General features: G+C 46.9%; 2 protein-coding genes across 5 annotated transcripts; one reads left to right on the forward strand and one right to left on the reverse strand.

Moving 5' to 3' along the window:
• Nucleotides 1-325: 325 nt before the first annotated feature.
• On the forward strand, nucleotides 326-32,966 carry LOC146063315 (toll-like receptor 5). Of its 3 annotated transcripts, none has more exons than XM_083175587.1 (2): nucleotides 326-463; nucleotides 30,000-32,966. In XM_083175587.1, exon 2 carries the CDS (start codon nucleotides 30,007-30,009, stop codon nucleotides 32,590-32,592), a length of 2,586 nt encoding a protein of 861 aa, XP_083031713.1. In that variant the 5' UTR covers nucleotides 326-463; nucleotides 30,000-30,006; the 3' UTR covers nucleotides 32,593-32,966. The 3 variants fall into 3 exon arrangements, with proteins under 3 accessions (XP_083031713.1, XP_083031712.1, XP_083031714.1); XM_083175586.1 differs by lacking the exon at nucleotides 326-463 and adding an exon at nucleotides 537-632; XM_083175588.1 differs by lacking the exon at nucleotides 326-463 and adding an exon at nucleotides 606-628.
• Nucleotides 7,323-49,889, reverse strand: LOC146063316 (uncharacterized). Of its 2 annotated transcripts, XR_014471569.1 has the most exons (6): nucleotides 49,828-49,889; nucleotides 40,758-41,100; nucleotides 25,147-25,399; nucleotides 15,681-15,843; nucleotides 12,734-15,168; nucleotides 7,323-8,920 (listed from the first exon to the last, which is right to left on the reverse strand). XR_014471569.1 is itself a non-coding variant. In XM_083175589.1 (2 exons), exons 1-2 carry the CDS (start codon nucleotides 15,217-15,219, stop codon nucleotides 8,501-8,503), a joined length of 681 nt encoding a protein of 226 aa, XP_083031715.1. In that variant the 5' UTR covers nucleotides 15,220-15,321; the 3' UTR covers nucleotides 7,335-8,500. The 2 variants fall into 2 exon arrangements, 1 of the variants encoding a protein (XP_083031715.1); XM_083175589.1 differs by lacking the exons at nucleotides 15,681-15,843; nucleotides 25,147-25,399; nucleotides 40,758-41,100; nucleotides 49,828-49,889 and having other exon boundaries at nucleotides 7,335-8,920; nucleotides 14,959-15,321.
• Nucleotides 49,890-72,089: the final 22,200 nt, after the last annotated feature.

Here is a 72,089-nt window from a genome sequence, read left to right on the forward strand (position 1 = left end):
AAATTGCTAGCAATTTTCAGGGAAAATTGCTGGTCCCTCTGAAAAACTGGAAACTGAGCAATATATTGCTGAGAAATATATTGCGGAGATATATTGATAGTACACTGAGCAATATATTACTCAGCAATATATCTCCCCCGTGTGTACACACCAATAGTAAGAAATTCAGGAAGTAATCTGGAAAAGCCATCTCCTGAACTTATCTTGTTCCTTGTTACTTTGTTGCAGACAGTTTCCTGCAGAAGGGGAATGTGCCTGTGGCAGCTCTCTGTGTAGATGCGGCTAAGCTCCAGTGCTGGAGGTAACCCATCTGCCCCCAGGGTCATGCTGCTGGAGTAAACAGATGCCATGTTACCACTTTCACACCAGAGCTGCTTACCCCAGAATGTGGGCATAAAGGAACCTCCTTCCCCTGTGTCCCAGCTATTTCCTGAGTCTGACACTCCTGAGTAACAGCCTGCAGGTCAGTAATGCTCAGGCTGAGGGGGGTGAGGGGGGCTGGCAGCAGGGGAGGAGCACATACTGTAGCCTGGAAGTCGCCTTACACACACATATTGTGCAAGACATGAGGGAAGTGTGCGACACAGAGCCAGCCTGGACGCAGAGCTCTGCAGCCAAGGTGCCAGCTGTAGGTAGGTACAATGTCTATGTATGTGGTACAGGCAGGAGGTATGTCTGGGTATGGCTGACACCCCCCCCCCCCCCCCTTCACTATATTGCTGCTGTAGGAAGTGTGAGGTTCCTGCTGGGAACACAACACTGGTAGTATCAGTGCAGGCTGATAGTGAGGTGAACGCAGCAATACATCCACAGTGCTACCGTGCCGCAGTGACCAGTCCACTCTCTGTCATTAGAATACAGCTTATAAAGCATTTGCTTTGAGGTCTGTATGAGAGCCGCCATTCCCGTGGTTACCTGTAGTTTTGTAAAGTTTAACAAAAGAGTTGTAGACACCGACTTGGGTCCTTGTTCATTACAATATTGAGAAAAATATTACTAATGTAAAATGCTAAATATTCATGCAAATTTAACAAGAGGCGCTTGTCCCTATAGATTGTAAGCTTGCAGCAGGGCCCTCCTACCTCCAAGTCTGTCTGTTGTTACCCAGTTTGCGCAACGGAATCTGCTGTGCTATATCATAAACTGTAAATAAATAAATTGTGGGGACACGAGTTCCTATAAGGGTCCTTATTTGTGAATCATTAGTCCATGGGCTACCGGGGTCATGGGTCCTGATTCTGGTTCACTCTCTTTAATGAATGAAACCATGTGCACTGCAGGTGGGTCAGATGTAACATGTGCAGAAAGAGGTAGATTTGGGTGGGTTTTTTACTTCAAAATGATATCTATATTGCAGTGTAAAAATAAAACACAGTCAGTATTTTATTTGCACAGAAACAAAATATCTCCCACAAATGTAACTCTCGCTTCACATGTTACATCTGCCCCCCTGCAGTGCAGCATGATTTTGTCCATTAGAGAGAGAATTAACTTTTGCAAGTGAACCAGAATCAGGCTCTTGCTGTGTGTGTTGTCTAATTTACCAAGCTCGGAAATGCAAACTGTCGCAGTAACCATGGAAACCTATGCTTATGGTTATACCGTCCCATTAAATGTATAGGAACGATGTACACCACCTCTGTGTATATTGGTAACTCATGCACTATATATATATGACCAGCGCTGTGCTCTAACACACAAAACTGGCGAAATTGGTGCAGTTATGTAACTAGAGCAGGGTACACACCGGGAGTTTCCCAGCACCGCCGATATTGATAAATATATCGGCGGTGCCGTGGGAGAACCGCACAGCGCAAACACATAGAACGATGTACACCACCTCTGTGTATATTGGGAACTCATGCACTATCTATAAGACCAGCGCTGTGCGCTAACACACAAAACTGGCGGAATAAGTGCAGTTATGTAACTAGAGCAGGGTACACACCGGGCGATTCCCATCACCGGCGATATTGAGAACCGCACAGTGCAAACACATAGAACGATATTGTTAACAATATCGATCAGTGACATCTTCCGCCCCCGCTCCGTACATGCAGTCACTAGCGATACTGTCAGATTGAGCTGCATGTACAGATAACGGGGAGGGTCATTGATGATGTATGGGAGTGCTCATTGCTAACGATATTGTCACGCCTGGGGGTCTGAGACAGACTGAGGAGGATAGGGTTACCACCTCATCCCTTTAATTCTGGACACATATTAATTACACAGGTTCTGTGGCTGGCTAACTTCAAGATTCCATTTCAACTGTTTTTTTTTTAATTAAAGCGAGGGCTGCATAGGCATGAGGGCATATAAAAGCCTGAGAATTTTGTGATTGGTATGAAAAAAGCTATTTGAAGAGTTTCTCTTACCCATAGAATCCAGGGTTGTTAGGTGTAGCCAATCAGGTGTAGAATGGGTGGTAGCTTATGCAGGGGTATTTAGGGGGTAGTCAGGTGATTCCTCTTCCTCTTGAGTCTGGATTCCCACCCTCCCTCCCTTGCTTTCTTCTTCTACCACCTGACCTTTCGGCCTTCACTCAATTTGGCTTCACAAAAATGTTATTATAATTGGCGGGAGGGCGCTCTCGATCAGCGGTCAAGTTTGAAGTACAGGAGGTCACTGTGCGGTATTGCCACCCTCTGCCAGGACAGCTTGTGAGTCCTGCCCCCGAGGGGGGATGCAGGACACTTTTAGAACTGTCCTCACCATGCCCTAGGAGGGGCGGTAAGACCGTCACAGTGCGGGCTGTGCTTTGAATTCAATGGGGGGCGGTTCATCGCCCTGGTTACAAGTTGGGGCGTTGTAGTCGCCGCCATTGTTAACGTTTGTGACTTAGCTGGTCTCCAAGCGCTCTCCAAGCCATCCCTTTTCAATAGGGTCATACCAACAATAAATACTGTTGACCTTTTTAACTTATGCAGTGGTTGTCCGTGTGGTTATTTCAGGTCATGTGTCCGTGTGATTTATTTCTAGGGGTAATCAATGTTTAAGTTATAAGAAAATGTCAATCGCAATAATTCAATAGGTGCCTTATACAGTCATCAAGATTCCATTTCAACTGTTTTTTTTTATTAGCCACAGAACCTGTGTAATTAATATGTGTTCGGAATTAAAGGGTTGAGGTGGTAACCCTAGGAGGACCTCAGGCGTAGGCTCTGACCGATATATAAATCAGGAAGGCTTGAGCAGACCTTGGTACATGCAAAAGCACCGTAGTGCACGGTGCACCCAGAGGCAGGAAACAGGCAGAGGTAACAGTATAACCAGTTTTATTATGGAAGCTGGAAACAGAAGGTTGTACTTGGCAACTGATGAAATGGTAATGCATGCAATGGGTAAATTGGTAACAGTAATAATGGAGGCAAGGGGACAGTTGCAGTGCAGAGGACTGATGAAATCCATATAAGTCTATGAGCCAATAACCTCAGAGAGACAATACATTACATGGAGTTGCAGATTAGAATGCAGAACGATGATGGAACATTGACAGGATTGCAGAACGATGATGGAACATTGACAGGACTGCGGAACGGGAACGATGATGGAACATTGACAGGACTGTGGAACGATGATGGAACATCGACAGGACTGTGGAACGATGATGGAACATCGACAGGACTGTGGAACGATGATGGAACATCGACAGGACTGTGGAACTATGATGGAACATCATCAGGACTGTGATACGATGATGGAACATCGACAGGACTGTGGAACTATGATGGAACATCGTCAGGACTGTGATACGATGATGGAACATCGACAGGACTGTGGAACTATGATGGAACATCGTCAGGACTGTGATACGATGATGGAACATCGAAATGACTGTGAAACGATGATGGAACATCGACAAGACTGTGGAACGATGATGAAACATTGACTGGAATGCGGAACGATGTTGGAGCTAGGCTGGAGACTGCTGAGGTGAGTAGCCTTTGCTGGACTCAGGAACACAGGAGCTGGAATACCTGGAACTTGAACACACACAGCAGCAGCAGCAAGGACACAACTGAATCACAGGAGACAATTAAAGCCCTAGCAATATGTCTTGGATTTCCCAGCATACATACTGTATACCCACTGATAAGCCTGGATTGGCTGGGCAATTATTGTGGGGTACACACCAGGACGATATGGCCTAAAACGAGCCAATTTAGATACAATCTTGACTGATTGTATGTAAATCGGCCGTGTTTTGGGCCATTTCGCTGCCCTTTTGATGCAATCCCGATCCGATGCGCGGCCCCGCGGGTCGTTAGGTCTTTTCTGAGATCCTACCTGCTGCAGGTAGGATCTCAGAAACGACCATTGTAGTGGGTGCGGGGCGCGATCGGATCGCAATCACATCAGGTGCCTTTTCTGTGCGGGTCGGAGGCGGGCGGCGGCTCTGTCAGCTCGTTAGTGAGTCGTACATTCCTGTGATGACCCGCTCACAAGCAGAATCGTCCTGGTGTGTACCCAGCATTAAGGTGCCCATACACTTCCCGATGCGGCAGTGCATTTTGAGCTTAAATAGCATAGCATCGCATTGCATGCGTTGCGATAAAAAGCAAGCACAAAAAGTATGTGCAGCACATTCTTTTTGTACTGTGCGATGAGATGCCGCGGGAGAGCGCATCCCAAAGCACACATCGCACCACCAGAATCTGCACGTGTATGGGCACCTTCAGACAGGGAACCAGACTACACATGATTGGCAGCAGAACATCCCACACAGAGCTAGAACTACCACAGCTGCTAATTACTGGCAAGCACAGTCTCTCTAGGAAGCAAGATTGCAGTCTCATTGCAGCTGGCGGAAATACACAGCAGTGAAAAGCAGAATGACAGGCCAGATGCACAGGATTCAGGCAGGATTGCGACAACTATTGAGCAAAAAACTGACCGATATTTGTGATATATTGTTAATGATATATCATGCAGTGTGTACCCAGCTTTACCAGAAACAACCCAATCCTATAATCTCCCTATATCCCCCCTCCCCCTCCTTCTGTCCCGGGGTGCAATTTTAGCCTGACTATGACATTGACTACTTGCCGGGAACTGAACCCAGTATTCCAAATGTGGTCTCACCAATTCCTTGTAACATACTTGCCGACTTACTGAAGCCCGGAGAGGAGTGAAAGGGGGCGGGTAGAGGCTTCGTTTTGGGGGCGGGGCACGGGTGATGTAATCAAGCCCCGCCCCCATAACGGGCTGAAACCTCAATTTGCGGGTCCGTGGGTGGGGGGAGGGGCTAAATATGATGTGAAATGCCGCGAATTGCGTAATTTAGCCCCGCCCCCTCCCCGTGGACCCGCGAAAGTCATCGTTTTTAGACCGCGGGGAGAGGGGGAGCCGGGGCTGTAGGGAAATGCGGGAGACTTGCCCCCCTTCCCGGGGGACCGGGAGGGGGACCCGATTTGCGGGACCCTCCCGGCCATTCCGGGAGGGTAGGCAAGTATGCCTTGTAAGGAGGCACTATCACATTCCCCTTTTAATGCATGCCAGTCCCATTGGGAGGTGTTCCTTCCCTCTGGGACGCCTCTACCTAGGCTGCAGAGCAGCAGCCCATAAAAGCTGGGCATATGCGCAGTACGATGACAATACTGAGCATGTGCCGGACCCGGGATCCTGAATATGTCTCTGAGGACTGCTGGAAAAGCAGCCCATAGAGGATGGGGGCCTGCTCATGCGCAGTTCTGAAGAAGCTACTGCGCATGCGCCGGCCCCGTGGTGGGGACCTGGATTGCCATCGGCAGGGACTATGAGCACAGTGCCGGCGGCAGCGGAGGGGGCCCCATGACCTGTAATTAGTAAGAAATGTAGGATGTGACAGTAGCTGAGATCCTGCGTACAGAGAGAACACTATCTATCTATCTATCTCATACTTGCCTACCTGACCCTCTCCATGAGGGAAAAAATGCTCTGCTCCTCTCGTCATGTCTCCTTACAATGTATCACATTTGGGAATGTGCAGGGGGACAGGAGAGACTTCATGCTCCCCACTGCCACAGGACACAGCATTGGGCAAAGTCCCCCCCCCCCCCTAGGGAATGGGGTTTCTGTCCCTCCCCCAAAAGGAGAGAGTGGCCCATTAGGGTCTTATCCAAACCCCACCCAAATAAGGGAAGAGTAAAACATAATAATAAAACAGAGTGGAGAAGGCTTGGAGCCATCTACAGGTCTTAGTTCAATTGCTAATTTTTTATTTTTTATCTGGAGCCCGAGTGGTGCTCCAACACCCAGTGCAGTTACCTAAATCGTGCATAGGAGAAAGAGAACGACCTCGTTACTCCTCTGACCACTCTCAGCCAAAAGGCCAAAGAGGGGAATATAGGGATGGGTGGGTCCCCCTCGCCAAAGCTCAGATAGACTCTCTTCTTTGGTACACGGAAGGGTAGGTAGCGCATAAGGGTCATAAACACAGCACAGAAAAACGTGACCAAAATAACAAAAAACTGAAAATGTGAAAAGTGACAAAGTGAGAGGGGAAAACAAATGAATAAGAATAGAGACGAATAGAGGAGGTGTGAAATATTGTCCTACCCCAGCCAAAAGGTCCAGGGTGAGGATGTGAAGCACTAACCTAAAGGGAGAGTGCGCAGTGCAGGTGCCATACTAGTGCATGGTGCCAACATCCACAAGTGCGGGGTTCAGGCACCCCCGAGTTTCCCCAGTGGCACAGTGCAAGCTCGGACTCCAGACAGACAACCAATCTGCGTCCGACCAAGTGTTTCTCTGCTCCACCTAGGGTGTTTTCCAACCCCTGTCATGGGAATGGATAGTCCACTGGGCTTTTCCATTGACTCCCTTGAGGGCCGAAGCCCCCTCAGAATAGCAATCTATTCAGTCCCATTGTTTCTCACATCCCAGGGTTAACGTACTCAGCCAGACCTTTCCCTGCTCCCAGGAATAAGGGGTCCCATACCCTCCACCCATTGGAGCAGTTACTCAGTCCAGCCTTTCTCTAATCTGCCAGGGGTAAATCCACACCCACTGATAAGAACAGACACTACACTTGATCTTAGCCTTAGCCAAGGTGAGAAGCCATTATTTCAATGGCTGTCTTTTTGATTGAAAAAGCAGGTCTTTATTGTACATAAAGAATCCAAAAAACAGATGATAACATTTATAACATATATACCGTGTACCAGCATAGCCAAAACACAACACACATGCATACAGTATAGTACATATTATAAAATACAGCACAAGATAAACTCCCACTGTAGACCAGGGCTGGGCAATTGCGGCCCTCCAGATGTTGAGGAACTACACATCTCAGCATGCCTTGCATCAGTTTCAGCATGGCCACATAGCAAAACTAATGCAAAGCATCCTGGGATATGTAGTTCCTCAACATCTGGAGGGCCGCAATTGCCCAGCCCTGCTGTAGACTATACTATTCACTATGCATTCAAACATTAACATTACACAACAGTATACAAGGCTATGGGTGTGGAGGGTATGGGGGGGTAAGGGAGGGGGAATCACAAGCCTGAAGCTCTATTGATCAGACAGACACATATAAGGGGAGGGCAATAAATAGAAAGACATCAATAAAACATCAGACATGGGTAGGGATGGACATCGGAAGCCAACCATCAAATGATGGCAGTACTTCCACCATTGAAACTTTCGATGCGATGGTAATTGTAAGGATAAATGTGTAGCCCCTCGACCTGGTGGCCCCTTAGGTACCAGTGAGAATGCTTCCTTAAAACTACACACCAAACACACGGTGGCGAGTTAAGAAAACACTCTGGTTTATTAAGAGTTTAACAGTAGGTTAAAAAGACATGATACATGGGTGTATACAAGTGCATATTACATTCTGATTGGTCTGTTAGGTTGCAGGGCAAATTCAACAGGGGGGGGGGCATACAAAATATCATACACAAAGAAAATGAGTAACAAGGGGGGTTTTTGATTATAGAGGAGTTTAGACATGAACACACTGCATAGCAATTCCAAGAGGGGGAGGGTTGGGAGAAACTTAGATAAGACACGCTCAGGCTTACAGTATGGCCTTGTAGCGTAACCATAGTGAGGGCAGTTTTACGTGCAAATTCTCATATGCTACATGGGTTCTAAATTTAACCCTTCAATCCCCTCTTAGAATCATGAATTTAGATGATATGATTCTTCTTACCAAATTCCTTATTTCTGTGCTTAGCGAGATATTGCTTGTAGCCTTCAGGGGAATTTGCGTGTGCAGGGGCAATGGATTCATACATAAGAGTATTCTCAATACCTTTAGTAGCAAGTTTTCTACAACATGGTATAATGCAAAAAACAACAATACAAATAATAGTAAGAATAATCAATATATAGATTGCTAATTGAACAAGGGCCTGTTCTATACCATTTGGGTGACCATTCTTATTACATCCCTATGTCCATCGTTTGGAGACACAGGGGTTAATGGTGCAAAAGTCTATCTGGTAGGCGGCTACCTCGGTGCTGAAAAAATTGTACCAGAAAATGTATACGCCTGCCTTTTCAGTCATGTCAACTTCAGTTTTTGTGCAAAGGTATCTGGCAAACAAGAATCAATAGAATAATATACGTTATCCATTATCGTCCAGAATTCTAGAATGACCTCATCTGCTGGTGAGTCGTCTTCTCCATCATGTAGGAGGTTAGGGCTGTCTGCCCCCATTAGTACCTCGTCCTGTTGGAGGTCAGGGTTGTCTACCCCCGTTAGCACCCCTTTCTTGATCTGTTCTCTATCCGGGACGTTACTCGGGATTCTCTTTACCCTGGATGCGTGTATCCACACTGGACTCTCTTCTGTAAGGACAGCCGTCCTTGTTACCACTACGATCTCTGTTTCTGGACCATAGGTGAAGTCTCCTGGACCTTTATTCCTGGGGAGAACCTTCACAACGACCTTGTCTCCGACCTGGAAAGGATGTGTTGATTCCTGTGGATTAAAAAGATTTTTACAAATAACACTATGTTCAATTTCACTAAGTCTGGTGATGAGGGACCTAACATACTCTTCTCTAATCTGTTCTAGGTCTCCCTCCTGGACTACTAATGGTTTCTTAGCCCAGGGCGTGGGGAAAGGTCTTCCTATTAAAATTTCAAAGGGTGAATAACCCAGAGTCTGTTGGGGGGGTCATTCTAATTTCTGCTAGGACTATGGGGAGGGTTTGTTTCCATTTATTAAATGTTCCTCCTGTTGCTTTCCTAAGTTTGTCCTTTAAAGTCCTATTCCTTTTCTCCACTATCCCTGAACTTTGAGAATGATAAGGAATGTGAAATTTCCAATCTATTTGAAGTGCTTTCACTAAAGCTTGTGTGACTTTTTTGCTGTAAAGGCAGTGCCTTTGTCGCTATCTATTTGGAGCGGGCATCCCCATCTAGGGATGATTTCTTGTGTTAGTATGCGTGCAACTGTTTTTGCATCTGTGATGTAAAAATCTTTGTTTAAAAGCATAGCTGTGGTGATTTTGCTATAATGTCCTACCCCATGGTAGTGAGCAATGAACAATGGGGCGCTTGATTGTGGTATGCATGGTCTCCCCTCTTTGCAGATCAATCCTGTTATAGGATTTTTCTGCAATATTGGAAATAACCAGTCATCCAAGTCTTTTTGTGATACTGAGTTTTGTAGTTCAGTGATCAGGTTTATCTTTCTACATTTGGCAAGCTCTTGTGAGCGCTATGAGTTCTGCAGCTTGTGCTGATTGATATGGAATGGGTCTCGCTTCTAAAATGTCATTTGGGAGGCGTACCACTGCATAGCCTGCCTGATATGTCGAGTCATTGGGTCTATTACAAGAACCATCCACAAATACATGGTCAGAACCTGGTATTGGTACAGGGGAAATGTCAAGTCTAGGGGAGGTTTCTGACTCTATTGATGCAGAACAGTCATGATCGTCAGGAATGTCATCCTGTGGCCCTTTTAGTCCTAAAAGTGCATTTAGAATGGGTGCGGGGCCTGAGGATGCGTTTGCATACTTAATGGTGAGTGAGGGGCTTCCTAGCAACAGGACCTCATCTCCACTAAGACGCTGGGCTGACATGTTGTGTGTGTAGCCCTTTAAGTAATGCTACAACATTATGTGTGGTATGGAGAACAGTGGGTGAGCCTAGGATGAGTGTGGTTGCCATCTCAGCTACCATTGCACAGGCCGCCAGTGCCCAAAGACAGGCAGGTATACCTTGGACCGACACCGGCATCACTTTGGAAAAGAATGCCACGGGGCGCAGCTTACCTCCATATTTTTGTGTCAGCACACCCGCCATGGTTTTACATTTTGTCCCTTGCATACAAATGAAATGGTTGTACATAGTTTGGGAGGGTCAATGCCGGACTTTTCATCAACATACATTTTTAAGGCTTTCATATGCATTTAACATTTCTTGTGACCATTGTATCTGTTTAGGTTTGTCATTGAGTGTGGCTTGTCTCAAAATGTTATCATAGTAGGAACAGTCAGAAATCCACTGTCTGCAATAATAGTGTTTGGGCGGACCAGACCCAGTACAGACTGAATGCGTTGTGGGCTGACTTTCCTTTCCCCTTTTGTCAAGACAAAACCTAAATAATCAACATTCTTTTTGCACCATTGCATTTTTGCTTTTTGACACTTTGTGCCCACATTCACAGAGCCAGTTTAACAGTGATATACCATCCTCTCGGCATGCCTCCTTTGTTGAACTACAGATAAGCAGATCATCTGCATACTGTAGCAGGACTGAACCATAGGGGGGGTGCCAGGGGGTTAATGTGGCTTGGAGCACGATGCTGTACACAACAGGGGAGTCAATATACTCCTGTGGCAGCCTGCATCATGTTAACTGCTGGCCTCAAAAGAAAATGCAAATAACAGTTGTGTCTGGGTGTCCACAGGTATGCTAAAAAATATATTTTTTTCAAATCAGTTACTGAGAAGTAGGCGGCATCTACAGGGATGGCTGAGATGAGTGAGTGTACATCAGGTGCAATGGGAACAATTAATTGGTTTATTGCTCTGAGGTCCTGTTGACCATGTCTGAGGATTTACAGTGTCTAATTCTGTGTTTGGGTCAGAACTGTCGGTCATTAAACAAGTGTGGTGATGAAACATCAATTCCCTTTCCTGCTTCTGATGGACTAATTGTGATTTCTAGCACAGAGAGAAGATCTCTGCCTAGCAAATTCATTAGGCAGTCAAATATTACAGTAAATTCATGTTTTCCTATGTCATGGCCCTTTAAGGTCAGTCCCTGCCAGTCAATCTGAAATCTGGGGTTGTCTCTAGGTCTGGGTTGGCTGGGCTGCATGGGGTTACTGACCTGTCGGGGTTTGTTTGAAGGGAACGGACAGTCTCTAGCCCAATGGCTATCCCTTTCACAGTTATAGCAGCTTGTCTGCCTGTTGGGTGGGGGTCCCGCAGGAGCCCTCTGAGGTAGTCTGTCTCTAGGAGAACGGAATGGTTTATTCTGTCTCCTAGGATTGTTTTGATTTTGGAAGCGTGTGAACGGGGTATGTGATGGTGTGACAGTGTTTCTTTTAACTTCAAAACAACCTGCTGCTTCTTTTTTTTATACAAATGTTTTTTTAAAATCCTTCACTGTATCAGAGGTTCAAGTTGAAACACTCTGCTTCACAGCGAGGATATATATATATATCGGCAGCAGATTATTAATGAAAGTAGAAACAAGTAAATTATCATTATGCAGAAGCGGCAGACCTGCTTCCTCGGTCCAGCACTTCTTGAATCTGTTCCAGAAATTTGTCACTGTTTCTGACACTTTCTGTTTACAACTTACAGCTATGGGGAGAGATGAGCGTGCTTTAAACACTTCATTCATATGTGCAGCAAGTTGATCCCACATAGCATCTATGCCTTCTTGTGTATTAAGTGGGTAACCTACAGTTGTTTGTGTGACTGAGGGTACACTGATAAGTGGAACTTTTTCCCAGTCTCATTTATTGTAATGGTCAATTATATCATTAACAATGAGTCTCATATCTCCTTGGGTAAAGCTGCGTCCTTTGCATGCTTTCTTTAAATATATTATACATCCTATTGGTGTTATTATTGTTTTGGGACAATTTTTAATTATCCTATCTATCCCGCTAAATTGTCTACTCAAGGGTTAATGAAATAGTAACTTGTGGGGGAGACACGGGCAACATATTCTTTACATGTCTCTCCTGGTAAAAGCGGGGAATATTCTGTTTCTTTACTCTAATATAATCCCATAATATAACAGTATGTCAGTCAATATAGTCACAATAATATCTGTCACAAGTCAAGTCGCAATTGTACTTAAAATTACTTTAAACAAAATGACATTCAGTAGCCAAATCACTTTGCAAATCTACTTAGAATCGCTCTACACAACAAATGACACTCAGTGGCCGTACACTCACCACCCGTTCACTGAGTATCCCTAATACAAAAATATGCAGTACAATTGTATATAAGACAGACAGAACACTTCAGCGTACGTGCACTTACCATCCGTCTACTGAGTGTTTAAACAAATACACAGTTTGCAACATTAACAGACAAACATGTACATACATATATTTAGGCGATCAGATCGAGGAGGCTTTCTCTGTGAACCCCTGGTTCAATTGCGGTATCCCGGATACCTGTTTCGTAATCTCAAGTCCCGGACTTGAATTACCTTTATGTGGACCCCAGGTCCTTGTATCCCTGATACATTTTATGACGTCATAAATTTCCTTACATACAATTACGTAATATTAAGTCCCGGACTTAAATATTACCTTGTCACGTGTTCCCGGAACACGGAGTGAGTTCAGATTCTCAAATTCAGCAGGTGGCCGCGATCCCGTGGAGGGGACGACCGGCTGAATCCCAGACGAAGCCCTCAAATTGTAAGGATAAATGTGTAGCCCCTCGACCTGGTGGCCCCTTAGGTACCAGTGAGAATGCTTCCTTAAAACTACACACCAAACACACGGTGGCGAGTTAAGAAAACACTCTGGTTTATTAAGAGTTTAACAGTAGGTTAAAAAGACATGATACATGGGTGTATACAAGTGCATATTACATTCTGATTGGTCTGTTAGGTTGCAGGGCAAATTCAACAGGGGGGGGGGCATACAAAATATCATACACAAAGAAAATGAGTAACAAGGGGGGTTTTTGATTATAGAGGAGTTTAGACATGAACACACTGCATAGCAATTCCAAGAGGGGGAGGGTTGGGAGAAACTTAGATAAGACACGCTCAGGCTTACAGTATGGCCTTGTAGCGTAACCATAGTGAGGGCAGTTTTACGTGCAAATTCTCATATGCTACATGGGTTCTAAATTTAACCCTTCAGTAATTAACCATCGCATCAAAAGTATTCGATGGTGAAAACTAGTTATATGACTAGCGCATGCGCAAAAGCCTGTATTGCCATTTGTAAGGTGGTAATTGGGTTTGGTGACAGGGCCCAGGCTCTGAGCAACATATTACTTTATCACTGGACATTGTGTGTATAATATACATATATAATATTCACACAATGCCCAATGATAAAGTAGTATATTCATTTTGTACACATTATTAACACTTTAACAGCAAGTAATCAAAATGTAATAAAAATAGATAAATTGTAAACTAACTCGCTTTAGGTTTCACTATTTTTCCAGATAGGAAAATGTCTATTTATTAAGGCAAGTGTAACTACACACACACACAAATAAGGGAGATGATGGTACAGTGGTCATCACATCATTAATATGGTGAGATAAATATTGCAAAGAGCAGGGCCAGCTCTACCATTAGGCAGCTGCCTAGGGTGCCAGGATCTGAGGGGGCACCACTAATAATGCTACACACTAGGCGATTCTAGCTTCCATCGTCAGCTATATGGTCGCTCAGTGACCATATTGCCGGTGATACCTAGCGACCTTCGCCATGTGTGCGCTCCCACCGCAGCCCAGCGACGGTCGCAGGAACTTGCTAGAATCGCTGGTCACCAGTAAAATACTGATAACCAGCAATTCAGTCGCTGAGCGACCAGGTCACGTAATATAAAAAAATAGTTCACTATATATAAAAACAGTTAAGGTGCCCCTACACTGAGGTGATTTGGTCCGATTTTGGCCAATTGCGACCAATCGACCCGTTAAATCGGACCAAATCGCCTCTCCCTGACATGCCGTTGGGTCCCGTGCGCATCGGACCCGACCAGGTGGTCGGACCGGCAGGCCGTCCACCCGTTCCTCCTGGCGGTGAGGTGGGCCGGAAGCAGGGACGCATGCAATCCATCACAACGGATCGCATGCGTCCGTGCCTTGCAGGCTGTCGGGTGTCCGTACACTGCTGCGAGGCGTCACAGCAGTGTATGGGCACCTTTAGCTCGGTCCATTCCCCTGGTACCCCAGGACTGTGTATATTGTTCCTCACTATATTCACAGAAACAGACAATCTCTGACCAACACTTCACTGATGATCATATAGTGGTTGCTGCCTGGTAATACTAATGCAGTATATTAATGAGTGTTGTAAGTGACTGACATTCACAGATATCTGTAGCTAGTTATATTGTGTTCCTATTATTATTATTATTATAGCTTGCCTGAGCAGGTATAACATTCAGTGACGTCACGGTCTCCTCCTCTCTGATCCTCCATAGCTCAGTGTGTCTGTGAAATTTGCTGCTGTTTGAGTGACTGGTGAGGTTTGTGCTCTGATCAGGGTGAGGTTTGTGCTCTGATTGGCTCTCTGAGTCAGTGAGAGCCAATCAGAACTAGCAGTGGGCCCTGTTGCCTAGCAGCTACAGCAACCATAGAGAGGGAGAGGGAGGGAAGCAGAGAGAAAGTCAGACAGCCTCCAACGAACCTAGGAAGTTTCCCTGACACAGACACAGCAGCCAGGGGAGGCATATCTTTTGGGAATTACAAAAAATAAGCCACCATCGGTACACCATCGAATGATTAGCATTCGATGGTGACAAACATCGGAAGGTCACCATTAAATGGCAAAAACACTAACATCGAAAGAAAACCATCGATGTTTCCGAAACATCGACCATCGATGTCCATCCCTAGACATGGGCGTGTGGCCAGAGTGGAGTTTCCTGGTCTCATCCAGGTCATCCTTCACATCCCAGTCGCACCGCTGGAGGTCCACCAGGGACTGGAGCTCACGCTGCAGTTTTATGAGGTTCCTTCTATGGTCGCATGCCTGGATATGCCCTGTGACCTGAAAGAAACTGCGGATGTTCGATTTGGCATATTTCCACCAGTCAGCCATAGAGTCAAAATAACATTTGTCAAAGTGGAAGGAAAAAATGAAAGCGAGAAAGGTTGTCAATGATGTGGTGCACCTATTGGGTCTCTTAAAATGTAACCTTTATTGGAATAATTTGAAAAGTTGCGAAATATAAAACACACAAAAAGAAGAATGAGTGAAAAAAGTAGGAATGAAGGGGAAAATTTAATAGTAGGAGAGATTCAGGAAGTGAGAGATTTGGTAAGAAATCTCCATTTTTTTTTTTAAAGCGGCAATCATTTACACTGCAAAACCTGTTTGATTTTGCAGTGTAAATGATTGCCGCTTTAAAAAAAATGGAGATTTCTTACCAAATCTCGCACTTTCTGAATCTCTCACCCTGTTAAATTTCACCCATAGTGTGTTAAAATAAGGTGGCTTGCTTGCACAAAATTGCAAGTGAAAACAAACCATTTAAATACTTTCTGAATAGTTATACTCACAGTTCCGTTGCTCGGGGCTGCTCCATGGTGTCTATCCGCATTCAAGGGGGCTTGACCGGACTTACGCCCAGATACCCTTGTGTGTTGTTTTGTCGCCTAGCAATTGCTTCTTCTCATATCATTTACCGATGGCGCCGGGCCGCTCTGTGCAAGGGGACTGCTTCTGTTGACATTGATGTGAACAAACGTGAAAAACATTCTAAAATGTATATTGTACACAGTGGGGGAAATTTACTCAGATGTGTATTCTACTTCACATGAGATGTTGCTATTGGCAACCAATCAGATCCTGTCTACTATCTTCTAATGTGCTACATAAATAAGAAGTAGATTCTGATTGGTTACCCATAGCAACATCACATGTGAAGTAAAATACACATCTTAGTAAATTTCCCCCATAGTATTTTAAGATGCTGAAACAAGTATACAGCAATATATGACAGAAAAAGTTATAAAAATCTTGCAATCTGGGACCTGGACATCTATTATATTATGTTAATAGGAAATGACAATTAATTAATCAATTAAAGAATCCTCGTTGGGCAGTTTTACTTTGGGACATGCTCTAAGAGGATTCCAGGGAGCATTAACCATACCTAATGACTACATTACATGACTAGATTATTATTATGTATATACCGACCTCCATTTTTGTAAGCTTTGTATATAAAAAAATACACTATTGATGTGAAGACATATTTTTATCTTTGTCCTATATCTGTGTCACGTTGGGGTTAGCCACTAGGATATCCTTTACTAATACACACTCCATATCCCCACTGCACAACAGAGATGCTTGCATCCAATAAAGGGGGCGTGCTCTAAAATAAAGGGGTGTGGCATCCCCAGGGATGCTGGGTTGCCCCCAGAGTCCAGTTGCTTTGGGCTCCTCCTCTGTGATAGGAGCCAAGTGGTGCAGGAGAACGTCTAATGCAGAACCCAGCTCCCAGTCACAGCAGAGGAGCAACACAGAGGTGCGTCCCACAGCTGTAGTGACAACACTGGGAATAACAAACCATCCACTGCCTTATTGCAGCTGACTGGAAGATACTGAAGCACTGTGGTTTGCTGTGAGGCCCCCATTAAAACAAAGGCGGCATCTCGACGCTTCATTTCGAGGAATAAGTGAAAAGAAAAAAGTTTGGTACCGTGTTAGCCAGTTGATAAGAAAAGTTTTATTGTTCCTCAGTGAGAAAAACAAAATAGCAATCTAGCAAATATGATACCTTTTAATGGCTAACAAAAATAAATGTTGTTAAAATGCAAGCTTTCGAGGAATAAGTGCTGACACAACCTCAGTTATGTAACTCTGGCACAAGTCCAATCCAGCACTTCCCTAATGGGCAACCGTTTCACAACCTCAGCGCTGACCTCCCAACATTTCCCTTTCTTGACAGCTTACTCTACTTAGCAGATGTTTCGCAAGAGGCTTCTGCAGCCAATACGCTGTCCAGGGCCTGCATGGGGGGCCGCACTCTGAAGTGGAATATTTATCTTTTTTTATCTTCTATCTATCTATACAAATTTATCACAGGCTCCACTTCTCTATAGGTAACATAAAATGAACACTGATTCGCAAATCTTTTTAGCATTCATTTGTTTTTTCTTGTCTGTCTCCAAATTTACTAGGTGGCCCGTGTGAAAATGTTGCATGTGATTTATTTTATGACAAGGTTGGTGGTTTGGAGTAGGATGAAAGAAGAACCGGTTCATTTGTAGCCATTTTGCGTATCTGAGCAAAACTGATCCGTATCAATGCATCCAGGGAAAAGAACTCCAGGGCGAAATGTAATAGGGTGCGATTTTTGGACATGTTTAAAAATCGCACCAAATCGCATTTGCAAAAATCAAATTTTTTCCCTCGAATTCGCTGCAAAAAAGTGCGATATGGTGCGATTTTTAGACTTAAAAATGTGTGCATTTTCAGTCATGAAAATGTGCGCATTTTAAGACATGTGATTTTGGGGGTTTTCCCGGACCATGATTGGCTGGTGGGCGGGCCTAAGTCCCGGTCGGGGGGCCCAGATGTAAACAGAAGACCGGAGCTTGGTTAGAGTGCTGCAGAGCTACCGGAGAAGCACTGAAGATGGCTGGTGAGTATGTTTTCTCTCCACAGGTACCCCAGTGGATACTACTGGACAAGGGGACCGATGCTTCATGGCAACATAGGTGAGTATTGGTTTTACTGTCAGTGTGTGTGTGTATATATTTAACTATTTGTACTACTGTGGGACTACAAGTCCCAGCAGGCCCTTTATTGCCCCACATGCTGGGACTTGGTGTTCTCCAAGTCCCTGCATGTGCTGCAGGCTTGCTGGGACTCATAGGGCCTTATTCTAGTTCACTCATAGAGGCATATTCATTCCTAGCTGGACAAAACCATGTGCACTGCAGGGGGGGGGGGGCAGATGTAACATGTGCAGAGAGAATTAGATTTGGGTGGGGTTTTTCTTCAAAGTGAGATCTATATTGCAGTGTAAAAATAAAGCAGTCATTATTTACCCTGCACAGAAACAAAATAACTCACTTAATGCTAAATCTCTCTGCACATGTTACATCTGCCCCCCTGCAGTGCACATGGTTTTGTCCAGCTAAGAAGGAATTTGTCTCTAAGAGTGAACTAGAATAAGGCCCATAGTTCCACAGCAGTATACAATAGGATTTTATCTATTTTTTACACCAATTATCAGCTCGATGCCCACTGCCGAGGACATCCCCGGGCTTCAACATGGGCAGGTAAGTTCTGGAGGGGGGGACCCCTTGTTCTGGAGGGGGGGACCCCTTCTTTGGGGGGGTCCCCACTTCCCCAGGACCCCTGCCCATGTTGACCGGTCAGAGGTAGGGGCTTTTATAAAAAGTCTCCCCCCGGCTGTGGCATTACCCTGCTAGCTGGTTGGGCCCGGTGCTGGTTCTTGAAATACGGGGGACCCCTAGTCATTTTGTCCCCAGTATTTTGGGAACCAGGATCGTCCCTTGAGCCTGGTGCTGGTTTTGATAAATCCATGGAACCCCAACTTGTTTGTCCCTGTGATTTTATTAAACCAGGACCGGCTCTTTGAGTCTGGGGCTGGTTATGCTCAGGAGGGGAGACCCCACGCCGTTTTTTCCCCATTTTTTTAACCTTTTTTTTTTGGACAGAACCTTGCACAGATCACAATGATATAGTAATAATTTATTCCATTGTTAATAGAGCTAACGATTGTGAAATTGAAAACTGTTTATAAATATTATTATGGTTCAATTGTTTCCTTATGTTATGCAATGCATGGGGACACGCAAAATTCCAGTGGGGAAAGTATGTGGCACCCCAACACAGTAATTAACATTGATTTGTAAACAAACAATACAATGTGCAATTGTAAATTAACAATTCATCAGAAGCAGAGTACTTAATCTTCCAAATGGCACCTCATGTATCGATTTTTGGTTAAGCACAAAGGGCCTTATTCTGGTTCACTCTCAGAGGCAAATTCCTTCTCAAATGGACAAAACCATGTGCAATGCAGGGGGGGGGGCAGATGTAACATGTGCAGAGAGAATTAGATTTGGGTGAGTTATTTTGTTTCTGTGCAGAGAAAATACTGACTGCTTTATTTCTACACTGCAATATAGATCTCACTTTGAAGAAAAACCCCACCCAAATCTAATTCTATCTGTACATGTTACATCTGCAGCACCTGCAGTGCACATGGTTTTGTCCATTTGAGAAGGAATTTGCCTCTGAGAGTGAACCAGAATAAGGCCCAAAGGGAGGAAAAATGAGCATTGTGAAAAATCACCTTCTAGAAATAATATATATGATGATGTTATGTCATAAATGTAGATTTGATTATTGATGTCGTATTTCACAGATAAAAAATATGGATAATATGATTTTTTGTTCTGAAAATGTAATAATAAGAGCTGCAGAAATCATTACTGTGGCTGGGTGGACATTGCTTTTGCTGGGGCTGCAGGGATTATTGCTGTGGCTGGGGCTGTAGGGATTATTGCTAAGGCTGGGCCTGCAGTGGTCATTGCTGTGGCTGGACCTGCAGTGGTCATTGCTGTGGCTCGGCCTGCAGTGGTCATTGCTGTGGTAGGGGCTGCAGGGATTATTACTGTGGCTGGGCCTGCAGGGATTATTTCTGTGGCTGGGCCTGCAGTGGTCATTGCTGTTGTTGGGCCTGCAGTGTATAGCATGGAGTGCTGTTGTGGTTGTGCCTGTATTGGTCCTTACTGAGGCTGGGCCTGCAGGGATTATTGCTGTGGCTGGGCCTGTAGTGCTCATTGCTTGGGGTGGGCCTGCAGTGGCCATTGATGTGGCTGGGCCTGCAGGGATTATTGCTGTGGCTGGGCCTGTAGTGCCCATTGCTGTGGCTGGGCTTCCACCAGCAGTGTTCACTTCTGTGGCCTGCAGTAATATTTGCTGTGGCCAGGCCTGTAGTGTGATTACTGTGGCTGGGTCTACCAGGATTATTGCTGTGGCTGGGCCTGTAGTACTTATTTCTTGGGGTGGGCCTGCAGTAGTCATTGATGTGGCTGGGCCTGCAGGGATTATTGCCATGGCTGGGCCTGTAGTGCATGGTTGCCGACTTTTGAGCTGCCCTCTCCGGGAGAGGGCAGCCAGCTCTGTCAGGCAGGGGGGCGGGGCGATCGCAGCATTTTACCTGCGGACCCCCCCGCAGAGGGACACATCGCGGGAGCTGGGGGGGATATGCGGGAGGATTGCCACCCTTTCCGGGGGACCGGGAGGGGGACCCGATTTCCGGGACCCTCCCGGCCATTCCCTGCTGTAGTGGTTATTTTTTTTCTGCTGGGCCTGCATGGATTATTACTGTGGTTGGGGCGGTCATTGCTGTGACTTGGCCCTCAGAGGCCATTGCTGTGGCCTGTAGTGCCCTTTGCTGTGGCTGGGCTTCCACCAGCAGTGTTAATTTGCTGTGGCCAGGCCTGTAGTGTGATTACTGTGGCTGTCTACCGGGATTATTGCTGTGGATGGGCCCGCAGTGCTAATTGCCTGTGGCAGGGCCTGCAGTGGTAATGGTGGGGTTGGGCTTGCAGTAATTATTGAAGTGGCTACACTCATAGTAATCATTGCAGTGGTCATTGCTGTGGTTATTGCTGGAACTGGTCATGAAGTGGCCATTGCATTGGCTGGGCCTGCTGTGGTTATGGCTGCTGTGCCTGGACTTGCAGTGATCATTTCTGTTCCTGGTCCCGCAGGGAGTTGGTGACTTTCGGATTGGACACCAGACATGCTGTAAGGCCCCCATACACTGCAGCAACTTCTCCCCTCACTGTTTATCCCATCCCTGTAATTTGATTGCCACAATCACAAGAAAATAGCCAAAATTGCAGGTGAATTACATAGTGTATTGGGGCCTTATTTATCCTGGTAATTTCTCTACTGAGTCATATGTGGTTGCCACTGGACTGACTGTGCTGCACCAATTTCCTCCGTCAGAAACTTATTTCATCATTCCGGTCTTGTTTAGCTCCTGATAACTCACAGCTCAGCGGACGGCACGGTTACCAGTTGGGGGATTGGGACATTTAAACAGGCTGGCTGTGTGTGAGAATGGCAGCTGATCCCAGAGTACAGATACTGCAGAACTCGCCAGCACAGCACAGTGAGAAGCACCCGGTAGCAGACAAATAAACTGGAGCCTGGATCTCCCCAGCGCCTTTCTGGTGCAGACTCCCGGGATTTAGTATACACTATCCCACTTTATGAACGTCGGTGATTGCCCGCAATACATAGTATATCTGGTGGCTGGCGCACCGGCAGACGTGGTAATGCGAGCGTCTCACATGCTCGCGCATCCATTGTCGAGAATGTGGCTTGCAAGCATCCCTATTCTCTATCAAGATCGGCTCCATCTGTATCAAGCACTATAAACAATGAAAAGCTTCCCCGAGCAACTAAGAGAGCCACATGTCCGCGCTGGCGTCTGAACGGAGCAACACTTCAATTGATGTCAGGCGCCATCTAGTGGTGTTACTATTGTAACTCCATTGGCTGCACCCACTCTGAGCTCTACAAATAAGCCTGTCTAATTTGGGGCCAACTGGTGCTATAGCACCTGCCTGTGCGGACATATCCCATTTCTCCTTCCCTTGAAATGTACGCCATCTAGTGGTGACCAGCGTGCAAACACTTAAATTCCACCCATAGGGACTTATTCAGATCTGATCGCAGTACAAATTTGTTCGGAAAATGGGCAAAACCATGTGCACTGCAGGTGGAGCAGATTTTACCTGTGCAAAGAGAGGTAAATTTGGGTGGGGTGTGCTGAAACTTAAATCTAAATGGCAGTGTAAAAATAATGCAGCCAGTATTTATCCTGCACAGAAACAAAATAACTCACACAAATCTAACTCTCTCTGCACATGTTACATCCGCCCCACCTGCAGTGCACATGGTTTTGCCCATTTTCAGAACAAATTTGTACTGCGATCAGATCTGAATAAGGGCCATAGAGTGAGGAGCAGCTTTTATTATATAGGATAACTTGAGTACAGCAGCACCTCCAGAGCACAGGTTCCACCATTGCTAAGTTTTAAGAATATCCATGCTTGAGATAAGATAACGTAATTCGTATCTCAGTGAACCTGATTTAACCATCAGGGCTCAAGAATGGAAATCCTTAAAACCCAGGGGCAATTGCAGGGATTTAATGGGGCGGGGGTCCTAATGCATGTGTGGGTATAGCAACATATATAAATTGGATACATATGGAGGTACGGCGGTGTTGCTGCCATTATTCTGAATCCTGATGCATCCTAAAGGAGGAAAGGAGTAAGGGAAGTATACCTACCTTTCCTCCTGCTCCCCCTTAACCTTCCCTCCTCACAGACTAAGCCTAGCCCCCCACAGCATAACCCTAGCTCCCCTACCCCGCTGCCTAAATCTAACCCCCACCCCTAACCCTAATCTCTCCTCCCCACAGCCTAACCTATTCTCTGCAGCCTAGATCTAAGTTCCCCCTAGTGGCTAGTTCCCCTCTCAAGTACTCAGAAGCAGAACCCACCCCCCAGCCCTCAGTGGCAGTACTCCCCCTCCCCAGTGGCAGTTCTCACCCTTCCCCAGCCCTCAGTGACAACACCCCCCCCTCCCCAACCCTCAGTGGCAGCACCCCCCTCCCCAGTGGCAGTACTCACCCATCCCCAACCCTCAGTGACAGCACCCCCCCCTCCCCAGCCCTCAGTGGCAGCACACCCCCCCTCCCCAGCCCTCAGTGGCAGCACCCACCCTCTCCCCAGCCCTCAGTAGCAGCAGCCCTCAATAGCAACGCACCCCTCCTAAACCCTCAGTGGCGGCAGCACTATTTACAGCTGCGATGCTGACTGTTCTCAATGGAAGTGGTAGAGCCGGCTGCCCCCTTCCCGCCGTGGCATTGCATTGCAGCGGTGCGGCTTTCCCCCATCTCCCCTAGTGTAAGCATTGTGCTGCTGCCGCACTGCAGGTTTTAGGAGGGGAATCAGCTATTGTGGAGTGTGGAAAATCAATTTGGTCCTTCAGGGGGGCTTTATGGGTAATCGGAAACCCCCCCTGCATGTGCCACTGAAACCTGGGCTGTGATGGTGGAGTTTGGGAACCTGTGCTGTAGAGACTGATATTATGACATCTGGAAAGCTCTATGCTTGTTACCTTTAAAGAGCGCATCCAGTGACTCAGTTATGACCTTTAATGCAATCCCAGCACAAACAGGAGTGGAGGGGGGGGGGGGGGAGCTCCGCCAAGCCGGCTGCAGGTGTAGTAGAGTTATCCGACTATTAGCAAACCTAGAAAACTCTCATTACTGTCGTGAACAAAAGAGGAGGCATTCGCAGCTGGAAAGGGCAATGCGTCCTCACTAGGTAGGTTACATATTCGCTGCGGAAAAGACAATGTTCTGATTGTGTTTGAACACAGGGTGTATTGCTTATTAAGCTACAATTGTGTAATCCACAGCTGCAATAAGTTATATATGTACAGTATCACTTACAATAGAAGTCTCAGGTTCCCTCCTGATCTCAGTGTTTGCAGAACTCACTGTTATGCAACTAGATCATTGCTTCAGTGTTTATTTAAATGTCGTAGAGGCGTGTGCAGCAATGTGTGGGTGCCAGGCTGGCAGCACGCTGCGGTCCTGTTGGCCGGGTGGTGTTGTGCCGGTGTCGCAGCATCCTCTCCTACTGATTCCTCTGCAGACCAGCAAAATGAGTGTGGTTCATTTGGTCGACAGGGTCAACATGACAATAAATGATGACACAAGCTAACTTTTCAAACAATTTAGGACCCCTGATTCGTGTACCGCGTCCCCTTGCATAGCTTGCTTCACTCCCCATGCGCTGTGCTCGACACAGGTTAATGTATAAAAAGGTATGAAGAAGTTCTAAAAAAAAAACTCACGTCAATCACATGCTATGTTGACCATTGTCATGTTGCCCTTTTGACTATGTTGATCTAATTCATGTTGACCATTAGGGGTCAACCTATTGACTGCCGACATAAGACCGGATACTCTGCAAAGTGTGTTCCATATTTGCTTTATCACGCTGTCTAAAAGGCAGCAGCGACCAGGGCCTTAAAGGAGGCGGAGCTACATGGACCTCAGGGGCGGGGATACATGGACCTCAGGGGCGGAGCTACAGCAAGTAGACACTTGCAGCAACTGATGTAGGGTTGCCGCATTGTGACATCACACACGATTTAACCTGCTTTATTCAGCACAATGAGGATAACTGGACTGAATATCTGGCCTCCTACATTTGATCCGGTTGGATTGTTCTTTCATCCTGTGGGGGTTGGGTATGATGCATCATCACCATGTTGGCATGTTCCGAATTTCTCCATGTTTAACATGTCAAACCTTCACAATTTCAGCTTTATAATGACAATAGTCTTTTTAGCTTAAAGTAAAACTAACCCTGATTGCAGCCTGACCCTATTTGAATGTCGTGAGCAATTAGCATTCTATATCCAGGGACAGATCCAGGAGAAAATGACGGGGGGCACCATGATAGGAGGAGGCTTGGGAGGGGGAGGGGGTTTGGTAGTGGTGCCAGTGTACATGCTAAGAGAGCGGTGAGAGAGTGGAGAGCAGAGAGGGCGGGAATGGGATCAAAAATAGGCCCTGGCGTTTAAAGTACACAGGCCCACCTTGGCGACAAAAGTGAAGGATGCAGTTGTGCACGCCGGAAAAGGGGGTGTGGTCACTCAAAAGGGGGCGTGTCCTTAAGTGTAGTGTACCACACGATACACAACTTCTACACATTATGCAACAAAATATTAGACCCCATTATACTTGCCCCTTACACATGATGACAAATGGAATGAGACAAAATTCACATAATACCACATGGATTGAGCCAAAATTCACAATATGCTTCATAAACAGGGAAATTTACACCATTAAGCCACACATCATAATGTCCATTACGTATTATGCCAAACACCATAATGCCTATTAAAAAATGATGCTACATAAGTGCTGCTTACCTACATGCTCATTGCCAAGGGTTCCATGCTCATGGCCAGGGGTTCCATGCTCGTTGCCATATGGGATTACATGCCCATTGCCAAGGGGGAATACGTGCTCATGGTAACTGAGGGACATTGTGCCCACGCTGCGCTCGCCACACTTTGGGCTTGGTGGCTCACTGCGCTCACCATACTTTATAGAATCAACTCCACGCCGACGTGGAAAGTGGGGGTGTTTCCGGAACACATTCACACCTGTCATGTCATCCATCTGAAACAATAATGATGATACGTGTTAACTGTCAAATGGATTTTACTGACTACGCTGCTTGTGGTGACACAAAGCTAACTGACTACACTAACTGCGTAAGCTCCGATTAGCCACGGATGCACACACAGTCGCAGACACAAGCTGACTACGCTGGCTGCGGGAACACGACGCTGATTCTGATAGGGATGCTGACTGGCGGAAAAACAACGCTGATGCTAACAGGGACACTACGCTGACTGCTGGAAAAATGACACGGTACTTGTGTCGTTTCACAGTGCCAGCATGGCGCCGTGCGTCTGAGTCCCCTTGCGGTGCTCGCTTTGCTCGCCCACGCTGCGGGCTCGGTGGCTTGCTACGCTCGCCACGCTATCTAAAATCAACTCCATGCCAACATGGATAGTGGGGGTATGAACTATCCATGTTAGCATGGAGTTAAGTTAGTTTATTTTAGATAGTTGTGGCGAGCGGAGAAGCCAAAAGTAGCACATGCACATGCTGATGCATGCAAAAGTACCAACGACGCTGATGCTGACAGGGACACTACGCTGACTTACGTAAGTGGCGCCGTGAAATGACACAAGTGCCATTAATTGAAGTCTAGTTAATATAGGTATATATAGGTTGGCATAACTCGGTGTGAACCTGATCCCCATGGCTGTCCCCATCACCTGAAGATAGTATGTGTCTAGAAATAAAAAATAGTTGTGTCATAATATAAGTTGAAATGGAATCAGTGAGGAATTGTCTGTGTTCTTCCTCCAGGTCCACACCTTGAAGTAATTCATTGTGTATAGATTTCACTCCCAATGAGTGTGGAATATTTGTGTATAAGCTCTGTATGTCTAATGTTAAAAAGACGTAAGAGTTTTTCCATGTAATCATTTGTAATAGTTTTAATGCGAGACCTGAGGGAAGAAACATGTGGCTGTAAAAAAGAATCAATATAAAAAGAAAAATTAGAAGATAGTGAAGTAATGGCCGAAACAATATGATGGCCTGGTGGTGAAGAAAGTGACTTTTGAATTTTGGGTAAGTGATAATAAATGGGTGTCAGCGGGTGTTCATTGTAAAGAAATCAGAACTCCCCTTTGGAGATGATCCCATTAGCTTTTGCTCTCTCCAATAAATGGAGAAACTCTAACTGATATTGGGAGAGGGGTCTCTAGTAAGTTTCAAGTAGAAGTTGATATCATCTAGTTGATGTTTGGCCAGGTCTTGGATTAAGAGCAACCCCTCTCCCTTTGTCAGCCTCTTTTATAATAATTGAGGTATCCTTCATAAGGTTCTTAAGGGCTTTTCTAAAATCCAATGTGTTCAAATTAGTGGATTTTTTAGGGTTACTATCACTCTCCCTGCACATATTTTTGAAATCGTTAAGGGTCGTTTTTTTAAAAACTCTCAATGTTACTACCTTTATTTTTATCTGAAAAAATTCTGATCTGGGTCTGAATGGTTTTTAGTATCAAATCTTTTTAAAAGAAGGATCACTAATTACTTTCTTCCATTAGTTCAATCAAATCTTCCCATTCCTGAGTTTCTTCAGAGTCTAAAAGAATGGGAGAGGAATCGTCATTTTTATTGTTAAGGGTTTGTTTAGCAAAATATCTTTTGCGATATAATGTTCTGATATAGCGGTTAAGCTCCACAAAGAGGTCAAAAATATTGGGGGTTGAGGAGGGGGAGAATTTAAGACCTCGGTTGAGTAATGATATCTTTGTTTCTGATAGTTTTTTAAATATAGTAGATTTTTATTTATATTTTTCAAAAATATTTTTTTTAAAAAGAGATTAAATATAGTAGATTTTTATTTATATTTTTTTTTAAAAGATTTAAAAAAAAAGAGATTAAATATAGTAGATTTTTATTTATATTTTTCAACTTATTGACTATCTTCCATTTCTTGAGTTGTACCTGTCTCCTTCCTCTTCTCCGTGAAACTTGAATCCCTCCTTTTTTGGTGTACCTAGATAGTGATCCATTCTTGGGTGAGGGCTGGGGTGTCTTTTTTTTTGTTGTTAGGTGGTCTAAAAAAACCTCTGGTTACTGGTTTATTCGCTCTCTATTTGGTTGTGATTTTTCCTCTCTATCTCTTTGGGAGTCATATATTGAGGTATGTATTTGATCTGACCTAAATCGTGACCTATTGACCCACTGATTTTGAGTTGAGTTAAGGAATTAAAACATGCAATAAACATTTAATGGTGCACATAAAGTAGATAAAACAAATAATAAAAACATCTCAAAGAATTGCCACAACACCTATATTGAATGGTTGCTAGGATCCGTTCCTAAATATACCGCCGTGTTTGGATGATGGAATGGGGAAAAGTATAAAACACATAAGTTTACACAGTCTCCAATAAAGTTCTCTATGATTGTATAGTTACCAATTGTGTCCACCTGAGGAACTAATGCAGTTTAGGATTGCATGTCAGCGATATCCACCTTGGTGGTAATGGTGCAGAGATGGAGTCCCAATGGGAAACTTGAACAACTGGAATATAGGTCCCCAAAGGTCCCCATGTGGTAATGAGCACGTGACTGCCGCTCGTCAATTTCTAGTGGTATGTACAGCGGGGTTTGTTTATACATTTCACTGTGAGTCACAGAAGGATTAAATGTATCTTCAGGTTCCCAATTTAGGTAAACACTTCCATCTAGGGCAGGCCTGGCCAACCTGTGGCTCTCCAGATGTTGGGAAACTACACATCCCAGCATGCTTTGCCAGAGTTATAGCATTCTATAGTGACAAAACTGTGGCAATGCATGCTGGGACTTGTAGTTTCACAACAGCTGGAGAGCCACAGGTTCGCCAGGCCTGATCTAGTGTACAAAAATGTTTATATATAAGCGGCAATGGGAAATAAATTCAAAAGAATGTATCAAATAGTAAGAATATATTACCATAATAAATGGAATGATATGAATGCATATAAATGCTGTCACGTGCGCATTTATAAACCACGGCGGACAATGAGAACAGTGATTCCTTCCTGCTCTGGATGTTTGACAAAGTTAGTTGGCAGCATTTGTAGGTAACTGGTAAACGAGACAGAGAAACACAAGTAAAAGCTCTTCAGAGAACCAGGTGGTGAGACATTGCCGACGTGTGATTACAGAGGTCGACACATCAATGGCGATGTAGACCAGTGTCACTAGCCGACATTATAAAACGTCTCGGCCAGTGATTCTGGTGTTTTATCTCAGCGAGTTTGCAGAATGGGTCCGGGGAGCAGCTGCTGGTCTCCCTGTGCCGTACACAGCGTCACTGGCTCTCGCCACTATCAGGAAAAGGCAATATTGACATTTACTAGAGAGGGGAGAAAGACAAAAGCTGGATTTGGCATCCATTGACGCTCATTGTCACAGTTCTGTATGCCTGAGAGGCCATCATAGTCGCCAGGCATCAGTGCATATAACCGGTGCATGACACTTTCTGTGTGGTTGGGAGCGACCTGCCTTTACTTAATAAGGGATTTCATGTTTAGGTAACATTTTACATGTTAGGAGGTGGTATTGCAGTCCTGTCTTACCTCCGCCGTCCCTGAGCTCCATTGCGAGCACTAGCACTGGAGTCTCAGGTATAGTATAATGTGCCTATACACTTATACTATATGGAGCTTTATTACACGATTTGGACACAAAGAGCAGATAAATTGTGTGAAAAGTGCCATATTGTATGTGTTTTATCTCCAGATCCAATCTGATGCCCGGTTCTGGATCGGATTGATCCAGATATCACCATGACTGCCACAAGGATTTGTCGCAGTCAACGGGAGCGCATATGGTGCGTGATTCACTGCTGCTCACTAAGAAGCAGGGGTTTGCTACTTAGCGAGCTGCTTAGCCTCCCCGCCAAATGCCCGCCCCCCCCCCCCCCCCCCTTGCGCTCCCAGAGGATGCTCATAATACGCTGGCCGTGCCCCTGCTCCGGGCAGGCAGTTGGTGGCTTATCACATGCCATATCTCGCACTAATGTATGGGGACCTTTAGGTACTCTGCCAGAGGGCATAGCCATTGGCAGAAATACTCAGATGCCAGGAAGGAGACTCAGGAGGGTGCACCCTCATCAACCCATCAACCAGTATCCAGATGATGGGTCAATAATGTCTAGATTGACAGTTAATAGGTTGACACGCACAATGTCAACACAAACAAGAGGTTGACATGCACTGGTCGACACGTGAAAAGGTTGACGTGAGTTTTTCAGGATTTTTTCCCCAGTATTTTTTTCCCTCTTCCTAACCTCTTCCTAATTGTTAGCCATCTGCAGCCCCTCTTCAAATGGAGGCTTATGCCGCTGAGTGCAGCAGTTCACTCTGCCTGCAAAGGGGATAAGTGAGCTCACTAATTGCATCCCTTGTTTGGATTGGATCTGGCTCGTGCACAGTGCCCAACCCCCCCCCCCCCCCCTCCCCTTCCTGTGCAGACCAGCAACACTCAGCGACACATGAAAAGTTTAGTTTTTGTGTGTTTTGTTTAAAGCGGGCACGGGCACAGCTCTATGATTAGGCCACACATGTAATATTACATTACAGTACTATTGTATATGTTATGTGTACTCTTCTACCCGTTAACTGTCCTGTTTTCTTCTCTTTAGGCAGACCATGTATTACCAGCTGGCTCTTCTCTTTGGTGGCCTTTTACCCGCCTACAGTGAGATCCACTGTGAGAATGTTGGACGAAGAGCCTGGTTCCAATTCTGCAACCTCACTCAGATTCCCCTGATACCAACTAACACCTTACAATTGGTCTTAAGTTTTAACTACATCCTTGAAGTCAATTCCACGTCTTTCCCACTGCTGGAGAAATTGCTGGAGTTGCAACTGAACAGCCAGAAAACAGAGACACTAACAATCCAGAAGAACAGCTTCCGAAATCTGCCGAACCTCATTACGCTAGATGTGTCCTACAACATAATGCTGGTCTTGGACCAAGACGCCTTTGTGGGCTTATCACGGCTGCAGAACCTCCGGTTGTACCACAACAGCTTAAACAGCTCCATTCTGGAAAATAACTACTTTAGGGACTTGATCTCTTTGGAGTACTTGGACCTTTCCAGCAACCTGATAACCGACCTCAAACCGAATCCCTTGTTCTATTATTTGCATTACTTTAATCTACTAGACCTAAAAAACAATAAAATATTGAGTATTTGTGAAGGAGATCTACACAGCTTCCAGCAAAAATACTTCATCGTCATGGACCTTTCAAACAACCAGTTTAAGATTAAGAACACCTTGGGAAACTGTGGAAATCCTTTCCACAATATTTATTTTGATACCCTAAGCCTTTCCGGCAATTCCTTTAATGAGATGTCTACAAAAGCCCTGTGCAATGGTTTAAATGGAACCAAACTTATTCAGCTCAAACTAAGTGGACATAATATGGGACCAGGGTTTGGGTTCAGTAACTTTAAGGATCCAGATAACTCCACCTTCGCTGGACTGGCCAACAGTAACCTTAAAATCCTCGATATATCTCAGGGGACAATATTTTCACTGAAACCATACGTGTATGGTAATCTCTCTGATCTGGAGATGCTTATCCTCTCTGACAACAGGATAAACCAAATCGAGCCAGATGCGTTTCATGGGCTCCACAAACTCGAACACCTTTACTTGTCCACTAACTTATTGGGGGAAATAAAAAGTGAAGCTTTTGACGGGCTGACAAATTTAGCTCAGATTCACCTGAACAACAATCATATCGGCATAATCGGTAACCAAGCCTTTGCAAACCTCCCGAATCTGAAGTTTGTAGACCTTCGTGGCAATGCCATCAAAAGCCTCTGGTTTTGCGAATTTATGCCGTTCGCAACCTTCATCGGTCTGAGGGAAAATAAGCTGAAACAAATTGACAGCGAAAAATTGAATTCAGAGACCGTGGACTTGTCAGAGAACCAGCTGGAGAACCTTGCTGACCTGTATAAACTTCTGCGGATACCTCTAATTCAGTACATCTCCTTGAGAAGAAATCGTCTGTCTACATGTTACAACGTTCAGATTTCACGGAACAATTCGCTGTTGTATCTGGACCTCTCTGACAACATGATTCAGTTAATTTGGGGACAAGGGTATTGTCTGGATATATTTCTAAACCTTTCCTCTCTTCAGATATTAAACCTCAAGAACAACCACCTTGAGTTCATTCCAGAGAGATTATTTACAGGTCTGACCTCCTTGAAAGTACTTAACTTGTCATCCAACGCTTTCACGCATCTTACACCCGGCATTTTGCCTAGAAGTCTGGAAACCTTGGATGTGTCCAATAACCAGCTGCACACACCCAATCCTGAAGTGTTTTTGACTCTGAAGACCCTTGATATAACCAATAACAAGTACATCTGTGACTGCCCCCTTGTAGATTTCATAGTTTGGTTAAACCAAACTAACGCTACCCTACTTGGATCACCGAACGACATCTACTGCATCTATCCTGACCGTCTACTCTATGCGCCACTTTACACTCTCGAAAATGTGGAATGCGATGAGAATATTACATTGAGGCCACTGATGTTCTCTTTGTTTGTATTTACTGCGTTCATCATCATAACTTTTTTAACATCGGCGATTGTGTACAACCATTTCCGTGGGATCTTCTTCGGCCTGTATAAGAGATTGATAAACACTGTCCTCGAAGAAGGGTTGCAAGGGGACGACGTGTACAAGTACGATGCCTACTTGTGTTACGCCCGTAAAGATTTTCAGTGGGTGGAAAATGTCTTCCTCAGAAACTTTGATTCTGAGTACTGCGCCAAAAACCGCTTCAGCCTGTGCTTTGAGGAGAGGAACTTCATCCCCGGGGAGGACCACATTGTCAATATCCGTGATGCTATTTGGAACAGCAAGAAAACCATCTGCATCGTGACTAAGCATTTTCTCCAAGATGGATGGTGCGTTGAAGCCTTCAATTATGCACAGAGCCGATATTATACCGAAATGAAGGATGTCCTTATCATGGTCGTGGCTGGAGCACTGTCACAGTACCAGCTGAAGAAGTATAAGCCAATCCGGGCATATATACAGCGGTGCCCATATCTGAAATGGCCAGAAGACTACCAGGATGTAGAATGGTTTCTCTGTAGGCTTTCCTACAAAATCCTAAAGGAGGAAAAGTTGGAAAACAAAGATGTAAAAGTGGCGGCAAAAGGTTCCGCTCTAGAACTACATGAAATAGCCACCGTTTCTTGACCTGCGCCGCAGAACACAACTGCTCACAGTATTTTGACTTATCAGCCGCGATGTTGGCAGGCTGCAGGCCTTCTCCATGTCGACCACTGCCTCTGCGCACAAGACCCTCCTCTGAATCACCTTGACCGTAGGCTGGATCTAAAAGCTACAGCTCCATTTTAAGGACTGATATTTTAGTTTTCTATACAAAATGGACTTTTGGGTGTAGATTGCCATGAGGATATATACTTGGATCAGAAGATGTGAAGCACTTTGCCAAATGTGAATGTACGATACTGTTATACAATGGTTCCCATACCAGGGCAAACCCATGCTGAAGTAATTGCTGTTCTGAAATGTTTTATTTTGATTTGCCAAAGAGACTTTTTGTTGTAGTACTATGATTTTACTTGTGCTGTCTACCAGTATGAATATGAAGGGCAAGGATGTATATTATTTACAAGATACTTTGGGGTTTGTTTAATAGCTTTAAGTAATGAAGTGATAGGCACAAGGTAGGGTGCAGCCAGGGCATCCGGAGAAAGCTCTCCTCCATCCCGCCAGCGAGCCAACCCCCCAGTCCCCACCTGGCGGCTAACTCCTATCTTATCATCCCGCAGAAAATGCCGGCCCCCTCCCGGCGATGACCCCTGCTCCCGCACACCACCACACACACCCCAAACCTCCCCTCCGCTCTCACCGTCAGCCCCTCCCTGCTGCGGGCAACAAATTAATTAAATGCGGCAGCCAGGAAGCCTGTACGGCGACACTGCCCGCGGCACCCCTGTCTCAGCGCCGTGGCTCTCCAGGGAGTCATGGCGCACAGTCTGGGAACCACTGGGGTGCCATTAGGAGGTGCCTGTGCACCCCTGGCACCCCCTATGTGCTGAGCTTAACGGACAGGCAGGCGGGCGGCCATGGCGGGCGATGTACGGAGAGAGCATGCAGTGAGTCATCGCTGCTCACTCCGTACATCGCCCTCCTGTCTGTTAAGCTCACATAGGCTGGCACACACAGGACAGAGCAGAGGGTGCCCTGCAAACCATTGGTGCCTGGAGCACAAGCTCCGCCGGCGCCACCCTAGCTACGCCTCTGCTAGTAAGGTGTCGAACAAAGGGATAGATGTACCTATCAAGACTTTAAGGCAGGCATGTCTAAACTGTGGGCCTCCAGCTGTTGTGAAAGTACACATCCCAGCATGCTTTGCCATAGTTTAAGTATTCCCTAATAGAAAGAAATGTGGCAACAGCTGGAGGGCCATAGTTTGGCCTGCTTTAATGGACTAATTCTGGTTTTCTAACTACAGTGCAGAGCACATTTGGGTGTATTCAGTACAAAGCAGAGCCATATTCTTGTTTCCTTAGTACAATGCAGAGCAACATTCTGGGGTCCTCACTACAATGCTGAGCCATCTTCTGGGGTCCTCAGTACAATGCAGAGCCACATTCTATGGTCCTTAGTACAGTGCTGAGCCATATTCTGGGGTCCGCAGTACAATGTAGAGCGACATTCAGGTTTCCTCAGTACAGTGCAGAACCATATATATATGGTGCAAGCATGGGTGAGAGAGATGGGAAGTAGTGGAAAGAGAGACCATCGGAGAGAGGGGACGGGGAGAGAGAGAGAGAGAGCAAGGGAGACTAAAGAGAAAAAGGGATGGTGAGCGAGTGAAAAGGGGGGGGGGGATGGGAGAAAGATGAGGAAGTGGGTGAATAAAATAGACAGGGGAATGAGAGGGGGTGAAAGGGGAGAGAAGGTAAGGGAGGGACGAGGGAAGCTCCACTGGGCAAGGCAAGAGGGAAAGAGCAGGGGTTTCAGAAAGGTTGACACTTGATAGGCATTTTTTGCTTGACAGGGATTACTGTGTCCTCCGCCCCGTCCCCCCATTATAAGTGGTGCTGCGTAGTGTGTACTCATTCTCACCTGCATTAGCAGGGTGCTCTGGGGCTGGCTCCTGCAGCATAGGGTCTCCCTCTCCTGTGTCCCAAAGCCAGCGGGTCATTTGTGCCCCAGAGCCAGCTCCTGCAGCATAGGGTCTCACTCTCCTATGTCCTGGAGCCAACGGGTCATCTGTGCCCCAGAGCCAGCTCCTGCAGCAGAGGGTCCCACTTTACTGTTTCCCAGTGCCGGAGAGTCAGCGCTGGGTCAAGGTCATGCTACAGAGAGTCTCACTATACTGCGGCCTGAAACCAACCGGAGGGTCTTCTGTGCCCCAGCGCTGGCTCCTGCAGCATAGGGTATCACTCTCCTGTGTCCTGGAGCCAATGGTTCATCTGTGTCCCAGAGCCAGCTCCTGCAGCAGAGGGTCCCACTTTACTGTGTCCCGGTGCCGGAGAGTCAGCCCTGGGTCATGCTGCAGAGAGTCTCACTATACTGTGGCCTGAAACCAACCAGCGGGTCATCTGGGACCCAGCATCGGCTCCTGCAGTAAGGGACTCACTCTCCTGTGTCCTGCTGCCAGAGGGTCTTCCGTGCGCCAGCTCCTGCAGAGGTCGTCTCAGGTGCTGGTAGCTGCCATAGAGGAACGGTTGCTGCAAGCAGCCTGCGTGTGAGCTGGGCAATAGCAACAGCGGATGAGCCGTCCTGTAACTGTGAACAGAACCACAGACTGATGGCTCAGGAGTGGATGCTTGGGCATTGGGCCCCTAGGGATATGGGGCCCTTGGGCAACTGCTAAGTTTGCCACCTCTCCTGGATTTCCGGCACTCTCCCGTATTTGGTGGCAACCCTCCAGGAGGCTTTTCCAGTCACCCAGATTCCGGGATTCTCTTGGAATCCGGGTGACTGCAAAAGCCTGGACATACTGCGGTGGTGCTACTGCGGGTAAGCTCCAGTGGGTCATGTGCGGCGTTGGCAGGGGGTGTCATCACCAGGCACGAGGGGGGGGGGGGGGGGTAGGCAAGCAGAAGTTATTAGGCTGTGTGAGAGAGCCTGTAGCAGGTAACATGCATGCACTGAGGATTCACTGCCACTGCAGAGCTAGAAAATCTTGCAAGAGGATGATGTTATCATCTCGCCAGTCACCCCAAGTGTCTGCAGAAGGTTGAACTTGCGCTGATGGTCAGACTGTGAGGATGAGGTCTGGTGACTGAGTGGGGTCCAAGTGGACTGGTCTGCTGTGCCTGTGCTCTGCTGATCTCACCTCCTGATTCTCTGGCAACACTAAGAGCAGCCTGTGGTGTCCTGTTATTATTATACAGGGGGAGCAGCCGGTGGTGTCCTGTTAATAATATACAGGAGGTGCAGTCTGTGGTGTCCTGTTGTTATTATTATAAAGGGGGAGCAGTATGTGGTGTCCTGTTATTATTATACAGGGGGAGCAGCCTGTGGTGCCCTGTTATTATTATACAGGGGGAGCAGCCTATGGTGTCCGGTGTCCTACTATTATTAGTATACAGGGGGAACAGCCTGTGGTGTCCAGTGTCCTATTATTATTAGTATACAGGGGGAGCAGAGGGGTTTCTCAGCCACACCCCTCCCCCCCCCCTCCGTCGGTTCGTCACCACTGATGAAGAAAATGTTTGTAAATAGATGTTATTTTGTCTGATCGCGGGTTGTGGTCATAGCTCCGCCCCCTTACAGAATCAGGCTCCACCCACTTGCACAAGTTTCTCCAGGAATCGATGAAGCACAAGGTGGCAAACCTAGCAACTGCCCATCAAGCCCATGCGCGAAGACGGCCCTGCGTATCAAGTGATATATGCTGTTACCAGTCAGTGGTGTTTTCAAGTGTTATATGCTAGAGATTAACAGTATTTAGAATTGATGCAGATATTGCTGATTGCCAGTATTACTACCTGCCAGGCCGGTGGGCAGAGTGGCCAGAAAGATTTATTGCCACATTCAGATATTCTGCAAGAAAAGTGTCACATTTAATTGTTGCAGACGTGTCCTATTGGTAGTGTTCCTAAATCACCTTCTCTTTGCAAATAAAACAACCTCATCAAAGTGTCACTGTGCCGATCTGTTTCCTGTCCCAAGTATTAAAGGAACCTGAACCATCCCTCGGGCTACTCGGCCGGAGAACCAAGAGAATTAAGAAAGGTTAGTGAGTGCCCTATACACCATGAACTATACTTACCACAGTACCATATTCTGGGGTCCTCAGTACAATGCAAAGCCACATTCTGGGGTCCTCAGTACAATGCAGAGCCATATTCTGGGGTCCTCAGTACAATGCAGAGCCATATTCTGGGGTCCTCAGTACAATGCAGAGCCATATTCTGGGGTCCTCAGTACAATGCAAAGCCACATTTTGGGGTCCTCAGTACAGTGCAGAGCCATATTCTGGGGTCCTCAGTACAGTGCAGAGCCATATTCTGGGGTCCCCAGTACAATGCAGAGCCATATTCTGGGGTCCTCAGTACAGTGCAGAGCCATATTCTGGGGTCCTCAGTACAATGCAGAGCCATATCCTGGGGTCCTCAGTACAGTGCAGAGCCATATTCTGGGGTCCTCAGTACAGTGCAGAGCCATATTCTGGGGTCCTGAGTACAATGCAAAGCCACATTCTGGGGTCCTCAGTACAGTGCAAAGCCACATTCTGGGGTCCTCAGTACAGTGCAGAGCCATATTCTGGGGTCCTCAGTACAATGCAAAGCCACATTTTGGGGTCCTCCTCAGTACAGTGCAGAGCCATATTCTGGGTTCCTCAGTACAGTGCAGAGCCATATTCTGGGGTCCTCAGTACAGTGCAGAGCCATATTCTGGGTTCCTCAGTACAGTGCAGAGACATATTCTGGGGTCCTCAGTACAATGCAGAGCCATATCCTGGGGTCCTCAGTACAATGCAGAGCCATATCCTGGGGTCCTCAGTACAGTGCAAAGTCATATTCTGGGGTCCTTAGTAGGGATGGGACATCGAAAGAAAACATCGGTCAAATGATGTTTTTCAACATTGATTGCAAAACATCATTTAGACCTAAACATTGGTACTGTGAACCCGATGTTAACCGATGTTAACCGATGTTTCAATATTTTTTTAAATAAACTGGTTACCAAAGCATATAATACACTAATAAGCTTCTGAAATGATAAATAATCCCTCTATTAAGTTTATATTGTTGGAGGCTTACAGTTTATCCACACACAATGGATATATGATTCATGTTTTGTGGTAAATCAAATTTGTTACGGAAGGAAAAAAACATGAAGCATTAACTATCAAAACTTTATTGCAACAACTCACAATCTGCTATTTTTACCTCGATTTTTAACTGTAGCAACAGGCTAATAACTTAAGTTAATCATAGAAAATAACAAAACTGTACACAGGGCTACATAGAACATACTACATAGAACAATCACATAGTACATTGAAAAAAACTCTTTGTAGCAAAATAGGAATCTACTATTGAGGTACATAAATTATGGGCCTCACAATACAGGTGGATAAAACAAAATAAAAACTGGGAGGAGAATAACAGAAATTGGGGAAGGGGAGACTCCAGTCCAGCATACTTTCAAACTGGCCCCCAAATTTTCCCAATAGCTGCAGCATACCTCCCAACTTTTGACCTTAACAAATAGGGACACTCGCACGGCGAAGCCGCGCGAGCGCCCAAAAAGGGGACGGGGCGTATGCAAATGAGGGCGCGGCGTATGCTAATTAGCCGCGACCTCATTTTCATACGAGAATAGACGCTGTGCGCATGCGCACAGCGTCTATTCTACTAGATTGGGGGGTCTCCCAACTGCCACCCCCCGCAGCGGGACAATGCCTGCCGCGGGTGGGACAGCGGGACAGGATCCGAAAATCGGGACTGTCCCTCTAAAATCGTGACAGTTGGGAGGTATGCTGCAGAGCCAGCCATCATAGCAACCAGTGACTCACTAACGTGCTGTTAGTTGCAGCGAGGCAGGGGTGGGGCTGTCCTCTGTGCTGCTGCTGAATGGCTGGCCAGACTGTCTTTCACTGTCAGCTACCACCCACAGCAGCAGCACACAGCCACACACACATATGAAAGCCCAGCCAGCAGTGATACTGTCATGTTTGTTAATGGGTTTTTTTTATCAGTCTCTTAAGTTTATAATGAATATAAATCAAGGAGAGAGTGAGCTGGCTGCAAAGCATTGAAAGCAGCACACATTGACACACAAAAGAAAAAACATTGGAAGATTGAGAAAAACATCGGGGGAAAAATCTAGCGATGGTGATGAAACATTGGATCCTCAACATTGCAGGGTTAAACATCGAACATTGGAACCATAAATCCGATGTTACCGATGAAACATCATATGATTACCCATCCCTAGTCCTTAGTACAAAGCAGAGCCATATTCTGGGGTCCTCAGTACAATGCAGAGCCATATTCTGGGGTCCTCAGTACAATGCAGAGCCATATTCTGGGGTCCTCAGTACAATGCAGAGCCATATTCTGGGGTCCTCGGTACAGTGCAGAGCCATATTCTGGGGTCCTCGGTACAGTGCAGAGCCATATTCTGGGGTCCTCTGTACTATGCAGAGCCATATTCTGGGGTCCTCGTACAATGAGGAGCCTCATTCAGGTTTCCTTAGTACAGTGCAGAGACATATTCTGGGGTCCTCAGTACAAAGCAGAGCCATATTCTGGGGTCCTCGGTACAGTGCAGAGCCATATCCTGGGGTCCTCGGTACTATGCGGAGCGATATTCTGGTGTCCTCAGTACAGTGCAGAGCCACATTCTGGTGTCCTCAGTACAGTGCAGAGCCATATTCTGGGGTCCTCTGTACTATGCAGAGCCATATTCTGGGGTCCTCAGTACAGTGCAGAGCCATATTCTGGGGTCCTCTGTACTATGCAGAGCCATATTCTGGGGTCTTTGTACAATGCAGAGCCATATTCTGGTTTCCTCAGTACAATGCAGAGCCATATTCTGGTTTCCTCAGTACAATGCAGATCCACATTCTGGTGTCCTCAGTACAGTGCAGAGCCATATTCTGGGGTCCTCTGTACTATGCAGAGCCATATTCTGGGGTCCTCGTACAATGCAAAGCCACATTCTGGTTTACTCAGTACAGTGCAGAGCCCATATTCTGGGGTCCTCAGTACAATACAGAGCCATAGTCTGGTTTCCTCAGTACAATGCAGAGCCCATATTATGATTTATGACTTCCATGGTACAATGCAGAGCACATATTCCTTAACCTCATGGGCCTTTCTAAAATGTAGGAAATGGGGTAGAGGTTTCTGCTGCTGATAACTGCTCTCAAGTACTCATGAACAATAAAACACTTTGGGCATACTTCCCAACTTTTAGTTAAGCTGAGGAGGGACACGAGGGCCCAAAATTAGGGTGTGTGGCTTGCCACGGAGGGGGCGTGGTCTATAAGCATGTTGTCCCATGAGGCCACCCCCCCGTTTATGCTGTGGGGGCATGGCCCAGAGGCTCAGTGAGCCTCCAGCCAAGCCCCCCCCCGCCCCTCTGGCTGCGGGGATAGATGCTGTGTGCATGTGCACAGCATCTATTTACCGCTGGCCAGCAACTAAGGGGGGACTCCCAACTGTTCCCCCCGCCGAGGGACACTGACGGCCGTGGGAGGGATGCGGGAACCTCCCCGAAAACCGCGACGTTCCCACGGTTATCAATGCGGTTGGGAGGTATACTTTGGGGGCCACCTGCGGCCAGGGGCCCAGCCAATTACACTCTTCCATATGACATTGGAATTCTTATGTCTTTCTGAATACAACCAGTGCCGCTGAAAGCACCGCCGGGCCCAGTAAAAAATGGCTGTCATGAAGCGTGGTGTTAGAAACACTTTCCTATCTCTCAAGTGTCTCTCCAGGCTTTCTCTGCGCTGCACACCCAAGAGGGTGAATCCTGCTGCACATGTTGTTACCAATCTGTGGCCTGGCGCTCGCTACCATACTGTAGCGCTCCCTCCTGAATCTGCGCTATCCGCGTTCTCCTGTGATGTTCAGCGCTGTCCTCCTTTGCTGTTGTCCACAGCCACGCTTCATGCAAACCAAACTTCCCTCGATTCTCTGGTATGGGAGCAGCAATCTTGGATTTGGGTACATGGCCGTTTCCAGTCAATCTTAGACTTCCTGGTTCTGACATCATCCACTCCAGCCAATCACTTTGCAGCTCTCCCTATATCAGTAGTGGGCTGAGCCCTGGGAAATCGCCAGTACAATGATGTTTCCAGAATAAGCTGCATATCTGTACATCTCCTGTGAGATCCTGCTATCTCTGTGTGCACTTACCATCCGGCTGCATGTTCTGGCTTCATCCAGTGTCCCCGGGGGCTCCTCTCATTTCCAGCTTAAGTTCTGCATTCCTACCGCCAGTCATCTGTCCTCAGCCATCGATAGTCACCATTGACTGTCACCAATGTTCCCCAATATCATTTGTCAACATCAATTGTTTCATCGATATACTTCATTGTCTGTTATCATCAGTTACCAACATTGAAGTTATTTGCTGTTCGTCTATACTTCTGTCTCCTCAAGTACGACTTCTGCACAGTCACCCCCAAGGAGTCGACGCTGATATCCTCAACCATCGGTATCCAGAATCGGTACCCATCTTCACTAGGTGTACCTCCCTCTGTAAGAACAACAAGAAAATTGTGTGTTGCGCAGCTGGTCTATAAATGATATAAATTTATAGTCCATTAGGGGGTTCTCTGTACAGAGAAACTGTATCATTACATTGTGACAATTAGGTATTGACAAACAACAGTAAAGATTATATATTTATATCCTATACTTCATTCCTACTATTCAGTGGCGTAAGTTTGTTCCAGTTGCCTGGAGGCAAGATATATATTGGTGCCCCCCCCCCCCCCACATACATACATACATACATACATACATACATACATACACACACACACACACACACACACACACACACACACACACACACACACACACACACACACAGCCCTATATAACCTTTTATAAAATATATATAATTCTGTTCAGAAATATAGATAGAGAACACATATATTTCAGAAGTCAGCCACAAAAGCAATGTTGTTGGCTTTTAAATAACTGACTTTAACTTCCAGGGAGAGTAGAGGTGCCCCCTTGGGAGCAGGAGCCCGGCGGCAGATGACTCCATTGCCTCCCAGAGTTCTGCCTCTGCTACTATTAAAATCCCTTTATGGTTTATAAATTTATACAATTTTCGGTACTCTTTACCTAGAACGGCGCCCGTCGCGGGCATCGCGGGTACATTTATGCCTGCCCGCGACGCGACCGACGCGATGCCCGCGATTTTCCCATTGAAAACCATGTTAAACCTGAAAAATCGCGTCGGTCGCGTCGCGGCCGGCCATAAATGTACCCGCGATGCCCGCGACGCGATGCTCCCGATTTCCCATAGGAAGCAATGTTAAAAGCCGCGATGGACCCGATTTTAGTGTTAAATGCCTCAATCCACCCGATTTGGCCATAGAAATCAATGTTAAATGGGCCACAGAGCCCATTAACCCTTAAATGTCCCCCAAAATTTTTTACGCCACCACACCATCCACGCCAACCCGAAGCGTGGCGAGCGCAGCGAGCCCGCGAGGGGCGGCGGTACGCGTCCTCCGACCTTTTCATGCCCTACTATCCACGTCGGCGTGGAGTTGAGAATAGAATAGTGTGGCGAGCGCAGCGAGCCACCGAGCCCGAAGCGTGGCGAGCGCAGCGAGCCCCGCGAGGGGACGCGGATACCTTCACAGGTAAACGCGTCCCCTCGCGGGCTTCACAGGTGTCCGTGGCCACGCGGACACCTGTGAAGCCCGCGAGGGGACGCGTATAACTGTGAAGGTATCCGCGTCCCCTCGCGGGGCTCGCTGCGCTCGCCACGCTTCGGGCTCGGTGGCTCGCTGCGCTCGCCACACTATTCTATTCTCAACTCCACGCCGACGTGGATAGTAGGGCATGAAAAGGTCGTAGGACGCGTACCGCCGCCCCTCGCGGGCTCGCTGCGCTCGCCACGCTTCGGGTTCGCGTTGATCGTGGGGTGGCGTTAAAAATTTTGGGGGCCATTTAAGACTTCAGGGGGACTATTAGGTCTCTGTGGCCCATTTAACATTGTTTCCTATGTAAAAATCGCGGGCATTGAGGCATTTAACGCTAAAATCGCGGTCAATCTGCCTTTTTAACATTGTTCCCTATGGGAAAATCGCGGTAATCGCGGGTACCCGATTTTGATGTACCCGCGATTTACCCGCGATGCCCGCGATTACCGCGATTTTACCCGCGATGCCCGCGATTTCAATCGTGGGCGCCGTTCTAGGTAAAGAGTACCCAATTTTCTTGACCCTCCATTCCCCTTCTTAATATTAATATGCTTTAATGGCAATTGTTTATTAATGATATTGGATGAATATTTATAATACATTCTGACCATCGATGGTGTTATCAAAAAATTGCTGCTGCTGCTGAGCTACCATATTGCCAGCGATTGGAGTGTGCACCAGCGATAAATAGTCAGGTGCGCGCTCCCATTTTCAGCCCCTGAATGGTCACTGGTCGGAGGAGCATGCTAGTATCGCCAGCCGCAGTAATGCCTGCACCCCCCCCTTGCCGCAGTATCGTCCGCACCCGGGCGGCGCGGGGGGGTTTTGCCTGGGATCGGGCCGTCGGCTTGCACCGGCCCTGAGCAATATATTGCTAGCAATATATCGCCAGCGATCATATTGCCCCATGTGTACGCACCTTAAGATAGTAGACAGGATCTGATTGATTGCCCATAGCAACATCACATGCGAAGTAGAATTCACATCTTAGTAAATTACCCACATAAACAATAATGACAACAAATATATAATACAATAGAAGGTATTCTGATATTGATAAAAGAACTGTATAAATGTATTAATATTCCCATTAGATAATTATTATAGAGAGGACTCATACCCGATCACGTGACCAATGATTCTTTGTATCTAAGCAACCTAATATGCTTTATAATGATCCTGGTCACGTCCTTATGATGCGTCAGGATAAACAGCCACTGATGCGCAGACGCTGGGGATTTATTCCGGCACAGCACTATGACATACCTGGAAATATAATGGTGTTGCCGGGTTACCAATGATGCTAGGGACATGCTGCACGGAGCTCTTTGGCTCCATTCACCCAACGTATTATTCCGGGGTGATCGCTGACCACTCAGGGAACCACATCACCAATTAATAGAAAATTCTATCTCACTACCTAAGGCAGGCATGTCCAAAATATGGCCCTCCAGCTGTTGTGAAACTACAAGTCCCATCATGCCTTGCCACAGCTTTGCTATTAGGGAATGCTAAAACTATGTCAAGGCATGCTGGGATGTGTAGTTTCACAACAGCTGGAGGGCCACAGTTTGGACATGCCTGACCTAAGGTCTATATATCTATTTCTATTATACTGCTTTCACATTGCAGAAACGGGTATTGACCCTGTATTCTTAAATGGGACTTTAAAACGGGTCTGAGCCTTGAGACCTTTCACATTGCAGGTGAAAACCGTTTTAAAAATCATTTAATACCATTCAAACATTCAACCCGTTTAACCCCCCAAGGGACACGTTTCAAGCCATTGAAATAGAGCCATTCACACTGCCTGAAAAATGGCTTTAAAACGTGTAGGACTCTGCTTTTTAACCGTGTTGAAATACCGATTAACTTTAACCGGTAAATCAACTCTGGCACTTTCACATTGCAGCCTTAAACGTTTTAAAATGGAAAAAAAAACGGCAATATACCGTTTTAAAAGTGCGATGTGAAAGGGGTATTACTTTTTCGGGTCACGTGATCGGGACTCTGTGTTCCCCATCTAATAACACACCTCTGAACAGGTGCATTAGATACTTATTTTGTTTGTATTATGAATATTTCACCCTTGAAGCAATATTATATTTATCCGGACTGCCTCCTCACATCTAATTGCAGTACAAATTTGTTCTCAAAATGGACAAAACCATGAGCTCTGCAGGTGGGGCAGATGTAACATGTATAGAAAGAGTTAAATTTGGGTTGGGTGTGTTGAAACTGAAATCTAAATTGCAGTGTAAAAATAAAGCAGCCAGTATTTACCCTGCACAGAAACAAAATAACTCACACAACTCCAACTCTCTATAATACATGTTACATCTGCCCCACCTGCATTGCACATGGTTTTGCCCAGTTTAAGAACAAATTTGTACTGCGATCAGATCTGAATAAGGGCCATTATTAAGATGAAATAGAAAAGTTTTACAATACGGTTTACCGTTTTGACATGGTTATATTCACATGTGTATTGTATCTCCAATCATGGAGAGGTATATATTGAGCTGCTACTAACCAAGGGTATACATTTGCTCCTGAGGAAGCTGGAGTGCTACATCCAGGGAAACGCATTGAGCATTTCTAATCACCCCCAACTGGCATTATCACCCACTGGCTGTTTGATTGAGAACTCATCATCCGAATACTGGACACTGCATTTGGGACATCTGCCTTAACCCTAATTAACCAGTACATCAAGCTGCAGTTCTCTCAAGGACTCTACAATTCCTGGCAACTCAAAGTGCCCTTTATAGGAGGACACAGTGGGACACGTCTGTGGACGTCGGATGATCCATTTCCCTTCTCCTTCAACCAGCAACAAATCCATTTAGCATCATGGAATGAGTCCACCACACCCATACCTACCATCGTGGAGTGGTAATATAATATTCAATGATATTTCCAGAGAAAATTTCTCTTTTTTCTCTTTTTTTATGTTTTGATAAGTTTATTGTGATACACCGTACTAATAATAATGTTCTTTTATTAGAAATTGTAATACTTAATTTTTAAATAAACCGTATTGTAAATCATTCAGCCAGCGCTGGCACATTTCTTCTTTTTCTTTAGTACCTCCCTGCGGTGTTGGTGCTCCAGGTGCCGTGTAGAGAACAGATCACAGTCTACCAGTGTCTTCCAAGATACTTACCTCTTCTTCCTCATCCATCGATGGTCATCATCAGACATCAGTGACAACATCCTTCAGCTGTTGCCGATTCCACCTCCTACCGGTTCCATTCCAGACACAGCTCCGCTCGGGCAATCCCGAGTCCAAAGACCCTTACAGTTACTACTGTTTCCTATTTCTTACAGTTTACGATTCATTCACAGTAATCATTATTGTCTAACTACTGTTCAATAAATATCACCATTCATTTTATTCCTGTTTCTCCATCATTGGTCACGCCTTCGGGCTCTGGACTCTGCACACCTGAGGTTCTCCGCTTATGTGGACAAAGCTCTGAACGGAGCCTAGCTTCAAATTTCCAACAACAAATACAGAGGGAGCCCCTCTCATCCAGCTCCAGCGCTCGCCAGAATGTCCCCGCTGGCAAGCGCTGGTGAGAGGAACTCCATTAGACTGGGACGTCTCACACGCACACGCGTCCCAGTCACTCGGCGGCTGGGCGGCAGAACCCTGCCCATCTCCGCTTCTGGGAGACGGGCAGGGTTAGGGGGTGCGGTGATGCGGCGGGGACCGGTGATGGCAGACGGGGAGGACGGCAGCAGGGAGCTCCGTCAGAATGGAGCACGCACAAGACGCACCCCCTTCCGATGGATGGCAGGGCCTGGGCTGACCGGCGCTATATCTGTACCTCAGGCGTGACAAAGGGTATGGTGAATGGGAGGCCATATCACTTTACAAAACTTTTGAGAATATCATAAACTTTCGCGCCGTCCGTCGGATTGGCCTTAAGACTAGTCATCCATAATGTCATCACTTCACCAGATAGCAGAGCTTTGATGCTGTGTAGAAGAAATAAAGGTTATTCCTGCGCATTTAGCACCATCTAGAGGGCTTTATTAGAATGACACTATGGCACATGATAGCAGGAGGCACACCTCCCCACTGTACATCTTCATTACAGCCCATATGGGGTTTCTGTGCCACTGCTGTGGGGTCAGTCTCCTCCTCACTGGGCCGGAGGGTACATCCTCTGAATCCCCTCCACTTTGCTGATGCATAGCTGGGAACTTGGAAGACGGTCTGAGGTAGAGGTAGAATAATAAATGGAATAATGGAGACCTGCGCTTGATGGACGTGTGTGTGTGTGTGTGTGTGTGTGTGTGACAGTATGACACTATCAGAATCTATAGGCTACAATGGATGAAGGACAATAATGTTCTTTATGCAAAAGAACTCAATAGAAGTCTCACAATTACTGCTGCACCAAAATGGTGTCTGCGGTCTAATTGTGTGGTGCGCTGGGTGGGTACCGCATGTAGTGGGTACCTTGCCAGTGCTTGCAAATGAGTCTGGTCTCTTCACAATTCGCCCATCCTGATAGAAAATATTGCCTGGATTTGTACTGAGGCACTTTGCAAATCCCAGCGGCTTTGTACACAGAAATCACATTCGTTGTCGATCATACAAGTATAGACGTTCTGAGTAGCATTGTGGTCCCACCGGATGTCCGCAGGAAGTAAGAGCCAGGAGACATTGCAGCTGTGTACCACTCAAAATGGTTGTAATGCGTCTGCGTTTTTGCTGCCACACCTTGTAAGATGCTCGTGCAGAGACACTAACTGTGAGAAAAATGGGTTTGGGTACATGTGGACTTTCACGGCTCCCATCGCATGCCATATGTAGTGGCATGCGATGGCATGCGGTTTTTGCAGTTTTTATGCAGTTTTTTTTAAATCGCATGCAATCGCATCGCATGCGATTTTTAACAGAAATGCATCCAAATGCATTGAAATTTGTATCAAACATGTACAATGGCCCCCAAATGTCATTTTTAAGGCTGTACCACCCCCACTATCAACGCGAACCTGAAGCGTGGCGAGCGGCGGCGGTACGCGTCCTACGACCTTTTCATACCCCCACTATCCACGTCGGCGTGGAGTTAAGAATAGAAAGTGTGGCGAGCCCGAAGCGTGGCGAGCGCACGCGGACACCTGTGAAGCCCGCGAGGGGACGCGTATACCTGTGAAGGTATCCGTGTCCGCTCGCCACGCTTCGGGCTCGGTGGCTCGCTGCGCTCGCCACACTTTCTAATCTCAACTCCACGCGACGTGGATAGTGGGGGAATGAAAAGGTCGTAGGACGCGTACCGCCGCCCCTCGCGGGCTTGCTGCGCTCGCCACGCTTCGGGTTTGCGTTGATAGTGGGGGTGGTACAGCCTGAAAAATGACATTTGGGGGGTATTGAACATGTTTGATACTAATTTCAATGCATTTGGATGCTTTTTTTGTTAAAAATCGCATGCGTTCGCATGCGATCAAATCGCATGCGATGCGATTTTTTACAATGCGATGGACATCGTGGGAGCCGTGATTGTCCACAAGTACCTGGGTTTGTGCCCACCTCTAAATTAGGCCCAGAGATCGCCACCTCCGCTATTCTAGCTGTTGGTGCAATTTTATAACATGTTCTAGACCAGCGATGTGGAACCTTTGGGTCTCCAGCTGTTGTTTTTCTACAGATCCCAGCATATCTGCTACAATTTTACTATTTGGCCATGCTTAAACTGTTGCACGGCATGCTGGTATGTGCAGTTCAACAACAGCTGGAGGGCCAAAGGTTCCCCTGCTCTAGACGCAGACGCTGATGTCCTATATAAGCTGGGTCCTATTGCTTGTCACTAAGGGCCTTATTTTGGTTCATTCTTTCTGACAAAATCCTTCTTAGATGGGCAAAACCACGTGCACTGCAGGTGGGGCAGGTGTTACTTGTGCAGAGAGAATTAGATTTGGGTGGGGTTTTACTTCAAAGTTAGATCTATATTGCAGTGTAAAAATAAAGCAATCAGTATATTCCCTGCACAGAAACAAAATTACTCACCCAAATCTAATTCTCTCTGCACATGTTACATCTGCCCCCCCTGCAGTGCACATGGTTTTGTCAATCTAAGAAGGATTTTGTCAGAAAGAATGAACCAAAATAAGGCCCTAAATTCTACAGTTTGCATTGATCTATCCCGTGCACCGATCTGGACGTCTCCAAACTTTAAATTCTTGCAAACCTATACCGTCCTGCTTTTCTTTCCAGCCACCGGAAGCCGTCTCCATATCATTACCATATCAAGGGGAGGGAATGTCAGGGTTGAGACCAGAGCTGGACAGGCCCGCAAGGGTAAAAGGGAAACCCCCCTGGTCCCCACTGCTTGAGGAATCCTGTAGTAACCAGGTTCCAAACTGTGCACTAATGGAACATTATACATATGCGATACAGAGCATTCCTGGCATTAATCTGGTCTATTATCATACGTGCCCTGGCAGCATTTAGTAAGTGTCACGGACCCACTGGTCGCTTTTCCAGATTCATCAATCTGAACAGTACCGGCCGTGACTGAAGGTTCACTCTGGACACACGGGTCCCCTATATAAGGTATACTGCCACCAGCAAAGCCTGGTTTAGCGCTTCCAAATTGCGCAAGGTACGCTTTTTCTCGCACCTGACCACACAATACAAAATAAAAAGGTTGTAGCGTAAACTGCCCTAGACATTGATCCTAAGAACACAGATTCAGGACTACAAATATAAATTATTTATTTCCAAGAATATTTCAGAGCTTTAGTTACATAAATGGTTGCAACGATGATTAAATATATTTTAAAAATATGCACAGTGGAATACAACTCAAACAAAATAGAAAGGAATAAAAATCCAGAATGTTAACTTACTCCAAGTACCAAGAAAATGCTTATGGGGGAATTTCACAGATGAAGAGGTATGGTCATTCCCAGCATATAGCTGAAGTCCCCAAGAGATGAACACAAGCACGCACATACCCATAGGCGTGCGCAGCCCGTTTTATTAGGGGGTGCACCACACTTGTACCCCAAGTACCATGGGGCAAATGCCCGCCCCCACACATAGGGGGTTATTCAGGTTGATTCGCAAGGCTGCGAATTCGCAGCCTTGCGAGTCCATCAACCCCCCCCCAGGCCCCATGGAACGCTGGGCGTTCCTATATGGTAATGGGGCAGCCCAGCGCTCCCCGCCCATCTCCGCCCCCCCCCCCCCCCCCCATGCAGCCGAGTGCATCTGAATAAGGCCCATAGTATACACACACATACATACATACAGAGCCCCCCCACACATAGTATACATATGCACAGCCTTTGCACACCCACATACATACACAGTACACAGAGTCCCCTCCCACACACGTAGTGCACATATATACAGCCCCCCTATGCACACACAGTATACTTACAACAAGCTGATAAACACACACCTTTATGACATAACAAAAAAGCAGCCAGCATTATTAAAGACCAATACACCTTTCCCCTTCCCCTCTAAAACAAAGTCATAGCCTCATATAACATACAATCCCCCTGTTCCAGCTTACCTGCAGCACTTTCAAACACCAGGAAGTCCTCTCCTCACTCCTCACCCGGCCACTCGTCCAGCACTGTTTCAGTAAGGCCTGAGAGGAGCTGTCTGTGCACACCAGCTCCCCCTACAGGCAGCCGGCTCCCGGGAAAAAAAAATTATATTCTGTGATGTAGGACCTTGCTGCAATCGTGCAGCAAGGTCCTGTCATTAGGAGGTGCCTGTGCACCCCCGGCACCCCCCCTGCGCACGCCTATGCACATACCTTTGGGATTTTGACCATTTCCCTGCTGGACACTAATGAATGTCCCTAAGTAATTGATCCTTTGTACATAAAAGGAAGATTCCACTCTACTTCTAAGTTCCTTGTACAAACTCCTTACACATTGGAATGCAACAGACAAGATGGAAGGTCTGACAATGAGATCTGTATCCTGTCACTCCTAACTGGATTGATGACAATCCAGGGTCTGGGTTACAAGGGGTCTCAAATCCTTATCAGACAGCCTGACTTCAGAGAACTCTACAGATTTGTATAGTTGTGTATTGTATAGTTTGGGATGTCAATCCTTTAGGACGTTAGGAATCTAGTATTTGAAGGGTCTAGTTATAAAGGGTAACTATCCAGCATTCGATATGCTGATCTGGTCTGCAGAGTATTCCACCTCTTATGCTGAATTTATTTAAACATCTAGTTAATCATATTTCAGAATTCAACTGCAGAATATCACTTTAAATCAGTAAAAAGCTGTTATTGTGGTTTTTACCAGTGCTGTGTCATTTGTTAGATCTGATAAGCCCCTATTACTGGTGGGGGAGGTGTATTGGGAGGGGCTGTTAAAGCTGGATGGACATATGTTTCTTTAGGCTGATACATTCAGTACAGTTTTGACATCAGTCCTTTAGGACGTTAGGGGTCTAGTGTCTGAAGGGTCTAGTTATAGAGGGTCAGCTTTAAAGTAATAGCAGTGTTATAACGGCATTCAGCCAAAGGAAACCAGAAGGCAAACAACACACCAACATTACTTCTGAAGGACGGCATTTTAACCACATACAACAGGAACATCATGTGGCTTCAACTCACCTTTGCCAGGCCCACCACCCCCAGTGGCAAACGCAGGATTTTCAGAAGGGGGTTTCCAGAGGGGCGGAGCAAAGCACGGAGATGGACACTTAGGTGACCCAGTATATGCTGGGTCAGTTAAAGTATTATAGATAGACCAAATGTATATAAATAATTATATATATATATATATATATATACATACATACATACATACAGGGGCGTCAACAGCAGCGTATGACCCCTGGGCATAGCAATGTATTGGGGCCCCTACCGATCCTCCAGCAGTAGGGGTGGGGGAAGATTTGATGTCCTGCGGGTGGTAGGGGGTATTATATCAACCGCTCAGCATGTAGGGCCTGGATCAGTAATTTTCACTAATTACCCCTTTACTGTACAGATGGTGGGAGAAGGGGGCATTGGGCTGAATAAAGGGGCTCTGATATATAACTTCCAGGGTGGTAGAGGATGTTTAATATGCAGAGGAGGGGTGTATAGTGGAGTGGGCTCATCATTCATAATTTTCTGGTGGGAGGACAGCTTGCTTGACTGCAGATATCTCCAGTTCCCAGAAATAGATTTCTTAGATTGGAATGGAAAAACTAGAGAATCCCACCTACCAAATGGTATTGGATACTAGGGGATGAGGGTTCAGGAGGGAGAGCAATCTGCCAACGAGTATATAAAACTACATACCAGGTGTGTGGAGCTGGAGCAGTAACCAGCTGCTTGACGGCTAATATCTCTGGTTCTGGGAACAGTAGAGACAAGCTACTTATGTCCCTCAAAGGGGGAGAGTCCCAGCTTTTGCAATATACCCTCAGAAAAACTCTAAGTCAGACAGAACCTGAAATATCTGACAGGGAATAACAATTAACAGGCTTGGATGGGGACCACTGCTTTGAAGTTAGATATCTCCGGTTCCCAAGGGCCGATTTTTACAATTCTTATATCTGTGGAAAGAGGGGACCATCAGCTTTCAGCTGAGGGTCCTTAGACTCCTGGGGGGGTTTCTGTGTACTCAGAAACCTCCCCCTGCGTGCGCTACTGACCCCTACGCCTGAGAACACCAGGACTGCCATCAGTCCCTGGCAAAGGTGTGTTCATGTCTTTTCTCCCCCCCACACCTGCAGCATACATATACCCCACCATGTACTTTTCCTGTAATGTGTACGCAGATTGCACACCCTGCTAGCTCTGACCTATGCCGTGCACCAAGCTGGTTGCCTCAGATGGTATCTCTGCGGGCAGGATGTGGATCACGTGGCTGTTTCTGTGCAGGGTTTATCATACTACTACACAAGTATTTGCTTTCCAGTATATTCCTCTGTGGTGACTGGCCACACACTCTCTGGAGACTGGGAGCATTGGTCCCTGCCACTTTATTTCCAATGTGGACCCAACACTGCTTGATACTGAGGTGAGGAAAGACTATTTTACCTAAGAACATACCCCATGCTAGTCAGAGCAATGGCAAATCTAGGTGTGAGGTAGCCCCTAGAGGGATTTATTTTATCACCACAATAATCATCGATACATAAAACACAGCCTTATTACCGGAGAAAGGGACTTATTATTATATAGGCTCCGGACGCGGATAGCGCAGTGAGTATAGTAGTAGGGGCTGGATGTACTAACAGGAAAATGCGGTAAAACACCCGCATTTCCTATGAATCAATACCCGTCCGCCCCGTTTTCGCTAGGCAGGGTATCGCCACCCTCTGGGTGGCAATACCCTATAGAAGCCTATGGGCTTCTTTCGCCGCCCGCCGTCCCCGCACCCCCCTCCCCTCCCGTCCTCCTTTGATCTCCTCCTCCCTCAGGTGTCACAGCCGGGAGGACATCCGGCTGCAGGGGGAGAAGGAGATGCAGGGGGACGCTGGCAGCCGCCGGGAGGTGACGGAGACCCCCGCAGACCACATCACAGGTATCGCGGGGGTCTCCGTCACCGCAACCCGATGCTAGCCGCATTTGTTAGTACATATGCGGCAGCATCGCGGCGGCTGTTAGGTGAAGGGCGGCGATGTATATTAATACATCCCGCCCTAGGTGAGATAATTAATGCCATATTGTGATTTATTAAATCCCTTTATTACCTGAGTTTAGGGCGATGAAAGGTTGTGTACACAGATTTCCGATGTTCTCTCAGAAGTGTGAGATATACAAAATAAATAAAGGCAAGTGTAAGTAATAATTATGTCAAGGCTACAGGATAATAATAGGTTTCACAAGGTGGGTAACCATAAGCGTACCCTCACTCACGATTGGCACAGGTAAATGGTGCACATTAAGGTATCTTTAATGGGTTCACCACTGGTGTAACTTCAAAAGCAGAGGATGCGTACCATACTCACAAATAAATGTGTAGTTACAGACGCATCTCGGTATCTTTATTTAGGAAAAGTGGGTTCCTCTTATGGAAGGTATCAGACTCCGTATATGGGTATAAAGAGACAGAGATCCCACTTTCAGTGTTGATAAATTTATTTTGGAAATAGATACATAAACTGGGATGTGCTCGATGGAACAGAAAGCCGGTACCTTGTGGCTGGGGTATTGGCCTTATACCCCAGTCCGTCACCGCCAGAAAGCAATGGTTCCAGTGATGATACAGCAAGTACGCTCCTCTCCTGCCAACGCGTTTCGACAGGATAACCTGTCTTCTTCAAGGCTGTAACTACACATTTGTGAGTATGGTACGCATCCACTGCCTTTGAAGTTACACCAGTGGTGAACCCATTAAAGATACCTTTATGTGCACCATTTACCTGTCCCAATCGTGAGTGAGGGTACGCTTATGGTTACCCACCTTGTGAAACCTATTATTATCCTGTAGCCTTGACAGAATTATTACTTACACTTGCCTTCATTTATTTTTTATATCTCACACTTCTGAGAGAACATCGGAAATCTGTGTACACAACCTTTCATCGCCCTTTGGTCCATTTCTCCAAACAAATGATTAATGATATAATTTGCCAGTTTGATCGGTAAATCGCCAAATAACAGTAGTGGCTTTAAGCCTGGTACACTGATTGGCTAATGCTAGTCGGGCCTCCCCCCATTGATTGACAGCGGTTAATATGAAAGGATCACAAACGTAAGCAGTAGCCACACCCTCTGACGAAGTCCCCAGTGACGAAACGCGTCAGGGCGTGGCCTGCTACGTTCAACTCTGCTACTCAGCAGACAGCTGCTCTGAACTCCGGGATCTCCTGTCTATGCGGCGCAATCCAGCGTGCGCACCAACAGTGTCCCGGTATACATTAGCATGGATCTGAGCTGTTTATGCCTTGTTTTGATTGTATCTTAACCTTGTGGTAACCAGCCCACAGAGCTTTTATGATAGGTACGAGCATACGTTTGTAGTACCTTGGAGTTCTGTCACTCCGTTTTACCCAATAAATCTCTTTTAATGCACCAGGAAGCGCCCTCTTCCTTTCTTCTGTTCCACCTAGATTGCTGTATCCCCTGAATCCGGGAGCCACCCCTGTATGGAGGATTGAGCTGCAGTCTCATAAAAAGACTCTGGAGCCATCTACATCTTTGTGTGTCGACACAGTTGTGATTGCTGGACTTATCCATATAATATCAGCGCTACAGAATCCAAGTACTGTACATTCCTAATTTATATATTTCAGTTCACTTTAACAGGACATACACGCGGTTCGATAGTCTATTTGTTTACTCCATTTTGCTTATATAAGCAAAATCGAATCGAAATCAAATGGAAATCGGATGCATTCGATTTCAATTCGCTCCCGGATCAAATAAAAAAAAAAGACTGCGCAAGCAAGACTATTTAGTACAGATATGTACGATAGTATATATTCCAAATCGAATATGTGCACTGCGCCGTGCGATTCGACCCCGATTCAATTGTGATCGAACCTGAATTGAATAGAAAGCAATTTGCACCGTGCGTACGCCCCTTAAGTCTTTACTGTGTGTTTTCAGAGTTATCAGCTAGTTGGTAATTGTTTGCGGTGATTTCACACCTTTATGAATATGTGTCGACATATCCCTGTGTCAGTAAGAACTTGAGGAAGTAATCTGGAAAAGCCGTCTGTTCCTGGACCTCTCTGGTAATGTATGCCATCACCTGTGTTGAAACACCTTTCTTATCAATTACCTAGCTCCCCACAGGTGCTGGCAGTCATACATTACCAGGGAAGTCCAGAAACAGAGCATTTTCTCCCTCATGGAGAGGGTCAGGTATGCCACCCTGGGGTAACTGAGTGGGGCAAGCCTTCTGTATCTTATTCCTTGTTACTTTGTTGCAGACAGTTTCCTGCAGAAGAGGAATGTGGCAGCTCGCTGTGTAGATGCGTCTAAGCCCCAGTGCTAGAGGTAACCCATCTTCCCGAACGGGCATGCTGCTGGAGTAAACAGACGCCATGTTACCACTGTCACATTCCCCTTTCTGCTTTGGAGCTATCCCCAGAATGTGTGCTGAAAGGAACCTCCTTCCCCTGTGTCCCAGCTCTTCCCTGACACTCCCGAGTAACACCCTGCAGGTCAGTAATGCTCAGGCTGAGGGGGGTGAGGGAGGCTGGCAGCAGGGGAGGAGCACATAGCCTGGAAGTCTCCTTACACCCACACAAGTGACAAGATTGTGCAAGACATGAGGGAAGTGTGTGACACAGAGCCAGGTATGTCTGGAAGCAGAACTCCGCAGCCAAGGTGCCAGCTGTAGGTAGGTGCAATGTCTATGTATGTGGCACAGCCAAATACCTCCCAACAGGATGCTCTCCAGGAGGGACACAATGCCCTGTACCTGGACTTCCCCCTGAATGTATGATTGCCATCACCTGTGGTGAACAGGTTAATTGATAAGAAAGGTGCTTCAACACAGGTGATGGTAATCATAAATGAAGAGGGAAGTCCAGAAACAGGGCATTGTGTCCCTCCTGGAGAGGGTCATGTTGGGAGGTATGTAGTCAGGCAGGAGGCATGTCTGGGTATGGTTGCCCCTCTGGCTGTTATGTAATCCATACCTCCCAACATGACCCTCTCCAGGAGGGACACAATGCCCTGTTCATGGACTTTCTTCTTAATATATGATTACCTCCATATTTGGTGAACAGGTGCATCAACACAGATGATGGCAATCATTATGTAATCCAGTACTTCGCTATATTGCTTCTGTAGGAAGTGTGAGGTTCCTGCTGGGTACACAACACTGGTAGTATCAGTGCAGGCTGATAGTGAGGTGAGCGCAGCAATACATCCACAGTGCTACCGTGCCGCAGTGACCAGTCCACTCTCTGTCATTAGAATACAGCTTATAAAGCATTTGCTGTGAGGTCTGTATGAGAGCCGCCGTTCCCGTGGTTACGTGTAGTTTCGTAAAGTTTAACAGTTGTAGACACCGACTTGGGTCCTTGTTCATTACAATATTGAGAAAAATATTTCCCGCTTGTGGGGGCAGGAGCTCCAATAAGAGTCCCTATTTGCGAAACATTAGTCCATGGGCTACTGGGGTCATGGGTCCTGATTCTAGTTCACTTGCAAAAGCAAATTCTCTCTTTAATGGACTAAACCATGTGCACTGTAGGTGGGGCAGATGTAACATGTGCAGAGAGAGGTAGATTTGGGTGGGATTTTTGCTGCACTGATATCTATGTTGCAGTGTATAAATAATGCAGCCAGTATGTACTCTGCATGGAAACAAAATAACTCACCCAAATGTAACTCTCTCTTCACATGTTACATCTGCCCCCCTGCAGTGCAGCATAGTTTTGTCCATTAGAGAGAGAATTTGCTTTTTTGCTAGTGATCCAGAATCAGGCCAATGCGGTGTGTGCCGTCTTACCAACCTGACAATACAAAGCATCTCAGTAACCATGAAAACCTATGCTTATAGTTACACCGTCCCATTAAATGTATAGGACCGGTTCTGATTTACACCACCTCTGTGTATATTGGGAACTCATGCACTACCTATAAGACCAGCGCTGTGCGCTAACACACAACACTGGCGGAATAAGTGCAGTTATGTAACTAGAGCAGGGTACACACCGGGCGATTCCCAGCACCGCCAATATTGATAACTATATCAGCGGTGCCGTGGGAGAACCGCACAGCACAAACACATCAAACAATAACAGATGACAGGGAGGGTTGTTGACATAGTGTGGTTCTCTGTAGGAGACTCCCTGAAATAGCAGCAATCTCCCTCTCTCCCTCATTAGTCTAGCAATCTCCCTCATTTCACCTAGCTCACATTACACTGTTACATTTTTTTGGGGGAAAAAGGAATGAGAGACAGATACATTTACATTGAATCATCAGCACCATTCCCAGCACTTTACCAAGTATAGTATCTCTTACTAACTGCTTTGGGGCTCATCTACATTTGGATATACGTATTTTTAACAGATGAAGCAGTACACACCCATGCTTCTAGGTTCCATGTTCACAATCTCTTTTTACAATCTCTCCATGGGCAAGATGTATTAAAATACATCAACGCCCTTCGCGCCCCCCCCCCCCCCCGCCGCGATGCCAGCGCATATGTACTAACATATGCGGCTGGCATCGCGGTGCGGTGACGGAGCCCCCGCGCGATACCTGTACTCTGTCACCTCCCTGCTGCCTGGCTCTCCCCTCACGCCGGGGACAGCTATGCATGCTGTCCCCAGCGCCTCCTCCTCCCCCCTGCAGCCGGAAGGATGTCCGGCTGCTTCACTAGGGGGAGGAGGGGTTTACCTTCCGGGGTCCAGGAGGACCCTTCAGGAGGGTAAGCCGGAGGGGGGGTCGGCGAGGCGGCAGGTTTGCGTCGGCGGGCGGCGAAAAGAAGCCCATAGGCTTCTATAGGGTATCGCCACCCAAAGGTGGCGATACCCTTCAATGCGGTATCATTTTTGATACATTGGAAAATGCGGTAAAACCGGGGTTGTACCGCATTTTCCATTTGATACATCTCGCCCCATATATGGTATTAGACACGCCCTTTGGGTGGAGCATGACAGGGCCCTTTAATGGGGCGCAGTGCAAAATTCTACTGCCGACTATAATCTCCCTTGAAACTAGTTTTCAAAAGTAGGCAAGTATGGTTGTTGATGATGTGCCGGAGTGCTTATTGCTAACGATATTGAGCAAAATACTCACTGATATTTGTTAATACTATCTATATCATAAATATCATTAATGATATATCATCCAGTGTGTATCCAGCTTAACCCATTCATTGCCAGAAACAACCCAATCCTGTAATCTACTTATCCCCCCTCCCTGTGTCCTGGGATGACACTGCAATTTTAACCTGAATATCACATTGACTACTTGCCGGCAGGGCTGGTGTGCCTCAGCTCCCGATGCTCAGCACCATTAATCATTGTCACATTGGTAGATAGGTGAAGCTGCAGTACTACCCCACTCCCATGTACAAAACCTACAGCTAAAAAAAATACATGCTGACCACAGGGGCCCTAGATAGAGGGGGGGCCCAGGGGTACTGAACCACATGGGTCCTGCCCTGCTGTGTCCCCCAATCGCACATAGGCATATGATGTGGATAGAGCTCCTGGAGGAGTAGGACCCAGCAGATACGTATCACTACTTCAGCCTCACCACTGCACCTGCAGCCTTAGCACTCCTACAGGCCGGACAGCTCCCTCTCTTGTGGCAGCTTCTCCCGCTCCCCTTCTTCGGCAGCAGCCTTGCCTCTCTCCAGTCTCACGCCTTCGGCACCGCCTTTCCCCTGCAGCGCAACCTCTCTTCCCCCGTAGACGCAGGAGATTCTCTCCCTGCTCCTCTGGTTCACCCGAGTAACAGACTATACCCCCATCCCATCCTGCTTCAGCAGCAGCCTCACCAGCTGTCAGGTGCCTACTCTAGTGGCGCTTGGGGTGTGTGCGGCTGACAGACTGTATAATTACAATCAGTCAGCCGCACACCACCAGCGCCGCTTCTGGATTCTGAATCCGTCGGCTTTGCTTCCCCTCCACCCACTGTCGTTACCTGGCCTGCGGTAGCAGGGATAAGTATATAAAAATTAGACTTTTTTTAGAAGGTGCAGGGGATTGCGCCCCCCTGAGCCGCTGACTTCCTCATAGAAGCTAATTAAATTAGTCTGACATGATCTGTGTCAGGGCTTGGGTCTCTGGTGTTCCCGGCTGTGGCAACAGTGGCCCAGTGGAGGATGCTGGGTACTGGAACATGGGAGGCTTTAGGTAAGGACAATTCATAGGAGGTACACTGACACTGCGGGCACAGCTAGGTGGGGGGAGTTGACAAGACTATAGTGAGAGACGCAGAGTCTAGCCCCACCAACGGTTTTCACCGGGGATCCTCGCAAGGATGTTTGGACTCCGCTGCATTCGGTGGCGAGGTCGCAGCCCTCTAACCTGAGTTCCCCACAGCTAACTGGCCACTCACAGGAGATGGGTAGTGACTAGTGGCAGTGAACTTGGAACTTTGGTCTGCGCTGGCCTGGGAGGCTGGAGAGATGACAGTGGCTTGGAAACCGATGAGTAGTCGATGGCCTGGGAGCCGACACGGAGGGTTGACGGCCTGGGAGCTGGGACAGCACTGTAGATAGCCTGGGAGCCGGAAGGAGTGTTGAAGACCTGGGAGTCGGCACGGCACTGTAGACAGCTTGGGAGCCGGAAGGAGTGTTGACAGCCTGGGAGTCGACACGGTACTGTAGACAGCCTGTGAGCCAGAGAGAAGTCAACAGCCTGGGAGCCGGAGGGGTATTGACCACCTGGGAGTCGACGGGAGCTTGTTGACGACCTGGGAGTCGATACAGCTGTTGATGACCTGGGAGTTGACAGGAGCTTGTTGATGACCTGGGAGTCAACACGGGAGATACAGGAACTGCAGTGTAGACACCTGTGATGACCTGACGACCTGTCGCAGATGGCATGGCCCTTTTAGAGCAAGATCAAACTCTGCCGAGGGATGCTGTAATGCTCTATCCTCTTCCCTTGGGAGCTGGAGATGGTAGACAGTGAGGAAGGTAACCTGGCAGGTGAGGAGAGCCAGGGAGCTTGATTACCAGCAGCAGATGACAGTAGCAGATTGCACAGGGTAACCAAAGGGACTCTGAACAGTATCCTGGAGCCTTGGACCGCTGAGGACTGGATATACACAGGAATCAGACAAGTTGTTCAAGGAAGGGAAAATAGGCCAGAGGCCTCAGCTATATCCCCCCTGCTGGCCTGTGATTGGCAGCAAGCTGCAGCAGCAATTAAGTCCAGGAAGTACCTGTGCACACCGTTGGCCACATGGGTCAGTGCACAGGTCAGAGCATCAAGGTCACAGAGAAATCATTGGAGAACAGAGTCATGTTATTGCAGGCAGATCCGGCCTTATCCAATTTGATGGTCTAGGCAAGATATTTGTTGGCCATACCGGTTTACAACAAGTGGCTGCACATGTGCATAAAATATTATGTGCATGTGCAGTCACTAAACATCGCTCCCCTGTGCGAACCCGCAGGTGAGCGTGTCAATCTGAATCAGGCCCATAATATTTAGCCCCTCAGGCACCCGCTCTGGGGCTACCATGGGTGGGCAGACGTTTGCCATGTTCATTTCAGCGGCAGCGCTGACTATCAGCAGCCCATGCCCCCACTGATCACCAATGGCATAGGAGGCTGCCGCCCATAGGCATAGGCTGATGCCCTAGGCAATTGCCTATTATGCCTATGCCTAGGGCCGGCTCTGATTGCAGGTGTTATGGCGGCACCCGGGACCAATGTGGGACGCTGGCAAGAGTTCAGGGTAATGCCACTAAGATCCTGCCATGGAGAGTACCCGGGGCCTGCACCTCAAGACACACCAGCGAGCGGGTAAGAAACACGAGCGCGTGCGCAGATGCGAACATGCACGACGGTTTCTGACAATGTTTTTGCCGAACCCATGTTGAGCCTTACTTATCACCTTCTCCTGTAAATTTTGGATACTACCTCTTATTATTCCTGCCTTAAAAACAGTTTATTTCATACTACAGGTTGAGTATCCCGTATCCAAAATGCTCGGGACCAGGAGAATTTTGGATAACGGATTATTTTGTATTTTGGAATATTTTAATATTTCAATGATGTATTTTGAAGTATCTTGCATTTATGCTGTATAAACACATCAAACACATGAAATACACACAAATATATTTTATTTGTTCAAAAAACAAGGTTTCAAAACATGAAACAAAATGTGTGTACTATCTCAGATATTGAATTTGAATGCTAAGAAATCATTTTCTTGTACATATATAGTGCCAGTTACATATCATGTTATCAGTAGTGCTGTTACAGATGTCCCCAGTGAGTTTTTAGCAAAAAAAAAAAATAAATTGTCACTTTCTGGAATGTATGGTTTTTGGAATAATTCAGATAACGGATATTCGGATACGGGATACTCAACCTGTAGTATTAAAAAGATTCCTGTACTAAGACACAATGGAGTAAGTGGAGCCAGGATCATCGAGGATTCCAGTCTTGATGCGATGCCAAGTGCTTTGCCCGTCTCAGCCAGATAAGAATCTCACAAGATTACATTTTCATTAGGAAAAGATGTTTTGTGTCTCGCCCAAGCCAATGTTGTACTCCCATCCTCCATTACAGTAATGAAGCCGTCTTTGCTTACGGAGCTGTCAGATTGGCGTAATGGGGGGCAGAATCATTTTCCATTTATAATTTTAGAGTGTTCCGGGAAAGCCGCTGTTTGGCATAACCTGTAATTAGTATGAAATGCAGAATACGACTGCAGCTGAGAACCTGCATCTCTCTCTTTCTCTCTCTCTCTCTCTCTCTCTCTCTCTCTCTCTCTCTCTCTCTCTCTCTCTCTCTCTCTCTCTCTCTCTCTCTCTCTCTCTATATATATATATATATATATATATATATATATATATCTTCTGCGCTTTGTGTGTCTGGGGGTTTATATAGGAGGTTGAGTGTTTTTTTTGCTTTGTGTTTTTAATATTATACAGCGAAGTGTAATGATGAAAGATTGTTCACATTCCTGTATGCAAATTTATTACACAGTGACTGCAGCTTATCTGGTAAAGGATGTACCCTCCCCCTGTGGTAAAGGGGTGCAGTATGACGGGCCGATAGTCAGAATTCTGATGGTCAGTAAACCAACATCAGAATCCCAACTGCTGGTACTCTGACAGGAGGGGCAAGCACAAGAAAGCCCCTTGTGATGTCAATGGACCCCAGGGCGTCAATCGGAGATAAAGGTGCAAAAAGTTTTATTAGGAACAATCCATACAACAATTGTTTCGAGCATTACCGCTCGTCCTCAGGGACTGCAGCTTCCAAGATAGATTTATAAAAGTTATTATGGTTCTATTGTTTCCTCATGTTATGCAATGCATGGTGACACGCATAATTCCAGCAGGGAGGTATGTGGCACCCCAACACCGTGATTAATGTTGATTTGTAAATAAACAATACAATGTGCAATTGTAAATTAACAATTTGTCAGATGCAGATAACTTAATATTTCTAATGGTACCTCATTTATTGATTTTGGTTAAGTATGAAGGGAGAAAATGGGAGCACCGTGAAAAATCACTTTCTAGAAATAATATATATGATGATGTTATGTCATAAATTGCAGATTTTCTATTTGATTATTGATGTCATATTTCACGGATAAAAATATGGATATGATTTTTTGTTCTTAAAATAAGAGCTACAGAGTTCATATCTGTAGCTAGGTGGACATTGCTGTTGCTGCAGGGATTATTGCTGTGGCTACAGGGATTATTGCTGTGGCTGGGCCTGCAGTTGTCTTTGCTATGGCAGGGGCTGAAGCGACTAGTGCTGTAGCTGGGCCTGCAGTGGTCATTGCTGTGGCTGATCCTGCAGTGGTCATTGCTGTGGCTGGACCTGCAGGGATTGTTGCTGTAGTTGTGCCTGTAGTGGTCATTACTGAGGCTGGGCCCTCAGGGATCATTGCTGTGGCTGGCCCTGTAGTGCCCATTGCTTGGGCTGGGCCTGCAGCGGTCATTGATGTGGCTAGCCCTGCAGGGATTACAGCTGTGATTGGGCCTGTAGTGGTCATTGCTGTGACTTGGCCCTTAGGGGTCATTGCTGTGGCTAGGCCTGTAGTGCCCATTGCTGTGTCTGGGCTGCCGCCAGCAGTGTTCATTTCTGTGCCCGGCCCTGCAGGAATATTTACTGTGGCCAGGACTATAGTGTGATTACTGTGGCTGGGTCTACCTGTGTTATTGCTGTGGCTGGGCCCGCAGTGGTTATTGTCTGTGGCAAGGCCTGTAGTGGTAATTGTGGGGTTGGGCTTGCAGTAATTATTAACGTGGCTACACTCATAGTAATCATTGCAGTGGTCAATGCTGGAACTGGTCACGCAGTGGTCATTGCTGTGGCTGGGCCTGTTGTGGTTATTGCCATGGCTGGCCCTTCAGTGGTCATTTCTGTTCCTGGGCCCGCTGTGGTCATTGCTGTGGCTTGGTGACTTTTGGATTGAGCCAGACATGCCTTAAGGCCCCATACACTGCAGTAACTTCTCCCCTTGCCGACGATTCCATTTAGCTGGCTGGGACCTTCATGGGCAGCAGTATTGCATGCGAACCCAGCCAAGCCTGCCAATCCAAGAGATCGCTTGTGCAGCCAGTGTGATTTGCACACTACTGCGATTCACAATGGACCTGCTGTCATTCACCTGCAATTTAATTGCCGCAATTGGAGGAAAAGAGCCCAAATTGCAGGTGAAATGCATAGTGGACGGTGGCCTTATTTATCCTGGTAATCTCTCTACTGAGTCATATGCGGTTGCCACTCCACTGACTTTGCTGCACCAATTTCCTCCGTCAGAAACTCATTTCATTATTTCGGTCTTGTTAGCTCCCGATAACTCACAACACACAGTTCAGCGGAGGGCACGGTTATCATTCGGGGGGGATTTATTTATTTATAGTTTCTTATATAGCCCAGCAGATTCCATTGCGCTTTACAATAGTAAACAGAGATAAAACAAACTGGGTGACAACAGACAGACTTGGAGGTAGGAGGGCCCTGCTGCAAGCTTACAATCTATAGGGACATAGGAGGGAAACACAAGGACAGGCACCAGTAATAGCATAGCTTGTAGGTCCAGAAGGGAAGCTATATAATATATAAGTGCCTCAGAGTGTTTTGCATATGGAACTTAAATTTGATAGGCTTGCCAGAAGAGGTTAATTTTCAGGGAACGCTTGAAAGTTTGGAGGCTAGTGAAGTGTCTTATCGTGCATGGAAGGGCATTCCATAGGGTGGGAGCAGCCCAATGAAAGTCCGGTAATAGTGAATTGGAGCTAGTGATCCGTTCATAAGAGAGACGCAGATCTTGTGCAGAGCGGAGAGGCCGAGATGGGAGATAATCTGTGATAAGTAAAGAGATGTATGATGGTGCAGTATGGTTAATAGCTTTATATGCTAGCAGAAGTGTTTTATATTGAATACAGTAAAACACAGGTAACCAGTGGAGGGACTGGCAGAGCGGATCAGCAGACGATGAGCGTCTTGCTTGGAAGATCAGCCTAGCAGCAGCATTTAGAACTTATTGCAGTGGCGAGAGTCTGTTCTTGGGAAGACCAGTTAGGAGACTATTGCAATAATCAATGCGGGGGTTGAGACTTTTAAACAGGCTGGCTGTGTGTGAGAATGGCAGCTGATCCCACAATACAGATAGAACTCGGAGGAGAACAGTAAATAGCTTCTTACACAGGGTATTGACTTGTTGCACTGGCCCCCACTAAATCCCTCTTAAAGGGTCTAATGTAGGGTTGGGCAACATATGGCCCGCGGGCCTGATGTGGACCACAAACCTCTCCTGACTGGCCCACTGCCCACCACCAGTGCGCAATGACAAGCAACCCGACTGACCAATCTGCTTGTCATAACAGTGCCAACCTCTGGTGCCGCTAAGGAGAGCTTGGTCACATCACGGGGGCAGCCGGGATTTCATTTGGATGTCAGAAGCTGGGCGTTGTGGGGGAGGAGCCAAAGCACCAGTAAAAACTGGTGTGGCACGGTAATCTCTTGCACGTCACCCAGCATTTGATGTCACTAGGAAATCCCAGGCAGACTGGCACGTGTATTCCCCGTGCTCTGTTACCGTGTGACATCTGCTTCTGGTCTCCTATCTGGTGGCTGGCTCTGCCTGATCCCCCCCCCCCCCATCCAACCAAGTCACCAGTTGGCTATGTATTCACCCCCTCACCCCACCCTGCTGTGCATTCCCACCCTCCAGCCAGTGGCAGATCGGGCAGCGCCGCCGCCGTTGTCACATAGAGCCCTGCCATCAGTCACTGGGGGAGGAAGCAAGCGGAGGAGCAGAACAACCCATGCAAAGAGCTAAGAGGCCTATACAGTGCATGTATCTATATGTGCATGTGCCAGAAGCATTACCTGTCATGTAGCCTGGCCCCATCCCTCCTACCCATGGACATTGACCCTCTGCCAGGTGCTGTCTCTGTAATGGGCTTATAATAGCACCGCTGTCTGTCACTGTAACTTGCCCACTGCCATGTCGCACAGGGTGTCCTCTATATATCATTCACACAGAGACACACAGCATGGGAAAGCTACCTCCCGCATTGCTTATGCCCATACTGGGTACACTGCACACTACTCACATGCTAGAAGGAACATAGGCAGCATCGGTATGCACTGGTTATATGTACAGTGTACCTGCTTTCTGCGCATCCCCAGGGCTTGGCGCCCGGTTGGTGCAGCTCGGAAGACAGCAGGCTCTGCAGCAGCGGATGCTGGCTCACCCTCAGCTCAGAGCCCAGCCGGCTGTCTGTGGGCTCCCGGCCCTGCTCCATCATCCCAGGTGCAGAGGGGTATCTGGCTAGAGTTGATGGTGCGCGAGAAGCGTTAGCTTAATATATTTTTTAAGGGGGGCCACAAAACTCCATCACAGTCGGCAACTGGGATGAACTTTGGGTCCCCACCCACTACAGCGAGGCCTCGCATGCGATACCCTTCTGACTGACCCAGCAGCTCCTGGGCAGCAGGATCGTATATGATACACCGTATGCAACTCTTTTGCATATGATGTATCATATGTGATTCCCAAAGCCTCGCAATCAGATGAAAACTATCCATATCGCACTAGTGGATGTAGGCCTTTACACTTGTAAAGAGACCCCCTCCCACAGTATAACAGAATTTTGCATCATACTTTGTGGCATAATGTGAATTTTGGATCATTTCGTGTGGCATAATGTGAATTTTGGCTCACATTGTGTGGCATGTGATTTTTGTCTCAATCCGGGTGACATAACGTGACTTTTGGCTCAATACGTGTGGCATAATATGTAAGAGGCAAGGGTAAGGGTCTACTATTAACTTGTATAGGGGGTATATGGTGTGGTACACTACACTCAAGGACACACCCCCTTTTGAGCGGCCACACCCCTTTTCCGGAGTGTGACCCTCGAATATTTACTGGAAGTGTTAAGCAGCCCCCAAGCTGAAATAATTGCCCCCCCCCCTGGTCTAATGAGAGCTGATTGGCTGGAGTTTCAGCCAGGGACCTGTCCCCATTGGCCATCAAGAGGTCAGCTGACCGTTTCCAACATGGCAGCGCCCACAATCATGGACTGGCACACTGGATGTCACCCCCGCCAAGCCAGCACAGTGGGAAGTCCACAGTAGCAGACAGAGAAACTGGAGCCGGGATCTCCCTAATGCATGGGTCTTCAACCTGTGGCCCTCCAGATGTTGTGCAACTACATGTTCCAACATGCATTGCAACATTTTTTCCTATAAGAGCATGCCAAAATGGTCAGGGCATGCTGGTACATGTAGTTCCACAACATCTGGAGGGCCACAGGTTGAAGACCTGTGCCCTAGTGCCTTTCTGGAGCAGCAGATTCCATGGATTTAGTATCCTCGATCCCACTTTATGAACATCGCGAGATTGGGTGATTGCCCCCAATACAATGTAGATGTATTCGGGGCATAAAACAGTAGATTGTCTTCTCTCTGTGTGGGCACAGTTTCTGTAGATCACATGTCCAGAAGTGTGTAGGAACTTGCAGTTCCACTAATGGCCAGTGGTGGAGTATGCACACACTCAATTATTTCCCCCACCCCACACTCTCTTTTCTGCTCCCACATCATACTTGCTGCCTTTATAATTGTCCACTCCAGGAGAAGCCTGGAGATGGAGTGCAACTAACCACTTGAGGGAAGGGGCAGGCTCAACCTCATCCCCATCACAGCAAAATGCCAGGAACCACCTGGGGAGGGGCGGAGCTACAAAGACACAATGCATTTCATTTTAGCCCTGCCCCCTCCATAGAGACCTACAATTGTCTCCCCATTCTGCCCAATTCACAAGGAAGTGGGTGGGGATTACCCGCTGGTATCTGGCGGCTGGTGCGCCGGCGGATGTGGAAATGCGAGCGTCTGGCAAGACCGGCTCCATCTAAATCAAGCACTGTAAAGAATGAATCACTGGAAAAGTTGCCCCGAGCAACTAACAAGCTCTGTCAGAATGACAGAGCCACATGTCAGTGCTGGCGCCTGAACGGAGCAACACTTCAATTGCTGCCAGGCGCCATCTAGTGGTCACCAACACTTGAATTCCACCCATAGGCCCTTATTCTGATTGAGTCGGCTGGCTGCGTGTTCGGTCGGACGGCCGATGTATTGTGTTTGCGCATGTGCAGAGACGTTTCTGCGCATATGCGAATGCCACGCACGTCGGAATACGGCGTGAATTCCGTACAGAAAACGATTGGTGGTAACAATCCGAAACAGGGGGTGGAGAGGGGCGTGAAGGGCTGTTTTGGCTCATTACCATATGCGTACGCCCCGCGTTTCATGGGTGTTCCCATGAAACCGCTGGGCGTACGTATGGTAATACGGCCGTGATGCACATGTGGAGGGCGGACAGCTGACATAGCCGGATGCCAGCTGCCCGCCCATATCTCTGCTTTCGCACAGAGAAATGTCCGAGTGGTCTGGAGCACTCGGAGCTGTCTGACAGCTCGGTTCATCATTCGATGGTCGCCGACCATCGGAGGATGGGGGAGGTTCCCAGAGATGGGGGAGGTGTTCGCATGAAACATCCACTCGCGGTCCATTCGCTCGGTGTCTTACCGCATTCGGACGGTGTGAGCGATCCGTACGGTAGGCGGGGCTAAGAACACTCGGTGGCCGTCCGAAAATTCGCATCCGTCTGATTCAACTAGAATAAAGGCCATAGAGTGAGGAGCAGCTTTAGTCTTTTATTATATAGGATAACAGCAGCACCTCCAGAGCATAGGTTCCACCACTGCAGTCCAAGTTTTAAGAATATCCATGCTTAAAGTTTGGGAACCTGTGCTGTAGAGGCTGATGTTATGACACCTTGAAAGCTCTGTGCTGGTTACCTTTAAAGAGCGCATCCAGTGACTCAGCTATTGACCTTTAATGCAATCCCAGCACAAACAGGAGTGAAGGGGGGGAGCTCCGCCAAGCCGGCTGCAGGTGTAGGAGAGTTATCCGACTATTAGCAAACCTAGAAAACTCTCATTACTGTCGTGAACAAAAGAGGAGGCATTCGCAGCTGGAAAGGGCAATGCGTCCTCACTAGGTGGGTTACATACTGGGAAAAGACAATGTTCTGATTGTGTTTGAGCACTAGGGCCCAAATGCAATTTCCTTCTCAAATGGACAAAACCATGTGCACTGCAGGGGGGCAGATGTAACATGTGCAGAGAGAATTAGATTTGGGTGAGTCATTTTGTTTCTGTGCAGGGTAAATACTGGCTGCTTTATTTATGCACTGCAATATAGATCTAATTTTGAAGTAAAACCCCAAATCTAATTCTCTCTGCACAAGGTACATCTGCCCCCCCCCTCCCCCTGCAGTGCACCTGGATTTGTCCATTTGAGAAGGAAATTTGCCTTTGCGAGTGAACCAGAATAAGGGCCTGGGTGTATTGCTTATTAAGCCACAATTGTGTAATCCACAGCTGCAATAAAATCTATATGTATCACTTACAATAAGTCTCAGTGTTTGCAGAACTCACTGTTATGCAACTGGATCATTGCTTCAGTGTTTATGTAAAGGTTGTAGAGGCGTGTGCAGCAATGTGTGGGTGCCAGGCTGGTACTGTAGCGCACTGAGGTACTGAAAGCCTGGTTGTGTTTTGCTGGTGTCACAGCATCCTCTCCTACTGATTCCTCTGCAGACCGGCAAAATGGGGGTGGTTCATTTGATCAACAGTGTCAACATGACAAAAAAGGTGGACACAAGCTAACTTTAAACACAATTTAGGACCCCTGATTAGAGTATCGCGTCCCCTTGCATAGCTTGCTTCACTCGCCCTGCTTCAGACGCTGTGCTCCACACAGGTTAATGTATAAAAAAGAATGAAGAAGTTCTAAAAAAAGAAAAAAAATTGTGAAAAACTCATGTTGATCACATGCTGTGTTGACCATTGTCATGTCATCCTTTTGAGCATGTTGACATAATTCATGACGACCATAAGTGATCAACCAATTGACTGCCGACATAAGACCAGATACTCTGCAAGGGTATGGATCATTAGTTCTACAAGAAGTTGGTCGACATGGGTCTAGGTTGACATGAGTCTAGGTCGACAGGTCATTGGGTAGATACAAGCATTAGGTCAACATGGGCAAGGTCGGCAGTCAAAGGGTTGACATGGGGTTTTTCACAGTTTTTTTACCCGAATGTACACTGAAATGTCCACACGCTGACAATTTTAGCGGATAGTCTGAGGATCTCTCACAGCATCGTTGGAACTCAAAGGGTTAAAAAGTAGATGCCAATTGTAGCCAAAATCACACAAGTATGGATCATTGGGTCAACAATCAAAAGGTCGATTACTATTAGTTGACAAGAAGAAAGGTCAATGCATGAAACCCATCGACATGCATTAGGATCGACATGTTCAAAAAAATCAACACAAGCAAACGGTTGACATGGAAAAGGTCAACATACATTTTTCACAGTTTTTTTTGGTAGCTATGTCGACATAGGTCGACATGGACACCGTATACGTCCCCTCGCATTCCTGGCTGCGCTCTGCACACTATTTTATTCTCCTTCTATGTCCACTGCAACCTTTTGCTTGTGTTGACCTTTTGCCAATAATGGTTAACCTTTTGATTGTCGACCTAGACCCTGTCAACTGAATGTCCACATACCAATCACACCTTATCTGAGGCGCCCCCCAGTGGTGATGCTACCAGGGTCCTCTTACATGCATGTAAGCTGTGTTATACAAAGTGATACAGATGGTCATGCTTGATTCTATCACCAGCCCCCACCAGCTGCCAGGACCCTCCGGCCGTTGGCTCACGCACCTGTTCCAACTGAGCCCCCCCCCCGGGTCCCCGTCGCCTCGCCGCCGGTCCCTGACACTTGCCACAACCTCCCAGCACCCCCCCCCTAACCCTGCCCATCTCCATGGAGCGGAGATGGGCGGGGTCTCACCACCCAGCCGCCGACTGACTGGGACGCGCGTGCGTGTGAGACGCTCGCGTGTCTTAGCCTAATGGAGTCCTCTCCACCAGCACTCGCCAGTGGGGACATTCTGGCGAGCGCTGGCAGTGAATGAGAGGGCTCCATCTGTACATGTCCTGTAATGCGGCCTTATAGGTAACAATAAAGGTTAGGAGGCTGTTATAGGAGTGATGACAAAGGGGTAGAGGGCTGGGGAGCGGGTTAGGTTACCCCTCTAATGTCCTACATCTGCTGTCACGCATTTATAAACCACGGCGGACAATGAGAACAGTGATTCCTTCCTGCTCTGGATGTTTGACAAAGTTAGTTGGCAGCATTTGTAGGTAACTGGTAAACGAGACAGAGAAACACAAGTAAAAGCTCTTCAGAGCGCCAGGTGGTGAGACATTGCCGACGTGTGATTACAGAGGTCGACACATCAATGGCGATGTAGACCAGTGTCACTAGCCGACATTCTAAAACAGCTCGGCCAGTGATTCTGGTGTTTTATCTCAGCGAGTTTGCAGAATGGGTCCGGGGAGCAGCTGCCGGTCTCCCTGTGCCGTACACAGCGTCACTGGCTCTCACCACCGTCAGGAAAAGGCAATATTGATATTTACTAGAGAGGGGAGAAAGACGAAAGCTGGATTTGGCATCCAGTGACGCTCATTGTCACAATTCTGTATGCCTGAGAGCAGGGCTATTTTTCAGTAGGCTCCAGCAGGAACTGAGGCCCTTATTCTAGTTCACTCTTTCTGACAAAATATTTCTTAAGCTGTGTACACATGGTGCAATATATTGCTCAGTGTCCAGTTTTCATCAGCAACCAGAGATGGTCACTGATGAACAGGAGACTCTGCTGGGGGAGCCACAGAGGGAAACAGCTAAGAAACAGATCAGTGACCATTATGGGGCTGAACACGGGAGCGCGCACCCAGCAACCATATTGCAAGTGATATTGCACCATGTGTACACAGCTTTAGATGGACAAAACCATGTGCACTGCAGGTGAGGCAGGTGTTACTTGTGCAGAGATAATTAGATTTGGGTGGGGTTTTACACCTGCCTCACCTGCAGTGCACATGGTTTTGTCCATCTAAGAAATATTTGGTCAGAAAGAGTGAACTAGAATCGGGGCCTCAGTTCCTGCTGGAGCCTGCTGAAAAATAGCCCTGCCTGAGAGGCCTTTCATAGTCACCAGGCATCAGTGCATATAACCGGCGCATGTCACTTTCTGTGTGGTTGGGAGCGACCTGCCTTTACTTAATAAGGGGTTTCATGTTTAGGTTACATTGTACAGACGTACTAGCTACCCAGCACAGAGGAGAATATTCCATCCACACAACACTTTGGGGGTTATTTTGGTTCACTCTTTCTGACAAAATCCTTCTTAGATGGACAAAACCATGTGCACTGCAGGGGGGCAGATGTAACAACTGCAGAGAGAATTAGATTTGGGTGAGTTAATTTGTTTCTGTGCACGGAAAATACTGACTGCTTTATTTTTACACTGCAATATAGATCTCACTTTGAAGTAAAACCCCACCCAAATCTAATTCTCTCTGCACAAGTTACATCTGCCCCACCTGCAGTGCACATGGTTTTGTCCATCTAAGAAGGATTTTGTCAGAAAGAGTGAAGCAGAATAACCCCCTATGTGTGACAGGGTCACTGGTATAGTAATGGAAGGCAGGTATATTTCCCCCAGGTTTCTGACATGTTTTATAGCCCTGGAGATTTGGTGATTCTGTTGTGAGCTATTGGGTTCTTTAGAAGAACCGGCATAGG

Source organism: Crinia signifera, chromosome 3 (assembly GCF_055691185.1).
Source record: "Crinia signifera chromosome 3, ASM5569118v1, whole genome shotgun sequence".
Lineage (NCBI taxonomy): Eukaryota > Metazoa > Chordata > Amphibia > Anura > Myobatrachidae > Crinia > Crinia signifera.

Coding starts and splice junctions, on each gene's coding strand:
- LOC146063316 (XM_083175589.1), bottom strand. CDS start 15,219: ATGGCTGACTGGTGGAAATATGCCAAATCGAACATCCGCAGTTTCTTT. Junction 8,921..14,958: donor ATCGATGGTTTTCTTTCGAT/GTTAGTGTTTTT, acceptor TTTAATCCACAG/GAATCAACACATCCTTTCCA.
- LOC146063315 (XM_083175587.1), top strand. CDS start 30,007: ATGTATTACCAGCTGGCTCTTCTCTTTGGTGGCCTTTTACCCGCCTAC.